The 72,089-nt window shown below is 41.2% G+C and overlaps 3 protein-coding genes and 1 long non-coding RNA gene across 6 annotated transcripts in view; 1 reads left to right on the top strand and 3 right to left on the bottom strand.

The window, feature by feature from the left end:
• The window catches only part of LOC103723795 (uncharacterized), a 7,461-nt gene extending 2,556 nt beyond the window's left edge, over positions 1-4,905 (bottom strand). The window contains exons 1-2 of one of the 2 annotated variants that reach the window (XM_088723185.2): positions 4,230-4,905; positions 1,512-1,650 (exon numbers count right to left, since the gene is read on the bottom strand). In XM_088723185.2, coding sequence (XP_088579311.2) covers positions 1,512-1,650; positions 4,230-4,790 — 700 coding nt within the window. In that variant the 5' untranslated portion in view covers positions 4,791-4,905. The remainder of the gene's footprint in view (positions 1-1,511; positions 1,651-4,229) is intronic. The other variant, XM_039126862.3, reaches the window with a different exon arrangement.
• Positions 4,906-11,193: 6,288 nt separating this feature from the next.
• On the bottom strand, positions 11,194-21,818 carry LOC113461050 (uncharacterized). Of its 2 annotated transcripts, none has more exons than XR_015987810.1 (3): positions 21,722-21,818; positions 21,487-21,560; positions 11,194-11,383 (listed from the first exon to the last, which is right to left on the bottom strand). It is a non-coding gene; the product is annotated as an uncharacterized LOC113461050 (long non-coding RNA). The 2 variants fall into 2 exon arrangements; XR_015987809.1 differs by lacking the exon at positions 11,194-11,383 and adding an exon at positions 15,464-15,601.
• Positions 21,819-35,487: 13,669 nt separating this feature from the next.
• LOC103723796 (uncharacterized) lies at positions 35,488-37,522 on the top strand. Its single transcript, XM_008814832.6, has 2 exons — positions 35,488-36,929; positions 37,014-37,522. The coding sequence occupies exons 1-2, from the start codon at positions 35,503-35,505 to the stop codon at positions 37,333-37,335; spliced, it is 1,749 nt and encodes a 582-aa protein (XP_008813054.5). The 5' UTR covers positions 35,488-35,502; the 3' UTR covers positions 37,336-37,522.
• Positions 37,523-39,130: 1,608 nt separating this feature from the next.
• Positions 39,131-53,538, bottom strand: LTO1 (NAD(P)H dehydrogenase (quinone)s). Its single transcript, XM_008814833.5, has 7 exons — positions 53,299-53,538; positions 52,969-53,212; positions 50,489-50,745; positions 50,289-50,401; positions 45,543-45,690; positions 39,933-40,070; positions 39,131-39,597 (listed from the first exon to the last, which is right to left on the bottom strand). Exons 1-7 carry the CDS (start codon positions 53,512-53,514, stop codon positions 39,520-39,522), a joined length of 1,194 nt encoding a protein of 397 aa, XP_008813055.3. The 5' UTR covers positions 53,515-53,538; the 3' UTR covers positions 39,131-39,519.
• Between the last annotated feature and the right edge of the window lie 18,551 nt (positions 53,539-72,089).

Genomic DNA, 72,089 nt, shown 5'->3' with positions numbered 1-72,089 from the left:
ATAGCCAATCCACACAGCCCCAAAGGGGGCCCAAAAGAAATCCAAACCAATTTATAGGGACATCCAGAGCCATATGCCCTATGTCACCTTACTTTCAAATTACACATGTTGTCATCACCTTTCACACGAAGGTTATATAGGTCTTCAACCATTTTTTTTTCCTTTTCAAATTTTGCATAAACTAGACAAAATGGGGAATTATTATCCAACGAGGTTGGAAGTTTCACCGCAAACACATGGGTTTTTGATAAAAACCTACTACATAGCTGCTACTTTCAGTTATATCGGCCATGATATTTCTGAAACTGAGTGCCAAATCAAATGTCAAAATTGAATGATCAGTTCCCACCTTTTCGTTTGTAACTGATTGAATTGATCATGGATGCTTAATTTAATAATTTTTTGGGTGGTTAATAAGTTGTAACACATTTATTATTTTTTAAAATGTATTTCAGCAATCAACGTCATCATTCACTTCTTTTTTTTTTTAGAGTTAAAAAAGGGCAAAACCAAGAGTGTCGTCTCGATACTGGACCATGTACCAGTATGATGTTGGTACAATGTTGATATGCCCAATACGGGATTCAGTTCGGTGTACTAAGACTCAAGATGCCCCTCGTACCAAGTCTTGGTTTGGTACTGGTACAATACGAATGTCCAATATGAGATGGTGCATACCAGTAGGGTGAACCTTAAGTGAAACAAATCCAAAGATTATAGATCCAGCCTCCAAGAGATGATTTATTAGATTGAACTTGGATTTTACAAGATTTTAGGAAACTAGATACTTGCACATCTGATCCCAAACAAATTTAAGAGGAAAAAAAAATCTAGGATATAAAGTATTCTCTCTTTCCTTTTTTTTAGGAGAGCGAACAGAATTTGTGGTGTAGATAAAGCACTTGAAGGACTAATTTGCAAGATTTGAGCTTGGGATATCTGTAACTTGAAATCCAACTAAAAGGAACTTGGGTTCTCATCATAAATTAATTGAAATATATTACAACCTACAATAATGCGAAACCAAAACCATAACAATAATCATAACCATAAATGTCAAGTTGTGTCCCTAGACTCCCTACTTTGTGAGGTTCGCTTCATGACCATCATGTAGGGATCAAGAATCTCATTCATGCCTTCGGAAAGCAACTTGGAAACCATCTATGAAAATTTGCAAGGTTCATAAATTAAGATGAAGTAGTTTATGTAACACCATATGCACCTGTAATTCTAGTTATATTATGATTAAGAACAGTTTTTAATTTTGCTTAAGCCTTACAAAATATGAAGCATACATTTGTTTGCGTGTTTAGATGCTAGTGCAATAGAATTTTTTTTTTTTCAAAAAGTCCAGTCTAACAGCAATTGTCATTATAGCAGCACATATAAACATGCTTTGAAGTTGTAAATGCATCTGTTTATTCAGAATGCTGCAATCATCTACATGCACATACATAAGCATGTGCTTGGACAGGTTAGAAGCCCTGCAATTCGATAACTACTTCTCATACCATTTTCTCTCAAGCATACCTGGTTGAGGGGATTGTCTGGGGATTTCTTCCATAGCTTCCAAATCATATCCTTGTACTGGTTGAGGGTTAGACCTGGTTTTTCTTCGTTCAGTCTGGGAAGCTCTGCTTCTTCAAAAGCCTACATGTACAAATTTTAAGAGTTCAATACACAAATTTGTAGAAAATCAATTAAATACTTTATGGTAATCGTCTTGTTCTTTGCAACAATACATATCATCTGCTCCCATAAAAACTAACTTAAGCATCATAAAATTCCATTCTGGTCTGATTCTTACAGAGTACTGCATAAAACTTGTCAAATTTCTTGCACTAGTTTGTAATGCATGAATTTGAGTAGGAAGGCCAGCTCCATGCCCAGCCTTACACTCAATGCAGGCAATGATGGCACACAAACAAGTGTAAGCATGTTAATGAGAAGTGGTAGCTGCTAATGGAACTATTACGTGAAGATATCTTTGAGAAGCATGTCTAGTTTCAATGTAAACCACTTTTTCTGTCAATGGTCTAACTTTTGTGTAATGGTGATATCAAATGGCATGGTAAGAACGACAATAACAAAGACACCTTCATGCTCGATACTAATCGTGTTGAGCAAACATATATTTGTTTATTGATGCCATTTTTTTGTTCTCAATTTATTGCTTAAAGATATTATAGTAAGATGAATCACACATTTTATTACCTATCCTACAAGCTTGGTTTCTGGATCTGGACAAAGAGGAGCTGATCAAATCCCCTTCGGCCATACAGCTACAAGATCTATTGTGACATTCAGGAGAAAAGAAACAATCAATCATTGCAACATGTCCATTTATGTATTTAACAAAAATGTTATGGAATGGTGCACCAGCACATGCATCAACACCGCCACTGGAATCCTTGACTAGACAAATATCAATCACATTGCATTTAAAGAAACCATAGCTTCATTTTTTAAAAACTAAAAGACGAGTATAGTGAAACCAAATGACAGAATGGTAAGGTACAAGAAGTAATCAAGGAGGGATTTTTTTAAACGGTTGCATAAAAGGGCATCAAGGACTCCAAAAGACATAAAGAGGGTAGATTGATGCAGAGAAGAAAGTGAATAAAGGCCGAAATTCCAAATAAGCAACAATTGATGACAAGTTCTGTTTAAATAAGGCAAGAATGAAATATGTGGATTTACCAAGATGTTGTTTAGGAAAACATGAGATACAAATCAAGATAGGCTAACTGAGAGCAAGTATTAGAATTTTGCTGAAAATTGGAAGACCAAAGAAAGATGAAAAGATTAGACATTAATGGAGAAGTATCTATACGAAAAAGATAGAACCTTTGAAGTGTTTCCTCATTTAAAAGCGACATAATAACAAATTAATTTAAAATGAAGCGAAAGAATAGGCCATTACATATACATTAAATACCAAATTGAGGCTTAGAATATCACATAGAAATTAAGCAAGTCAGGCAAACCAGTTTTTGCACCAACCATCATAGAATTAAAATTATAAATTATATTGTGAAGTTCTAGAAAAAGGATAGCAAAACAAAAATTATGAAAAATAGTAAATTAACCTAAGAGGATGGATTTGTTCAGTGTCAGGATGATCAACAATTGAGGCTCTTTTCTTGTTAGGAAATTATAGGAGAAATGCAGAGAATATAAAAACAATATAATTTAGGAAAACATGAGATACATATCAAGTTAGGTTAACGAAGAGTGAATATTAGAATTTTGGTGAAACTTGGAAGAAAAGAAAGATGAAAAGTTTAGACTTTAATGGAGAAGTATCTATACAAAAAAGATAGAACTTTTGAAGTGTTTCCTCATTTCAAAGCGACATAATAACAAATTAATTTAAAATGAAGCGAAAGAATAGGCCATTACATATAGATTAAATACCAAATTGAGGCTTAGAATATCACATAGAAATTAAGGAAGTCAGGCACACCAGTTTTTGCACCAACCATCATAGAATTAAAATTATAAATTATATTGTGAAATTCTAGAAAAAGGATAGAAAAACAAAAATTATGAAAAATAGTAATAATCTAAGAGGATTGATTTGTTCAGTGTCAGGATGATCAGCAATTGAGGTTCTTTTCTTGCTAGGAAATTATAGGAGAAATACAGAGAATACAAAAACAATTCACATGCATGCCACTGACTTGAGGAAAGGATATATTAAGATACCAATGGAGGTAATTTGACGGATAGTAAAGAAGAAATGTGCATGATTAATGGCAGTGCTCTAAGGTGGTGACAAGCACTAAATGTATTTCTGGCAAGAATAGTCACATCCAATCAAGGTGGGCTTATGCCAAGGATCAAAACCAGGCCCACGCTTTTTTATGCTAACAAGCATAAAAAAGCATGAAGAGGTACTGTCTGCTTGCAAATCTAACACCATAGGACAAGCTCAAGTCTAAACTAGAATAATGGGATAAAACCTTAGATGATGATAGTTTAAGAATCAAATGGAAAAAAGAAAAAAAGAGAGTACATATAATGCGATTTAATGGAAATGCATATGAAAATATATCACCAATTAGCCATTAATAAGCAAGAGAAATTATAGAAGAATATAAAAGCAAGAACGAATAACAGCAATCTCGCCGTCATCGCCACCATCATCGACAAGAATAAAGCATCCAAGCAAGAATTAACGGGCAGGAAGGATGGAATTGGAATGATCAGGAGGTGATGAGCAGTACCTTGAAGGAGGCTTTGAGCCTCCTCTCAGGGTGGCGATCGGGGGGCAGCGGGGGCTCGGTGATGGCCATGCGGGCGATGGCGTCCTCGACGGAGTGGGCCTCGATGACGGAGTCGTCGCGGTTGGTGTTGGCGACGAGGACCATGCGCTCGTACTCCTCCTCGTCGGCGGTGCGGCTCTGCCGTTTCTTGGCGACCTCGGCGTTGCGGAGGATGCGCTGGCGCTCCTCCTCCTGGCGGCGCTCGAGCTCGGCCTCGGTGACTTTGGGGGCGGGGACGGAGACGCGGCTGGCCTTGCGGTCGGGCTTGCGGCCGGATTTCTCCAGTTCCTGCTGCTCGATCTCGGCGAGCTTGCGGTTCTCGGCCTTGCGGGCGGCGGCCTCCGCGCGCTTCTCGGCCTCGTCCTCGCGCTTCTTGGCGGCGCGGGACTTGGGGCCCTCGGCGGCGCGCCAGTGCTGCTCCTCCTTCTCGCGGGCCTCGCGCTCCTTGCGCTCCGCCTCCGCCGCGCCGCGCCGGGCGCGAGCCGCCTCCGCCTTCGAGTTCACTCCCAACTTCTTCGGCATCTTCCCTTTCTTCTTCTCGTTTCTGCTCTTCTAAGAAGATTGGATTATACTTACGTTTTGGTTTGGAGGAGATGGAGAGGAGGGTTTTGGTTGGTCACAATCTGCATATATCGGGTGGTTCTATATACACCCCCCCTATTGCTCAGGACACCCCCCAAAAATTAAAAAAAAATTAAATACTCTCTACACCCCCCCATTTGCTAAGGACACCCCTAAAAAATTTAAAATTACTAAATTACCCCCCACCCTCCCCACCCCCTCACCTAAATTGCTCTCTACACCCCCCAAACCCCCCCCCCCACCCCGCTCTTCCCCTCCAAAACACCTCGCCAACGCCCAAAACCCCCCCGTTCCCCCTTCTCCCTCTCGTCGCCGGCATTCTCCCGATCTCCGACCACCTCGCCGGCTTCTCCCGGAACCACTTCGCCGGCTTCTCCCGAAATTTTTTTTTTCACGGTTCGTGCTCCGTTCGGCACTGGATCGCCGAACAAAAGGCTTCTGTTCGGCTGAACAGTGCCGGACAGAAGCCTTCTGTTCGGCACTGTGCAGCCGAACAGATCTGTTCGGTTGAGGGTTGCCGAACAGAATGCTTCTGTTCGGCACTGTTCAGCCAAACAGAAGCCTTTTGTTCGGCGATCCAGTGCCGAACGGAGCACGAACCGTGAAAAAAAAAAATTTCGGGAGAAGCCGGCGAAGTGGTTCCGGGAGAAGCCGGCGAGGTGGTCGGAGATCGGGAGAATGCCGGCGACGAGAGGGAGAAGGGGGAACGGGGGAGGAGGGGTTTAAGGGGGGTTTGAGGGGTGTTTTTTTTTTCTTTTCAAAACGAAACGGAGGAGGAGGAAGGGGGGTGTATGAGAAAATTTCAAGGGCAATATGGTAATTACACTAAAGGTTAGTTTGGGTATTTTTTTTTTGGTTTTTGGGGGGTGTCCTAAGCAATAGGGGGGGTGTATATAGAACTACCCGCATATATCCCTCTCCTCACGCTAGACCCTTCCGGTGCTGGGCTTTCTTTTTCTAAAAAGGGCAAAAAAATCTTTACAATATCCATAAGACCATAACTAAATAATTTTTATGTAAAACAAAAATAACTGCATAAAGTATTTCCTATGTGCAATATTAATGCTCTTTGCAATCTTGGTGGAAATACATGAAGCCCACATGCCATGAAGGATAAAAGATGCTAATCCAATTAAATGTTTTACTTTTTTTTTTGCTATTTTATGTAAAGTGTAATATATTAGAAAATTTAGTCTTTATTCATTCAAGTTTTTAAAAGAGTGTGAATCAAGTTTTTTTAATTAGAGTTTCAGACTATTTTATTTTTATTCAATGTATGTAGAGAGAATGTAGATGCATACTTGAGCAATGTAAGATGAGGAGTTGGATGGTGGAGGATTTATTTTGAGTGATCAAAAGGTTCTTGAATTTGCAAATGACCTCCCAAGAGATCAGATGTAATTAAATAATTTGGATATTTTATCCAATCTCTCCCAAGCAACCATTGGAATAGCATAATTAGCCATTAGATAGATAGACAGCTGCTGAAGCAAGGATCGATGGTACAAGAGTAAGGCTACAAGCTTGTGATTAATGTTTCTATTTCCATTCCTTAAGTTTTTTGTTTATCTTGTCAAACATGGAATTCCTCTTAGGTGCTTTAGCAAAAAGAAGCAGATCATCTGCACGCAACAAATGTAAAATTTGGGAGCCACTCAGAGAACTGAGAGGGGTACACTTCTATTAGGGTAGTGTTGGTATTGGTAGCATATTATGAAATGGAGTTGGAGTAAATGGATGTGAAGACAGTTTTTCTCCATGGTGAGTTGGAGGAGCAGATTTACATGCAGCAGCCAAAAGAATTTTTAGAACATGAACAGGAGCACTTAGTCTGTAAATTAAGGAAGTCATTTTATGGGGCTGAAGCAGTCTCCAAGGCAGTGGTACAAGCGTTTTGACTCCTACATGATTCGAATTGGCTACAGGAGATGTGAGTATGACTGTATGTTTATGTGAAGAGCCTTGACAATGGTACTTTAAAGTCAACAAGTTGAAGACTTTATTGAGTAGAGAGTTTGATATGAAGGATTTGGGCGTGGCCAAGAAAATTCTTGGGATAGAGATTCGCAGATACAGAAATTCCAAGAATTGTAGTTATCTTAGGATAGTTATATACAGAAAGTGTTGGAAAGGTTCAGCATGGGTAATGCGAAGCCAGTGAATATACTTTTAGTGAATCATTTTAGATTATCTACCTCACAATGCCCGAAGACAGAGAAAGAAATTGAAGACATGTCAAAGGTTCCATATGCTAGTACAATGGGATGTATGATGTATGCTATGGTTTGTACTAGGATGGATTTGGCGCATGCAGTTAACGCAGTGAGCAAGTTCATGGCAAATCCAGGGAGACAGCATTAGGATGTAGTCAAGTAGATCTTCAAAAGGATACTACAGACTATGAGTCTATGGTATCATGTTTGTCAGACAGCAGGATGATCCTTCAGTCGTGGGGTATGTTGATGCAGATTATACAAGGGACTTGGATGACAAGAGGTCGCTACATGCTATGTATTCACTCTTGCAGGAGGGCCTATCAATTAGAGGTCCATGGTTCAGTCTCTATTTGCACTATCTATGACTGAGTCAGAGTATATGGCAGTAGCTTAGGCTGCTAAGGAAACATTGTGGTTGACGGGATTAATCAAGGAGCTGGGTGTTCAGCAAGGTGGAGTTCAGTTGCATTGTGACAGTCTGAGTACGATCTATTTGGCAAAGAATCAAGTATATCATGCGAGACCAAGCACATAGATGTGAGGTATCACAAGATTAGAGAATTGGTTTCTTCCGGTGATATATTGCTTGAGAAAGTTCACATTTCTGAAAATGCAGCAGACAGTTGACAAAATTTGTTACTACAGACAAGTTCAAGCATTGCTTGGACTTGGTTAACATCTCTAGGTGCTAGAGAGAAAGTGTTCCAACCCATCGGCGTCAGGTGGTATCCCATGTTATTTTTCTCCTAAGGGGTGAATATTCGCCAAGGTGGAGATTGTTAGAGTAAGTGGCTCATATTGAGGTATTCTTATTTGAGTGGTCCACTGGTATTCTAACGGAACGGAGCGAAGCGACAGGATATGTTTATCTTTGGGATAATTATGTAGTGTTTTATTCTATCAGGGATGCTGATAAGGGTTGGGACTCTAGAACTAGGGTTTAACTATAAATATCTTATAACCCTTGCTATTTTGAGAGATAGTAAAAGTTACAGCCATTTTGCTCCTGTGGACATAGGCACATTGTCAAACCATGTAAAATCCCTGTGTTCAATTTCTCTTCCTCTTCCTCTCTCAATTCTGTGCATTGTTCTGTTTCCTATTTGGATCCTGTATTTGCGCAATAAGAATGAATGAGGAATTATGACCAAGACCAATATTAGTAGCCAATAACCTTTAAACAAAGCACCCAGGGAGTTAAAGATGCCCCCATGAGCATGACGTAGAAGACATATGCTGCACTCAGGAAGTAGAGGGGGAAAAATCTATATGATCATGCAGACAGACTACCTTCACTCTTTCTGCATTAAACCCTTTTTTCTTAACTTGTTCAGCATTAAGCCTAATCCATGCATCCATGAGAGACCCATCACTTTCGCTACGTAGAAAGCTGTGACAGTCAACAAAGTCATACAATCTACCATAAGCAAATACGAAAAGAGCATCAGTCGGAAGAAGATCATGATATGCCGACCAAGTCCTGAAGTAGAAAGGCCGGCTCCATGCCCAGCCTTGCATACGATGCGGGCAACTATTGGGTTGGTCTGTCAGCTGTTTTCTTTTTAATCTAGTGAAAATAAGTGAACCAGAAGAAGATTCATTACGGAAAAATAAATTAGAATACAAAAGCAAGTTAAATGATCAGCAAAACAACATCGTTGAACATTATATAAAAAAGGGCATAACTATTACCATGTTAACAAGTAATCATCATGACTTACAATACCATGATCTGATTAAAGACCAGCATAAGATTGCAGACAAACAAGTGTAAGCATGTTAATGAGAAGCCCTTGTTAGGAGATATCTTTGAGAAGCATTTCTAGTTTCAATGTAAACTAGAGAACTTTTCTGTCAATAGTCCAATTTGTGTAATGATGATATCAGATGGCATAGTGGTGATGGCAATATAACAAAGAAAACTTCTTGCTTGGTGCAGATCATGTTGAGGTATCCACTTGAGTGCAGCCAAATCTAGCTATCTATATATATTCGAGCTATTGTATATGATTTACTACTTCTAAATTGCTTATACTAAAATCATATGATTAAGAAACCCCTCAAATAGTCAAAAAAATGGACAATTTAAATGGCATAAAATATTTTTTCCTTTTTGACTGCTTGATGTATGGGCTAAAGATCTCCAAATCACATGATTTTCGGTGTGTAAGCAGCTTAGAGATAACAAATCACATCCAACACTCCAATTATCGATGTGGGCCTCCGATTGTCCAAGTAGACCTACCCAAATTTAGGTAGAGATCCACTCGACTGTAGCTAAATCAAACTCTCTCTCTCTCTCTCTCTCTCTCTCTCTCTCTCTCTCTCTCTCTCTCTCTCTCTCTCTCTCTATATATATATATATATATATATATATATATGTCCATATTCTTGTTATACCACCTATAGAATTCAGAATTTTCTGTGTAACCACCATATTTGTGTCAATAAATTATAAAACATCATTTGGATGCAAAGAAACGCTAATAAGTTTCAATAGAAGCAAGATTTTAAAAATGTGCTCCATTGTTAAACAAAACAGAAGAGTCCATTTTTAAAAAAAAGAAAACTCTTCCACAATAATATAACTCCCTATCTATGTTAATGTCAATAAACACTGCTTAAACTTATCTATTTTTTAAAAAAAATTAAAAAAAGTTAGTTTTTACGACAAGGGTAAATTAATAACGGCCATTACTGAATAATGGCTTGTGGATAAATTATACTTTTCTTATTGTAGTGGAAATAATGGCCATTACTTGAGGAGTTTATTATTCTTGATAATAAACTAATAATGTTTTATTAGAGATTTTGGCTTAGTCTTCAAGGGAGTCCTTCACATGGTAAAGAAAGCAAAATAAGGTAACCTCTAACACTCCGGCCTGTTTGGGGGAGCTGTTGGCAGTTGAGCTTTTGAAAGTAGAGCTTTCTAAAGTAGAGCTTTTATAAAAAGCTGTTTGCTATTTGGTCACTATATTTTTGAACATTCATATAAAGAAGTATGCAAAAAAAGTTCCTTACCTCCATTGACATCAAAATTCAAACATGATATGCCAATCAATTCAAAAGTACATGTAACATATCCAATTAATTGAGTATTAATATTCATTATAATTATACAAACTAATTTTTTCTCATAAAATAAAGGAACTAACTCATCAATAATGAAATACGTCATGAGAATATTTAATTTAATTGATTATTTTTAAATTTTTAAATTCTAATTTATAGTATTTTGTATTTGAAATTAATCATAGTCTGATGTTTCTCTTAAACTAACCCTATTCCAAGCAAATTAAAGAAATTAAATAACAAGGTTGGGGTTTTACCTTGACAAGTGGTTAACGTAAAACCCTACATGTTAGTCTTTTCGCTCGTAAGGTTGCTTGCGTACCAAAAAATTAAATATTCCAAGTGATACGCCTTCAAACCGGCTACAGCTCACCAGAAAGTCCAACCAATTAAAACACGCCACAGTGCTAACACATGGTGAATCGTGAGTGGCCACTGGGAGGGCCTAGTGCCATACCACCGAGCTTGCATATTATAACCTTAATACAGTTGGTCGCATCCTAACTGATGGACTCAGTAATCATTGAGATCCCACCGATGTGATAGGCAGGATATCATCCACGTGCAAAGCATTCACACTAGACACTACAAGAAAACTCATCTTTCCCGACGCTTTTTATAATCTTTACCGACGCTTATAAGCGTCGGCTAAAGTTTCCGCAACGCAAACAGACGCGTCGCAAAAGCGTCGACGATATCGGAGTGGCAAAAGTTTTTGCCGACGCTAAGAGAAAGCGTCGGCAAAAATAGGGCTTTCCCGACGCTGACAAAAGCGTCGGCAAAAACTACATTCGCCGACGCTTTAATGCGTCAGGAATATCCACCAGTTCTGAATTTTCGCCGACGCTTTAAAGCGTCGGAAAACTTATTTTTGCCGACGCTTCCTTTAGCGTCGGCGTAGGCGTTCAGTTTACCGACGCTTTAAAGCGTCGGCGTAGGCGTGCCACAACTTTTATTTACCAACGCTTTAAAGCGTCGGGATTGCTATTTTTGTAAAAAAAATAAAAATATGGATATAAATTATAAAAACACATTATAACAATATGAACCTGTATTACATTTATATTGACACAAACATTCAAATCATTCGAAATATTTAAATTGTCATATCTTAGAATTACAATGTACTTTGCAAAATAAGAAACATATACATATCAAACTTCATAAAAACCAGTCTAGAAGGTATCATGGACGGGATTCAGCTCCATCATCATCATCTCTATGAGCTTTTAAAGTTTCAGGAATCTGCAAAAAAAAAAGGGGAAACCATTTGAAAGTATCATTGAACATCTATGACATGCACATTCAAAATAAAAACCATGTGTGAAAACTTGCGGACAATCTTTTTGCCTTCATAACACGAATAGCAAGCAACATGACATGATTTTGGTTTGGGTCATAACTTGGTCATTGACTTTTGACTTTGAGGTCATGAGATGACACCCAGCTTCAGCCTTAAAAAATTGGAATTCTCATATGAAGAGGATTAGCATTCGAAACAGCAAAAAAAAAAGGCTTCAAAATTTCAATCATGCTATCATGCAAAAATGACTTTGTGCTATCGCTGTTAGGCCTCTGTCTAACAATAGATATGCCTAGAGATGAAATGAAAGTATTATCATGAAATGGACTTCCAATTCGAGCTTAAGACAAACTGCATGCCTGTATCCTTGCTTACATCAGAAAAGGTAAAGAAGAGAAGGCAATCAGTGACGATATATACTCAATCAAATGACTCAGATGCATCCTGCAACTCACACTTTGAACAATTCAAAATTGTTCCACAAATAAAAAACAAAGAAAAAGCAAAACGGTACATTTTTTTCTATTTTTAGTACAAGCCCCTATTGTCTAAGTCCATGCATCCTTGGCATATTTAAGCTTGCTAACTCAGAATACTAGAATAACAGAAAATCAATTTTAGGAAAGGAGCACTACACACAGAATCAACTCGAGTATAATATACTAAAGCATAAGGCATACGGTGAATACATTTGAAAACTCAAAGGCCTCATGCTGATCGAATAAATCGACAACAAACGAGTCAGAAGAAAACGAGGAACAAAAGAAAATCGAAAAAGAATTTTCTTTCCAAGCAAAAAGACTTACTCCAGTATAGGTTGTACCAAGTAAACAGTAATGGCAGAAAGAGAGTCACAAAAAGCAAACACAAGCTCAAGACAAAATCTACAGTCACTTACCTCGATAGCCTTGCTTGGAGCAACTCGGATGACGTTGACAAAATTGCCACGAAACAACCCCTTCCACCCCTCAGTCCCTATAATAGTGTGGAACACTTCGGTCGTCGAGTTCCCATTGCTACCTACCATGAGATGCGTTCTGATCGTCTCCAAGGGAGCGACCGCGGTTCGCGAGACCGCCCCGGCAATCCCCCCACTGAACAGCCTCCTGAAATGGGGGTTTCCAATCCGGATCTTTAATTTCAACCCGATAAAGAAATATTCACAATCGAAATGCAAGACAGCGAACTTTATACCCAGATTCAACAAATTCCAGTACTACTGAATTAATCTTCCCCTTTTCTGTAACATCAAAACTCCAGTCCTCAAAGTAGCACCGCAGTATCCATCAAACTTGATGACACGACTACCGAATCGAACCCATAACTTACAACCCCTAGGCTTCGAGGATCAACGCCAAAAAAAGGAATCAAGACTCGAGGAAACCCAAATCCCAGACAAAAACTATCGAAATAATTACTAGGTGACGATGAGAAAGAGGGAACCCAAACCCTAATTTGAGATCACAAAGGATAAGAAAAAAGAAAGTAAATCTTGAGCAAAGATGATGATGGAATCGCAATCACTGAAACGAGAACCGGATTTCTTACCTTTCTGGCTCTGTCATTTCTGCTACTCTCCTGCTTCTTGTGACCTTGTTTCTCCTTCTTGGATCTTCTTCTAGGGCTCCGCTCCGGTCTTTCTCGATTCCTTATCGGCTGAGATATTTCCTCCTCCTTTTCTCTTTGTCCGTTCTTCAGAAGGTGGTTTGAGTTCCCACCGACCATAGAATGCTTATGACCGAGAGGGTGCCCCTCTTTGCTTGCAGGGGCGAACGACGGGCGCACCAAACACAGAGGGTCACGTGGGCTGCGTCGTGGCAGTTCGTCGCCGGAGAGGAGGAAGGAGGAGAGGAGCAGAATGAGGAGGGGAACGGCCCGCTTGTGAATTTGTGTTCTGACGACGCATATACGCGTCGTCTTAGGCCATAATATACCGCGACGCTAATTAGCGTCGTCTATGGCCGACGCTTTTAAAAAGCGTCGGCATATATTGGGGCTGGACCGAAAATCGCCGACGCTTGTAAAAAGCGTCGGCAAAAAAGGGTCGGTAAAACCCCATTTTCTTGTAGTGAGATATCCAGGCTATACTCAAGCCAATCACTTCTGATCGACCCACATGCTCTAATTTTTTGGTGGTAGGTAGGCTCCTCCACCAGATATACATGAAAAGGAAGGACAGAGGAGGTAAGTAAGAAAAACGCCCTAACAAACTGACTGACAACCTCCTCATGTTCTCTGATTACCCACAATGACTTAGGCACGAAGGATCCCCTGCTGGATACGTTTTAGCAAGAGGACTTTTTTGCTTTACGTTATTTTATGTCGGAGTGCTGCCATTTAACGAGGATCTCGGCTGCAACGACTGAGCGTCGCTAGCCTTCTCCAATTCCAACCATAATAGTTGACTACCGAACTCTCTAGCATCGTCGTGTTTCTCGCTGCGGTGCCTAGGGCAAGTTAGTCTCAGCGGCAATACCAAGATTAGAGAAAAATGATAATGAAGAAGATTATAGAGTAGGGGCACGTTTAAGGTTAGGGTGGAAGATTATCCTAGCAACTGAGGCTCTTAGAGAGTGTTAACAGGAAAATGAAGGCAAGGGTGTTGAGAGAGAGAGAGAGAGAGAGTAAAATGGGGGAGAGGGGTTAGTTTGCCAGGGGCTGGCGCCTGCTCTACAAGGGCTGTACATGAGCAAAGAAAGGAGGGAACAAAGAGGCACAAGGAGAGTAAGTTCGAGGGGCAGCAGTGGAACTGAATCAAAGCGATGGATAGTCAGAATAGGGAAGGTTGTGAGCAGAGGATCCCGAGATGATCAGAAGAGATTGAGAAAAAGTTGAAACAGGGGGTCATTAGGTGCCGGTTAGTAGGGCAAGCCAACGAAAATGTAAAAGAGGTAGAGGGAGAGGGAGAGAGATATGGCAGTGGAGCTGAGAGGTTGCTGTGGAGACAAAAGGTGGTAGAGAGTTGAGAGAATAGAGGAGACGTTAGGCGAACAGAAGCAGGGAGGAGGCATTCCAGTGATGAACCCGATGCAAGCATGATGACCCGGTCCTGCAAGGAACTGAAGGAAGGAGTGCAATTGCGGCTGTGCACAACAGTGAAGAGATCAGGAAGGACAATGAGTCGAAACAAGGGAGGAATAAAATAGAAAATAGGGAAGAAAAATTAGTGCTTCAACGATCGGTTATTGGAGGGAAGTAAGGAGACTGGTAGCAGGGAGTGCTTGAAGCCACAAAAAGAGAGGAAGAAAGGCATCAGTGTTCGCGAATCCAAGAATGAAGGAGAGAAATAAAGGCCAAGAGAGTGGTGGTTGCACTCGTCCCATCCTCACTAGCACTACAGAAAAATACATTTTTTCCGACGTTTTTTATGATCTTTACCGACGCTTATAAGCGTCGGTTAAAGTTCGGCCGACACTAAACAAAGCATCGTAGAAGCATCGGCGAGACCTGAGTGGGAAAAAATTTTTCCGATGCTTTCGGAAAGCGTCGTAGAAGATTAGTTTTTAGCGATGCTTAAAAGCATCGCTAAAAGCCTCAAAGTCGACGCTTATAAGCGTCGGCTATAGTCTTTAATTTTTTTAAAAAAATTATTTTCTTCAGCATCCCCATTCCTTCTTACATCCGAGATCCACCTAGCATCAACGATATCAGCCCCAACAACATCAACTCTTCGAAAAAAAATTTCCAAAGACAGGGACATACAAACACCTAGGCATCAGTAAACAAAACTAAGAAGGAAATAAAGAACTCCAAGAAAGGATAGAACCAAAATTTCGTAGATCAAGTAACGAAATCACCTTGCCACTATTCAGACTAGTTTGCACAGCAGGCTTTTCACATGCATTACTCCCAGGCACCGATTTTCTTCAAGAAAACATGTGATAATTAAGGCAAAGGGACAATAACTATGCACATAAAACTTTATTAAAGAAAGAAAATATAAAAAAATTCCGAGAGGCGGCCATCGAGACCTTTCTTGAATCCTTCCTGTGAACAAAATGCAGAAGCAGGATCTACTACTCTTATAAGATGGTTAATTAAAAAAGAAAAAAAGAGGGGCAGAGAAAAATGATATACCTCAATGATTCAAAACTTGATTCACGGGACTCAGCCTTTGTCCTTTCCTTTCCAGAGTATATCTTAAAATATTTCGCCATTACCTGAGGAAAAAAAGAAGAAAATGTGAAAGCAAAAGGGGAAAAAATGATGTAATGATCAAAAGATTGCTGAGAGAAGGAGAAGCAGGATTTGTACTGTTCTTGGAGGGCTTGGGATCTTCAAGAATTCAGCACTGGAGGGAGGAGGAGAGGAGAGGAAAAGATATTAGGAGGCGGTGGATTGATGTCGGCGCTGGAGGGAGGAGGAGAGGAGAGGAGAGGAGGAGTTTACAATAATTAGGGCATCAATCGAGAGGGGGCTGATATTTAAATGGATTTGGCCTTCGACGACGCTTATAAACGTCGTTGTAGGTCAAATCTTTAGACAACGCTTTTAAGCGTCGTTGATTCCCAAGCTTTGCCGACGCTTTTTAGAAGCATCGGCAAAGTTTGGCGTTGAACCAAAATTTTCCGACGCTTCACCCTAGCGTCGGGAAAAAAGCATCGGAAAATCTCCTTTTTCTTGTAGTGTGGTGACATGATTTCGAGCGCATTGCACACGCCACCCTTATCTGGCAGCCATTTTGCACCCATCTCAGCTCTCAATGGCAATTCTGCAATGGCCATCCCCTTCAGTGGTAGGGTTGAGCACGTCTTCCCAGTTCCGAGGAACATCAACGAATCTGCCCAGCCCTCAAGCTGGGTCAGTTCAGTCGGGCTGGTCCAAATGGACCGATTCTGATTCTCACAGCAAGAGATAGAGATAATGGGATGAAAGCATGTAGAAGTCTTCTATATTAGAACGTAATCTGACAAAATTTGTAAACTTTTGGCTAACTAATAAAGTAATTATTAGACTTAGAATTGCTTCATTGCCTCTTTCCATAGGAAGAATAACAGAGCTCTAAAATACTTAAATTAGGCAAGTATTTACCACCCTAAACCCTACACCCACCTAGTCTTCTAGTTTATTTGCACCACATCCTTGCTTAGTTGACATGTGGGAGACACATGCCTGAATTGGCTGCATGATAAAGTGATAACAAATATAATGGGCATCCTAAGAGCTAAGACTAAATAAAAAATATTTCCGAAGAGGCTGAATCAAGAACATCCCACTAAAAACCGAATATGTGAAATGACAGTGTGCTGATAAAAGTAGCCTGAATAGAGATCAGCAGGGGATTCAACTAAGTGAGTATGACTCTTAGCCTGATAGGTAGTATGGAATCTATCGGCTTGACAGGTGGTACCAAGTTAGAACGTGGAGTAGTGGGAGACAACCAGTGTCAATTACCACAACCACCAGAAGTGGAAGCAAATGTGTGCAGCAATCATGGGGAGGAGTTATTTTATTTTTAATATAAATATTAGATTTGTATTCTATGGACAAAACCCTCCTAATGATTTTTTTTCCTAGATTTAATCAACCTTTTATCCTAAGAGGAAGCACAACTAAGCTTTCTACCATATCACAGCGTTATATCCTTATCGTAGCCCAATGCTACACTTCTACCGTAGCCCAGCACTATTCTCTTCACCGTAGTCTAATCCTACACCTCCTTATCTACCTCTGAACGGCGAAATGATAGTGGTCAAAGTCCCTGAAGGTCAAGATACCTAGTTCCATGCTACTTTCTATCCTTCCTTCATTCCCTATCACTATCTTTCCGGTTGATCAGACGTCGGTGGCATGCTCATGCACACCAAACTCATTTCTGTGGAAGACTCAGCATCTTTCTCCACTAGCCAACTAAATTTTCCACGACCCCAAGTTCTCTAGCGCTCATTTGGACGGGACGGAAAAAACATCAACATAGCTAATCTAAGTATAGCATTAATTTGCATTACTACACTGATAACTCAGAAGCAACTTTTGCGCTGGCTTTTACTGCTTCATTTTGTTACCAACCATTTTTGTATGGAGGCTAACATGGAGTACTCGATCAAGCAAGGATCTATGAATATGGACTAAGTTTGTAAATTGAGTTCCATAGTTTCTTAGATTCGTTGCACCTACCTCAATATGGCAAGGAACAATGCTGTTGGGTAGATCTTTTTTTGATAGAGCGACTTCCAACCTTGTCAACACAATGCAAGAGTACTATCTCAAAGAAGTTTAGTTTTATAGGACAGCTATTAACATAATATTGTATTACATGTTTCAAAGAATTCTAGCTAATACATTGTGCACTATATTTAATATTGTATTAAACACATTATCAATTCTCAAAATAAAGTATTAAATACATTCATAGCATGTGCCTAACAACAAGTGTACATTTCTTCTTTTTTTTTTTTGCGAAATGCATAAAAATAACTACTAATTCTCAAAAGTAAGAATTGATAAAAAAAGACAACTAAATTTATTACCAGAGAGAGAGAGAGAGAGACCTAAATATAACATATATATTTTCACTTGATGGGACAACAGCTAATCATCGAATCTCTTTTGGCTCCCATGAATGACCAAGATGCGTATCTTCCGATTGGATGTTTCTTTTCCAGGCCAACAATTGAACTCCCCATGAGATATGAACACCTATCTGTCAGTTAATGCATCATTCAGTCGCTTCATTGGATTCTATCATGAGCTCAGTACTATGGTTTATTTTTCTTTATTCTAAGTGATTAACTTTTTTTTTGCATGGGCGACCCAAGCTACATGCACAACCCTGGCATCTCTACTCTTGAAACTGAAATCTATATCACACAGGCCAGTGGATTGCCAATAAGAAATTTGAAGGAGTCCTCGTATCTTCTATAATTGTATAGAAATGGAGGCAACTAATTCCGTAGAAGTATACAAAAGAACACTAACTGGGATTGCAGTGAATATTATGACACTTATAAATTATGCAGTATGGTTACGATGAACTACATTACACAGGAGGTCAATGAAATAATCAAAACCATGCATGGCTAGATGCAAGAGATCAGCTTTTGATTATAAGATTGCGTTATCGTAAATACTGACCCGTCCTTCTAGGGCTATTATTGAGGAGAACCACCGAATATATTAACTCGAGCAAAACTAAATGAGTTAAACTTTATTTCCCGTTCTTCTTTTTTTTTTGTTGTTCGGTTCATCCAAATGAAGCATATAGCATCCAGCAATACTGATATCACAAATTCACAATAACAAGCCAACATCCTTAACTAATATACCATGTGTCTTAAGCTTGGGAAATGTAATGACCCAAGATCTCACCTAAAAAGATTGGATGGAAGGTACTATTTGAGTTTTTTAACTTGGCTCTATATAAGTATCTAAAATCTACTTAGTACATAATGGAAACGAATCTAATAAATATGCATTCACATAAGCCCTCGTAGGAATGATCATGCCCTTAACTTAGCATATGGACGAATTTTTCTCATGCCCAGTTTCCTATAAAAATGCAATACATGATGAATTAGAGCGTCATGATGCTCTTCTTTCCTTATGTATAATTTTCAAACAAAAGATAATTCATGTTTGTTCCTTAAATTGTTCCAACTTAAGCAAATAGGAATCAGCTGGCTCTACAAAGAAAAATATTTCATTCAAGACATGTCATCTGCATCAGCAATTTTGATTCAGAAGATAAATGGAAACAATGCTGCAACTGAAATTCCTTGCCAACGTTTACCCAAAGATTTAACTTTTCCATCTAACATCAATTACATGTAAATGGTGAAATTAAAAGAAAATTCAGGCTGGGATTAAGTAGAGTATATAAAAAGTAAGTGCTGGTGTGCGAAGCTTTCAAAAGTGAGACCCAGGATAAAATTTGTAAGTGAAAATTAAGTAGGTGAAGCCTGACCAAGTGAAATTAATATCAAAGGAGGCCTAAGGAAAGAGGCTTTTCTTTTTTAGCAAAGTAAAGACACAGGTCCAAATTTGAAGAAAAAGATCCCTGAACATAAGCTTTGACAAAAATTTCTACAGTGGGAAAAGCTGATCAACATAGAGACAGCAAGCTCTAGACTATAGGTCGTAGATATGATTATTATCTCATATTGATACTTTCTTTGGCTTTGATATTCTCAAGGACTAAGCCATGACTTAATGACATATAATAAACTCACTGATCCATATATGACTTGTATGATACTCAAAAAATAAAACATTCATCAAAAGCACACCTATAAAGAAAATATTGCACCACAAAACAACTCAAGCATCTAAAGCAAATCAAAACAACAAAGATTAAAGATTTGGCCATCCTGGGAGATGGTCACTAGACCACAACGCTGGGCAGATAATTCACCCCAGCAAACAAGAGTGAAGAGACCACCAAGCCTTCATTGCCCAAGAATCTGAGTGTTATTAGGTAATGTCATGCAGAAATCTGATGTCGGTGATGGCAAAAACCGGTAACCTAACAGAAGTTCCTTAACCTTGGGTCACACGAAATGCTAGAAAACTCCTCCAGCTGAAAGCTCCCAAAGTACAACAGAATTCAAAGCATTGGAAGACAGACTAAGGTTTTGGGTGACAAACATTGCTTTCAGGTGAGGACTAAAAAGAAAACATAACTCCAAGTAGCTTATCAGTAGAGTGTATCAAAATGAGTACTGGAAGGTTTTATATGATAACACCTGATGTCTTCCTCAGCACGTGATTCAGCTAGTTTTTCCCTTCGTTTTGTAATATTTCAGTATATGAAATTTATTTGGATAGAAATCCAAAACTATAATGAACAGGTGAGCCTAATATGATATCCCTAGCTATATCTCCTCTCTCAAAGTTTTCCTTTATTTCGTTTCCCAATAAAAGTTATATCCAACTTGTTTTCAACTTTCAAATGTTGCAGAAGATCGTAGAAATGAATTATGACTCTTTGAACTTCCCAAGCAATTTCTCATTGACCACTCTCGGAAGCCTTACATTATTAGTTATCAACTCCAAGGGAAACCACCACTATGGCAGCGGTGTCATAATGATCTCTAGGTGTTTTCTTCCCTTGCTCAATGCCCAAAGCCTAATGCTAAATAATTACACACACCATCCAGTTCTCACAAGCAGAAACAATAAATCCCCGCAAGAGGGATGTAAAGAAGGCATCAAACAATAAATGCGTCATACTTTCCAAGAAAAAGGGGCCAAAAAACAAAGCGATAGAAATAAATACATACAGCATCATTATCATGAGAGCCTTTCAGTAACTTTTTCTTTTCTCGCAGTAAGTTTATTTGAAGGTCTATACGTATTATAACTGCTATCATAGGATAGAAGAGAGAGGTAGGTTGTTTCTACTTCAGATGTTATCTCCTCTCTGAAAGAGAATATAAAGAGAGAGAAAGAGAGATTTGAACTCACTTCATCTCACATCCTTAACGACCATCACAAACAAAAACATCTATCGATCCATCCATCTACATACAGCTGTGAACGTCCAGAAAAGGCAGTGACCGAATCCTAAAACGCATGGTCGGTTTCTGATACGAGGAGGATTACATGCAGTTATTCTACAAAGTATTTATCATTTAGTATTTACTTTTTTACTCTTTTATAGTAACAGAAGGAAAACAATGATATCTATCTCGCCATTTACTGTGTCGCCAACAGACCATCACGAGAAAAACTCTTGCTGCAGAAAAGACAACGGAAGTTAAAGTGAAAAAGAAAAAGAAAAGCAAAATAGAAATAAATTAGGGTTTCGAAGAATAGAGAAGATCTATGTGCATATGAACCAAGCCCTTCCAGTCTTTCAATTCTTTGATGAAAACAACAAACTAAAATAAAATTCTTCAAAAAACTCAGATAGAAAGATGCTATTTCTATTATTTTTTAGTGAAATTTCCTTCGACAAGAAAAAGAAAGAAAGAAAGAAAAAGAGCTAGGGTTTCAAAGGAGGCAGAACAGAAGCTTTTTAACAGCTCAAGCAATGCTTGGGGCAAGAAATAGAAATAGAACAAAAGAGAGCTTCGATCATCCAAAAGGTACTGAGAAAACATCCCACCTTTTTATCTTCCCTTCATATTATGGGCTTCTGTTCTCTTTTCTTCCCATCCTCATCTAACGCTAGATCTGCATCTGGAAACACCAGCAAAAGCATCAGAAGTATAACACTAAAGCATCTAATAGGATGGTTGTAAAAGCATGGAGGTAAGAAAGAAGAAAGTAAAGATAAAAGATCCATCCCAACTCCATAAGTTAATCATTCCAAGTGTGGAGAGACAAAGCAAAGGACTCACTAATAATTCCACCGCATCATGATGGTATATGATGGTATCCAAGAAGGAAAAAAGGGCCCCCTCTAAAGAAGTGAAAAAACAAGATTCATAGATGCCAGAGAAAGAGAATCAAACTGCTAGTTTTGCACCTTACCTTTTATTTGCTTATCACTTTGCTTTTCCCTCTTCTTTTGGGCAATGAAATGGACAAGCACTATGGGAGAAATTCTATCATGTGGGTTTTACAAAGAGAAGCCAACAGAGATCGGTTGGCAGGATGCCCACCTCCATTTTTCTTCCTCTTTGCATATAAGATAAGAAGCAGAGAATTTGAAGGTGGACAGAATGCCAATGACCTCTGTAAGAGACCCTTTGATAAACCCACATGACAACCACAATAAAATTATGCATCCTCCTACTTCCGATCATGTGTGGAAGGGGTGGTATTTATAGAGAGAAAGAGGGAGAGAGGGCGAGAGAGAGAGTGAGTGAGAGAGAGAGAGAGAGATTTTAATATATTAAGTGAGAAAGGAAAGGAGCTATGAGGGGTGACGGTGGGGATGGGATTGTTATTCTTGTGCTGTGTGTATGGGGAGGGGCGAGGAGAAGAGCATTCAATGAAGAAGAAGAATTCAAGCAACACAAGAGAGAGAATAAATGAAAATGAAAAGAGCAAACCAGATCCATGTCGTTTGTTTATTACGTTTCTGCGGGCTGGCAGGGCTCTCACATTTGTACGTGTCGTGTGCCAAAACTATCTCACATACGGGAACGGCCACTTTAATATGAGTGACAAAAACGGACATAGGTCTCTTTGTGTCTGGGCTTTGGAGACTTGAATGTGTTGGAATCTGGCCTAACCCTACCTGCTAATCAATGAAAGGATTGGATTTGGGCCATTTGGCAGGCAGCCACAAAAGAAGTGTTGTTTTAGCTGATGGAAATGGAGCTGAGATGAAGGAAAAAGTGTGTGTAGTCCTAGTCATCAGAGAATGACTTTGATTTCACAGACAGATGGTATAAAAGGCAAAAAAGGACAATTACATTGCCTTACCCCAGTATCCCATGTATGCTTTGAAGAGCGTTTTATTCTGTACCGAAGAAGTGGAACCTTTTACTTAATATAAAAAAAAAAAAAAACTACCTTTTCATCATCTTAAAGAGTTTACTTTCAAAAAGTTAATATTAGGATTTATTAAGCAAACATTACTTCATACCTGTATGTCAAGTTATATTACTTGGATTCCATTCATATCTTGTTTGCTTCTTGGTTAAAAGATAAATTTCTTTATATCAAATAATTATCAGCATGATAGGTGTTTTTTATTAAAAGATAATTTTTTTATCTTAAAATTAATACTTTTAATCAATAGAATTATGGCCTCAACTATTAGACCTATTACAGTTTGATGGTAGATTGGCAAACAGCTTATATTCTTTTGATCCCTGCTTTGCAGGATGGATGCATGCTGCCTTAGATTTGATTATAAATCGAGCCTTGGATCTAACTTATATTCATTTTTAGTCGGACTTCAAGCTAGGCTTATTTAAAATGTAACTTTTTTGTGCCTAAGGCCGGCTCATGATCAGCTTTATACTGCCCTAAGCACTACAAATCATAAGCTGCCACATCAACAAGTATACACAAGGATTTGTTGGCCATTGGCATACATATACATATACATATTATATATACACACACACACACATATACATACATACATACATACATACATACATACATACATACATACATATATATATATATATATATATATATATATGTATATATATATATATATATATATATGTATATGTGTATATATATATATATATATATGTATATATGTATATATGTATATATGTGTATATATATATATGTATATATGTATATATGTACATATGTATGTATGTATATATAGTTAAGTAGATCTATGTTCTAGTACTCTTTGCTATCATACTCGAGGGGAAAAAATACAAGAAAGAAAGAATAAAGAAAAAGGAAAGAATGACATTAAAGCCTGGAAAAGTAACAGGGCCAGCAGCTGAATTCCTCCTTTTTGTCCTATGATGCATCATAATGATGATGCTCTCGCCCCCACTCCACCATAGCTTATTAATAAAATCCTCAGTTTCCCACAAGACTCTCGCCAGTTTCTTTGCAGGTTTCAATTTCCCTTCGGTCCGCCCACTCCCATGCATTAAATTGCTTCAATCTACCTCACCAACCCCACCAGTTCTCCACAATGTCCCGGCACCACCTCAAGGAACTAGAAGAGTGGTTTTGGAATCATTTTTGTTTCCCCTTTTTCGGTCAAAGCCACATCTTGCCACTTTTGTCTTTTAAACCACATAGAAAAATATTTTATATTGTATAATGATACGTCTCCAACCCAGTTACAGCTCATCAGAAAGACCAGCCAATCAAAACATGCTACGGCTCCAACACATGACAGATCACGAACGGTCATCGAACGGGCCCAGTGCCATACAACCGAGCTTACCTATTGAAAACTCTCTACAGTTGGTCGCATCCTTATGGGAGACCCAGGAATCATCGAGATCCCACCAATATAATAGGTGGGATGCCATCCGCATGCGAAGCATTCATGCCCGATATTCGGGACGTCTTAAATCGGTCGTTTCTAGTCGACCCACATGCCTATATCCTCAGGTGGCAAGTAAACTCCTCCACCCAATATACACCAAAAAAGAGAGAACACTTACAACATGAGAGACTACCTCCTTTTGTTATCTAAGAACTATACTGACTCAGGCATCGGAAGATCCCCCACCGGATACATTTCAACTAGAGAATTTTTTTGCTCTGTGTTGTTTCAAGTCAGGATGTTGACATCCAACAAGGATCTCAGCCGCAACAACCGAGCACCACTTGTCTTCCCCAATCCCGACCAAAGCAGCCGACAACCGAGCTCTCCTGCATCATCACATATGTCATCGTGGTGCCTAAGACCAGTCAGTTGTCAACGGCAACAGATTGGTGTTAAAAGAAGAGCCAGACCATCCTAGGAGGTTTCATCTCTCCATCACTATGAAATCTCGAAGGGCTCAGCCAACACCTACTACTTCCCAGTCGAACACATTGGAGGAGTCCAGTGATTCTTTGGAAAGTCCGTGGAGGGCTCCATCCCTACCAAAGCCACAGACAGCTGCAGTAGTGACCTCCGAACAATTTCAAGCACTCCTTCAAAAAGTTCAAGCGTTGACTGCTGCGATCTAATACATGCAGCAACCAGCTGCCCCCCAACAGCCACAACAGGAAAAGGCTCCCAAGCAGGACTATCGAGAGGGTCTAGATGTTACAGGTCGATGTTCCCTACCTCAAAGTGTGGGGCAGGTACCTCCGACCAGCCTTCTCGTCACCAACTTCTGACAAGGCTCCATGCAGCTTCTATGGCCAGCCACAGAAATCTGGTCAAGAGAACCTTAACCCACTACCTCATCATCAGAGGACTGACCTCTAGGGGATGGGTCCATGAATATCTTCTAAGCAAAAAAGAAGAAGAAGACGACAAGGGAAAGAAAAGCAAAATAACTTACTATAAGATAAAAGCAAGAATCTAGTTAGGATAAGGAAGGAGAACCTTACGATAGGATCACACAGGTTACACCTTGTAACTTCACTAGAAGATAAAAGCAAGAATCTAGTTAGGATAAGGAAGGAGAACATTACAATAGGATCGCACAGGTTACACCTTGCGACTTCACGCCTTCTTTCTCTCCAGGTTTTGAAGAGTAAAAGAACGAGGTAAATGGGTTATGGCAGCAACCTTCTCTATTTATCAAGGGTTTGAGTAACCTCTTCCGAGGTAATGCTTCACCTAGCCTCGGATGCATATCTCTTGAGCATTCACCCAAAGATAGCCCATTCGGATCACCGCCAAGACTTGGATGCCAATTAAACTCAGAGATGCCTTGCCCATGATTACAACACTCCAAAAAGGACAGCAAGGCCACATTCTTCATAAATACGGAATTTGAAAAATCTCTACTTTTCCAAAAAAAAAAGGCACCATATGTCCAGCTTGGCGATCTTCATTAAAGCGGCCATTCTAAGAGACTACTTCTGCAACCCGACCAGGATAACTCGGCTTGGTTGTGGAAGCGGGGGGCAAGTGACACGCCTCTAAACTGGTTACATCTCACTAGAAGGATCAGCCAATCAAAACATGTCACGGCTCCAACATACGGTGGTTCAGAAGCAGCTAGTCACCGGGCGGGCTCAACACCATACCTCGAGTTTACTTATCAAGAGCTCTCTATAGTTGGCCGCATCTTTAATGGGGGACCTAGTGATCATCAAGATTCTATCGATCTAACATGACAGGTGGGATGTACACGTGCGAAGCATTCAGATCCGATACCCAGGCCATACTCAAACCAGTCCTTTCTGGTCGACCCACGTGCCCACATTCTTTGATGGCAGGTAAACTCCTAACCTAATATTCGCCAAAAAGGGAAGATAAGCAAAAGAGAGAACACTTGCAACCTCAGAGACTACCTTCTTCTGTTTTTTAAGAACTACACAGACTTAGACATCAAAGAGTCCTCCACTAGATACTTCCGGCCAGAGGACTTCCTTGCTTTGTGCTATTTTAGGTCGAGGTGCTGCCATCCGACGAGGATCTCAACCGCAATGACCGAGCACTTCTCGTCTTTCCCAATTTTGACCAAAACAGCTAACCACCGAGCTCTCTAGCATTGTCAAATCTATTGCTTTGGTGCTCGAGACTAGTCAATTTTTAGCGGCAATATATAATATTTTAACTACAATCCATTTGTATGGGCATCTCTTCATATGACGTAGTGGTCTAATCTGATCGAAGCGAAGGAAGAATTCACTCAATCTGCTCAATTTGAATCTCTCCAAAGATAATTAGGAAAAGATAGAAAAATTACAAAAGTACGTCGGCTTTCTCTCTTAGTTCGAGTAGCACTAGAGTTCCAAAAATGATTTACTAGTAGAAATAATCACGAAAAACACTAAAATTTTACAGAAGATAAATCTCGGCTTCTATATTAACTTTGCCTTCTGTTACTCTACCTAATTCTTCACGGATTGAGAGATACAAACGGTAAAATTCTTTTCCGAAAATGAAACTTTTGATTTGATGGGCCTATTTCAGGACTAAATGATGGAATTTCAGTCTATTTCAATCTCTTAAGAGATCGGCGCTAAGTCGTAGATCTCAAAAAATTATCTGATGTTTAAAAAAAAATCTCAATGGGACGTTGTATGACCGAGTTATAGCCTCTAGAAGTTTGGCACACGATTTGGCTTTCAATGGATCTTGCCTCTAGACTATATCCAACCCTGCTTATAATGGCAAAAGTAGTTTATATCAAGTTTGATAATTTCTTTAGATCAATTTTTTTTGGAATCCAATAAACATGGAGATGCAATTTTAGTTCAATCAAATACCAAAAAATATTCAGCATATAGTTCTAAATGTTGTCTTCGACATGACCCATCCTCTGTAGCTCCTCATATCACGCGTCAAAAAGGAAGGAATTTTACGGCGGTCAACAACTTTTAATGAAAGTTTCTGGGTATGGCTAGCCGTAATATGACCTTTGAACAAGCTATCACCTTTCAAATGGAGGCCGAAGCAGGCGGCAAAGAGTGACCGCAAATGGGCTCTTCTTTTTGGCGCACATATGAGAAAATTAATTAGAGTTGGAACTTTGCAAAGTGGAGGAAATGATGCCAGATTGGTGGCAGCCAAAGTAGAAACTGTTTTGGTCCAGATTTTATGGGACTGATCAATTTAAAGTTCATAAATTTGTCCATTTTTTTTATTTTAGACAAGTTTAATTAGGTCAAAGTGTCTGGATGTAGGCTCTTATTGTCAGTACACACATGAAAATTAAGACCATACACAATAGAGGAATTGAGCTAGATTGGAAGAGACCCAAATAGGACTTGTTGCAGCCCGAGTACTATGAGACCAGTCAATTTGACATTAATAGGTTCAATCATCTTTTCATTTTAGGCAAATCTTTTACATAGTTCAAATTAATTAATCAAAATGGGGAAAATGACATGTAGGCACTTCGTTTTGGTAAACATATGTGAGTTGGAACTATTCAAAGTGGAGGAACATAACTCAAGCCAAATTGGAGGTAACTAAAATAGGAATTGCATGCGGCAGCCCAAGTTCAATAATGTTTGAGTTAGATGGACTAGGATTCAGATTGGATGGGCTAAGGTTTGGATTGGGTGGACTAGGATTCTAATTGGATAGACAAAAGTTCATGTCGTATTAGGGTTTATTGCCACTATATAAGCAAGTTATTTCCTTTGCAGTGGGGGTATGTCTACAAGGGTGAACTTTCTAAATCTCTTCTCAAGTTGTAGCTAGTTTTGAAAGTTAGGTGCTGGATCTATATTACGGCTATTACAGTTTGAGGTTGTAGCTAGATGGTTGCTGAATAGGCTGGAGAATATTACTATTGAACTCCCTATTTTGCCAATTATCCTAAATATAGTGTTAATCGACACAAGATTGGCTTTCACTCCTTTCCTTGGTCAATTTATCTGGATGGAAAAGATATTATTCGAATGGGTATCTTGTTGCTCTAGAGAAGAGAGCTGGTCATAACTCTAACATTAATAAGGAAAAAAAAATCAGAAATGTTCTGGAAAGAAATCGTTGCAACAATGCTTGGATTAGTTGACCTAATGATCATATCAATAGCATTGTCATTAGGGAGCGAATGCTTTGATCACGTGGTAAGGGCCAGAAAGCGATTGACATATTCTGAGAAAGTTTAATTCGATCTCTAGGTCAGCTATCCAAGTTTTCATGATGAGGTAAGTGGTCAAGGTTATTGTGGTATTGCTTAATGTATAAATCAACAAGGTCTTACAAAATGCAAACCTTAGAATGATCTAGTGAGATCAACCAGTTGAAGGCTGGTTTGGCTAGGCTTTTTTGAAATAAGCATATCATTAAATGATGAAAATGTATAACCTAAACCATATCCTTATTCTCATAATTAGGGACATTAAATTTTAGGAGAAATACAGGATCAGAAAAGAGGCATAGATTGCTAAGGCTTACCAAGACAAACTCATCTTTCCACTTTAATGTCTCCTTTAGAAGTTTGATGTCATTATACAACTAGGAATACTTATCAAAGGGTTGTATAGGTATGGATGTGATGAAAGGGGAAGGAGATGATTGGATAGGTTGACATGGGAGCATGAATTGGGGTGTGCTTACATTGATACCGATGGCATGGTCAAGTTGAGGATTATGACTTGTGGTGAGCTAGAGATGTAATGTGGTCCAGGATTTTGATATGGTGAAGGGTAACCAAGATCCTTTTATCATTCTTCAACCTCTATCAAAGATGATAGGATCATCACAAATACGTGAGGTGGAATGGTAGGACTAGGGTTTGGATTTGGTTCGAAGCTATGTTTGGTATAACAATTGTTGGTTTGGGGTTAGGGCTTGCAAATTGGCTGGGTATGGAAACTAGTTGGCTTAGTTAGGGTGTTAGCTATGTTGGTAGATATGTGTGTGTGTGTGTGTGTGTGTTGTGGCTAGGTTGGTGGTCGTGCCATCTAGGTATCTTTAGGTTTGATATTGATTTGGGGGGAGAATTGCTAGTGGTGGTACAAGCTCAAATGCTAATTAGTTGTAGGCTAGCAAGGACAAGGATTTGAAATCTTAATACATATTTATCAAATACAAAGTTGATAAGTTTTTAATATAATTAAAATATAATCATTTATGAAATGCTCTTTTTCTTTCAATGATCTACTTTTGATTGAGGGAGGAAATAGCTATTTAAGCATTTGCTCCCATAAGTCACATAGGTGCATATACTACTATCTTTATCCAAGCTTTCTCTGCCGCATCTTTTTAATATCCAATATTAAGTTCTCAAAACTTATGATGGCAAAATTTTACAAATAGTAAAGCTTTTAGATAAATTTGGAAAAATAATATAATTAATTTTATATTTATAATTTTAATAATGTTTATAAATATTTTTTAATTAGCTATTAGATAACAATTCTTTTAACTTTATTATTTGCTTATTCACTTAGGAGGTTGCACATTTGTATCGCAACATTTGGAGATGTTTTGAAAGTCAATTATATATTTTTTAAAAAAAATAACTTCAAAATTTAAAGTTAATTGTTTCATAACTTTACTTATATAAATTGTGAACATCATTCATACACTTTTTCTTAGTGAAAATATTAACATATATAAATATTTCCAAAGTAAGTTGCATATATTTTTAGTGTTTGCACTAGAAGTAAAGCGAGTAAATCAGTGTGGTAGAGTCAAGCATATTTTTATCTGGGCTAATAAAAACAACGGCTTATGTATTAGGAAAAAGAAATCTCTCTCTCTTTTTCTTTTTTTTTTTTGCGCTGAAGCACCTATCATTCTATCAAAACCTTTAATTATTTTTGAAAGAAAAAATTATGTCATCCTACTACATTGCCCACTCAATTACCTATTTCATCTGCAACCAATCTGGCATCTCATGAGAGGCCGGGTTTGGTGCATGGTACCAACTCCTAAAAAATTATATTCTATATTAGATGCACCACATCAACAATGCACCACACCAATTAGATTTTTTTGCTTTTATGGGCCTCATTCGTCGTTCGGTTTATCATACAACTCGTCTTGGATTGTCATCTCTCTCATCTTATTTCGGATTATTTTTATGGTGCACCGCTGATATGGTACATCCAGTGTATGTATGGCATAATTTCTCCCAACTCCAATAAATCGACCCTTTTTTTTTTGCCACGTTGGATGGTAACGTGGCAGGATGACATGATTCAGATTTTAAATTTGGGCTGGATTTAAACATTTCTTTAGTGATTTTAAATGGTGCTCGTGATGTAACCAAAAAATAAAAAAAGAAAGAGGGCAATGGTGCTGGTCTGGGGTGAGGATTTCTGCTGCCTCGGGGATGCGGACGAAAAAGATAACAAATCTCATGATGATTAGCTCTCGGCAATCATTCATGCCTCTGACCTTCTCTACGCTGAAAAATTATTAAAAAGCTGTGTCTCCTTTGTACCATTTTACGGTGGCTGTGGAGGGCATGTGGTGGTCTGAGTGATCCAGTCAAACCATACCTTTAGATTAGAGAGGAATAATACTAATGCTGTCTTTGAAATTAATAAGTATAATAAAATATTATAAATATAATTAAAATATATTTGTAACTATTGTAAATAAATATAATTGTTATCTAAAATAATAACTAAAATAAATATTATCCTGAAGCAGCCGATGAACATCAATTATTTTTTTTCCAAATCACTGCTTGCTTAACTAATATTATTTTTATATGGTACAAACTATTTTGAAAGAAAAATTGATAAAATTCTGGAATTTCGAGAAATGCTAAACTATTTAGAAAATACTAATATACAAATAAAGGTTGCTACATGTATTACATTATAATGATCATTAGTATTTATTATTATGTAAACATCGTAACAAGTATTGAGGTACTAGAAAAGTCCAAATTATTAAATGCTATATATAACGAGAAATTATTGGTTGGATTGAATTTATCAGTTCAGCAGTCGATCAGTCCAACCATAAACCAACGGATCAAAATGAAGTAGAAGAAAATAAAGAGCAAGGTAGGTATATTTGAGCATATTGATGCATGGTTGGATTGATCCACCAGCTTATATATCAGTGGATATGGAACATAGTCCGAGCCGGCTCGATCACCGGGATATATTTGTCGAGATATTGCTCATAAAGAAAGGTGTAGGTGAAACATTAACACGCAGAGGAATGATCATGCCAAAAAGAACATGAAGGAAATCTTGGGGGTTGGGAGACGAAGACGCGACGGTGGGCACATGAGGAACCATGATGAGCTTGTATTTGCTTTTACCATAGCATGTTTTTTCGTTACCAAGGACAGGAATAGCAGTTTCAATGGCCATGAATTAAATGATGAGGGCCAAATGACCACCACAATTCCGTGCATGCTAATCGCACTGGGATTGGCTCTAACTTTGAGGGAACTTTAGATTAGAGGTCTTCATGTCATCCATCAAAATAGGCTTGAGCCTTGTTCCTATTTAGTATAACCTATGGTTGCAATAAATTTACCTGGTTCATCAATAAATAGGATATACAGCTGAATGAGATATAACTTAAGAACTGTTTGGTTGCCCATAATTAGGCTTCCACACTCGGTGCAGCCCAAGGGAGCCCACTTCGAGTGTTTGGTTGGTCTGAAGTGGAGTTGACTTGAGTTCCTGCAATAGTCTAAAATAGCTTTGGACCAAAAGGAGTCGAAGCCTATTCGGCGAATTAGGCTCCTACTTAGACCACTAACACCAAATAGGATAGTCTTGAGGCTAGCTAAAACCCTAACTGGGTAATCTTGGCTGGACTAGATTTCATGCCTATAATGTTGGATCGGACTAGATTGTCAAGCTTGTGATTTTGGTGGGGAAGTATTTGGGCTAGTTCTATCGAGCCTGTAGCCTTTTGGAAATTGAATAGGGGTATTATTGTTAAATCAGATTCAATATCAATAGAATTTCTCCTCCAATTTTTTCTACATCTACTATTATATCTCCTTCAATTCCCATTCCACCTAAAATTTTAGGTTTTATTGATAGTTGGAATAAATTCGTTAATTGGGCTAGCCGATATGTTTTAAAAGGTCCTGTATATTTTTTCCCTGGTCTTTCTGTGTAGGAGGGCTGAAACCTAGAAATATTTATTATTTTTAATAAAACTTTCTTGTATATTTTTTTCTTTTGAGATTAGGAGGGGCTAATCCCTCATTCCTTTTTTTTTTTTTTTAACTCAATACCCATCCCATCTCTGGGTGGTTGATTCCAACCAGAAACTTACCCTCGCCTCATTACACAATTGGCATGGGACTACCGTCCTAAGCAAATGTTTGATGGTTTCTTGTATAAATATTTTAACGGTACTTTTAGTCGAACTATTACTTTTTACTTTTAAAATTTCTTTCTATATATCTAAAAGAGAACTTAATTTTTACTATTCGATGTAAATTTTCTTATCTAATTTAGCTTATTGCCGATAGTTTTATTTGTCTCAATTATAGTTTTGCTGCTCCTCAAGATTAAATTTATTTGATCAAAGGCTGTAGAAAGACTTGTTACATCAATATGCACACCACAACAGGCAAATAATAGAAATAATATAATATAAAAAGTTAGCTTTTTCAATAGTGATTGCATGTGAAATTGCCAAGTGTATGCCGCTACAAGGCTGTCATAAATTCAACCAAAAGGCTTTATGAAAAAAACAACCAGTTAGTCTTTTCTCAGAAAATACCGCGTCTCACTGATTTAGTAAAATCCTTTTTACCTTCTTTAGTTTCTTCTCTTCATCTTTTGTGCTGCTTAGATTGAAAAGTCATTTATTTAGAATAATGAACTAATATTCTTAATATTCATGAAAGAGAATGTTTTAAGAAAGTGAAATATAAAAAACCTGCCATCTATTTAACATAGAAAAGTTATAAAAGTTTTAGAACTATAAAAATAAATTTATATGTGAATTCTGAAATGAAATACCATAGAGAATTTATTCTTTGCATGTACTGTATCAATGCTAAAAAGTTAAAAATATAAGAGAACCTTTTGATAATGAACTAGAATGTGTTATATGAACAAAATGGAAGCGGAAATTCTGAATTTTCATACCTCAAATACTTGCATGTGTATCTCAGTTGGATGAGACCTTAAAACGAGATTTAATATATCACTATCTAAGTCGAGTCTCTAGATAAATCATATTATGGTCTAAGAAAGGAAATTTCAACTCCTTGGAAACTCCTTTAGGGCCCGTTTGGAAGCACTTACTCATGAGTCATGAATAGCAAAGAAGTAATCCATGACTGCAATTTGCGGAAACTTTGGCATGGCATAAGTATAATGTTTATCCGTCAGTTTTAGCCAATCCGAACGAGCTTTTTGCTTCCAATTATATGCTTTTTCCTTAGCCCAAGCTTCATTAAGTTCTTTCTCCAATGTCCCAGCTTATTTCACTTGCTACTCATTTGAGACCCCTGCAAGCCTGGTATAGATTTTATCCCGAGGCATTGGATTCTTTGTGCAAAGTTTACATGCTTTCTTTGGTTCCATCTTAAAAATATTTCCTTACAATCTTTTATCTTTTGAGTTACTATGAACATCCTAGAGCCAATCTTCTCGTCATTCAAAGCTTCCTCAATCACCTTTTTGTACTATTCATCTTTAGTCCACCGAGCATCAAACTTAAAGAACTTTTTCCTCTATTGAAATGCTGGGTTGGTATCAATCATGATGGATAGTGATCTGAACCATTAGCTGAAATATGCATAGCTCAAGCATTATTAAAGGCAAGTCTCCATTCAGCATTTTCACCATAGCTCTATTCAACCTCTCTTTAATGATAGCATCCACTTCCCTTCCACTGTAAAGAATAATCTTTGAGACTTAAGTCCATTAATTAACAGTCATTAAGAAAATTCTTGATATCAAAAAAGCCCATTTGGGCTTACACTTGCCTCATGTCTCATCATTGTTCAAAAAATCATTGAAGTCCCCTATTAGAAGTTACAGACCAGAAATATTGGCTGCATAGCTCTCATATTCTGTCATAATTTTCTTTTTTTTTTCCTATCATCTGAGTCAGCATTAATGCAAGAACAAAGCCAGACCTTGCCTTCCTCATCATCCACGTTCATAGGAACAAAGTTGTTGAACTCCACAAACTAGTGTATGTATTCAACTCATTCTTCAAACTTTGTACCATATTCTTCAAACTTACCAGGATTTACAAGCTCTATATATGAATGCCAAATCCTATGCAATATGCATGGGTCTACAACTAGTATTTACCATTGTTGTACCATCTTTCTCTTATATCTTTAAATTGAAATGGCGAACTCATGCAACATGAGATGAAAATTACTTTATGACCAAGTTTGTACAAATAAACTCAAACTAACATTTTAGATGAACTAAGATAAAAAGGACTGAAAAGTACTTCAAGAAGTTCAAGTTATTTGATCTTTCCATTCTTTTACAGCTTTTCTCTATTCTTGAGTATAAAATCATTTTTCTGGATCGTACCATATTATATAAGTGCTTGCTTTTATCTATTCCTAGTATTTTTGTTTCTTTTTTCTTGTTGGAGTTATAAAGAAATTTGAAGAACTTTCTATCAAGATCTTCCAGTATTTTAATGCCATACATAATTACGTTTGTTAGTATTTTATGTTGGGATGCATAGATTCAGTCCATTGATTTATGTGATTTTATTTTAACTACTTGTTTAAAACTTGAAGAATCTTAATATAAAACTTAAAGCTCAATTTAAACAAATGAAGGGTTAGAAGAAAATCATTTAGCATTAATTAATCCGAGCAGCCAAATGGAAAGTGATTCTAATATAATTATTCTAAGTGCTCCTTTTCAATTATTTTTGGTTAACCTTCTCATTCCTTTTTTTTTTTTTGGTTTACGACTCACACATGGTTTAGACCAATTGAACAAGCATTTAGAAGCAAATTTCCAGCATTAGGATGTTCTTTCATTCCTAGATTTTTCTTTTCTTCATATATGTATGTATGTATGTATGTATGTATGTATGTATGGTACCTAAATTTTATGTTTCGGAGCGGTTTCGGGTTCGCCCCATAAATTTAATGTTTCGGATCGGTTTCGGGTTCGCCCCGCTCTTCGCGAATTCTAGGGTTTAATAAACAATCCCCGAAAAGACCAAAACCCTTTACCTTCTCTTATGGCCTCCCCTCCTTCCTCCCCTCCCTCCCCCAAAAAGCTCAAGATGTCCTCCTCCTCCGCCACCGCCTCCGACGCCGATGAAGGCCCCGCCGCCGCCGCCGCCGCCGACCCCGCCGCCGCGCCCCGTCGGCGCTACAAACGCCGAAAGGTTGCCATTTTCCTTGGCTACTGCGGCGCCGGCTACCAGGGCATGCAGAAGAACCCCGGCGCCCGCACCATCGAGGGCGACCTCGAGGAGGCCCTCTTCCTCGCTGGCGCCGTCCCCGACGCCGACCGCGGCCTTCCCCGCCGCTACGACTGGGCCCGCGCCGCCCGCACCGACAAGGGCGTCTCTGCCGCTGCCCAGGTTGTCTCCGGCCGCTTCTACGTCGACCCCCCGGGTCTTGTCGCCCGGCTCAACTCCCACCTTCCCGACCAAATCCGGATCTTTGGATTCAAGCGCGTCACCAACTCCTTCAACGCCAAGAAGTTCTGCGATCGCCGCCGGTACGTCTACCTCCTCCCTGTCTTCGCCCTCGACCCCAGCGCCCACCCCGATCGGGAGGCCGTGATGGCGAGCTTGGGGTCCGGGAACGAGCTCGACCGATGCCTCGAATGCTCCGAACGCGGCCGGAAGGTCCCCGGTCTCATGGGTCGAGAGCCGAGGACTTCGGGTGGTGAAGAAAGGAATGATCTTGGCAGTGGTGGAGTGGGTGGGGAGGACGACAGTGCCTCCAATCTGAAATCGGAAACTAGGGTTTCGGCTGGTTTTATTAGTGAAGGTAGCAACAAAGCTGGAAATGGCGAGTTTGAATCAAATAAGGTCGAAAAATCCGAGCTTGGCAGCAGTACAGTGGGTGGAGAGCATGGTGGCGCTTCTAGTTTGAACGTTGAAGGTGAGAATGATGAAGCGAAAAATGGCGAAATTGAATCTGGGAAAGATGTTGGATCTGCTGCTAATTCAATTCTAGATTCTGTAGTCGATTCTGGGGTTTCTAAAGTGGAAGAATGCAGTAAATTAGGGAATGTGGATTTTGTAGTTGAAGCGAAACCCATTGTGGAGACAGTTGTTTCAATGCAAGAAAAGAGAGTGGAAACTGGAGTTGATGATAATACTAATGGAGAGCAAATGGCTGGGAGAAAAAGTGGGTTCTCTTATGGGGATGAGGAGAGGGAGAGATTTAACAGAATATCAAAGCATTATGTGGGAACTCACAACTTCCATAACTTCACAACAAGAACTAAGGCCGAAGACCCCTCTGCTCGGAGGTATATCATTTCCTTCAATGCTGATCGTATTGTTAGTATTGAGGGGATTGAGTTTGTCAGGTGTGAGGTCGTTGGCCAGAGCTTCATGCTTCATCAGATACGCAAGATGATTGGCCTTGCTGTCGCATTGATGAGGAACTGTGCACCAGAGTCATTGATGGATATAGCTTTAAGAAAGTATGCACTTTTCTCAGCTGCATTGCTTATTTTGCTTTGTATTCTGAATTTTTGGTGACTGCATGTGCTTTTTTTTTGGTTCAGGGAAGTAAACATTAACGTGCCAACTGCGCCTGAGGTTGGATTGTACCTGGATGAAGGCCTTTTCACTTCTTATAACCAGAAATGGAAGGATTCGCATGAGGAGTTGTCCATGGAAGCTTATGCCGAAGAGGCTGAGGAGTTTAAGATGAAGTATATATACTCTCACATAGCATCTATGGAGCACAAAGAAGGAGCTGTAGCATTGTGGCTTCACTCCTTGAACCGCCGTAATTACCCTGATTTCCATTTTCTGGAGACAAATAAGGAGCATGTTGATGCAGAACAAACTCAAGTTACTCAAGCAGAAAACTTGAGAGAGTGATTGCTTTTGGAAGACAATTAGTATTATCTATCTTTTCTGCATCAACAGAGGAGGAATTTTGTACTTTGGAGGAAGCCAGAAACTTAGATCTTTTTGTATCCATCATGGTAACTTTATTTGACGGGTAATTTGAATCTATTGAAATATTTGACAAATTATTTGAATCTATTTAAATGGATTGATCTTACTTGCATATAAAATTATCTCATCCTTAAATTCTGTTGTCCTTTTCAGTTTTATACTATTAATATGGTGACAAAGTGGGAAAACTTTGCTGAAACCTGATTGTTTGTTTTGGTGAAAGATGTATCCAACATAAAAGTTCATCAATTATAATAGTTGTGCCTGTAGGCATTCTTTTCACTGTGTCATTTTGCACCTCCATGCAGTTGTTATTCAGATAAGTTTATAGGTGAGTGGGGTCGTGTATTTTTATAGATTACCAAGATGCAACTGAGCATAAAACTGCACTTCTGAAAGAAGTTTTTGAGTTGGAAATTTGATGTAGTAGGCTAAAGAGGCTAGGGTTTTGAAATAGGAAAGAAGGATGAGATTTATGCTAGTCTGTCTTACCTGGACATATGGCACGAGTTATAAGGTTCCAAATGTCAAGAGCCGGATAGCATTAATAAAGAATCAGATACAGGGGTATGTATGAATGTATATATCTTGTTTATTATGTTCTAGCGTCCAGGAGTGTCATTGAAGAAAACTGGATTTTGAAGCATCCAGGTAACACTGGCACTAGTTATATATAAAGGAGAGCAAAATCTTTGTAATAAACATGAAGTTGGGTCATGGGCAGAAGGTTAGAGAGCATTCAAAGGTTTTTTTGGGGTGCTATATGGAACTCACATTGTTCATAACTTTGTAATGAAGGAGAGACAAATCTTTGTAATAAACATTAAGTTCTATCATGGGAAGAAGGTTAAGGAGCATTCACAGGTTTTCTTGGGTGTTATGTGAAACTCACATGTTCATAACTTTTGTTGTAATTATTTTAGGTATAGGGTTTGTATGATATAATGACCTTGATGGATCATGTGTATGTATATATGTATGTTCAAGCATCCAGGAGTCCCACAACAGCAATCTTGCATTATAGATTCAGATCAGTTTGTTAGATATTTGGATTGCTTTTTTTTTTAATTAATCAATTATATGCCAAAGTGTTAGTCAAAACTCTTTCTATAAATATATTTAGAAGGAAATTTTGCACAAAAATTTGCACTTCAGTTGTGTGTTTTATGGGCATCTCATCCAACCAAAGAGAGACAGAGAGAGAGAATAGTTTTCTAATGTAAACTGTTTGCTGGTGTCTCCTTATGTTCTTGAATGAATTCAAGAGTAAGCTCCCCTCTCTACCACTTCTCAGAAGAACCTGGAGAAAAAAAAATGATGCACCATACAACACCAATTGGTTTTTTATCATTTGTAATGAGGTAAAATGTGCACAAATTGATCCATTAGTAGCATAATCTGCTAATATATTTTGTTGCATATGCTCATGTTCAAAGTTTGTATACCCACATACGTATGCTTGCTGTCTACGAAGCATTCAGTTCTAGGTGACTCCGAAATGAGGTTGCCCTACCGACTGCAAAGTAGACAATGGATCCAAAGACCAAGTGTTCTTTAATGAGCCGATTCCACTTTAAAAAAATAGCAGATAGGGTAACACAGTGTGCTCCCACAATTACCTGATGAATTCGAACAGGTTCAATTACTACTCCAATTCAGTAGTTATGGAATACACTTTCATATGTAACCATGTATCTTTGCATGTACCAAAAAGGAAAAAAAAACACATCTTTGCGATATGGGGACTGCAAAGCATTGATGTCTTATTGTTCAGGCTACAGATTACATTCTCAATAATATTTAGCCAGGCATACATCATTAGACACTGAATTCTTTCTATACAGGCGCAATTTCAAACTTCCACAGCCTAAGAACAGTACAGTATTCTCCTTGGATCAAGGAATGCTATTGTAGCTTTGTACTTCGATTTTCTTATAAACAATTATCTACTGAGGATTAACAAAAACCAGCCAAAATTTTTATATCTTTGAGCTGAATCGTGCCCCGGAAGGCAATAAGGCTACAAACAATCACATGCTTGCTTCCTAAGGTGGATCTCAACTGTTTTGCTCGTGAATATTTCTCCATGGCTTGGTTCAAGGCTTAAGAAGGATGAAAATCTTCAAGAATAAATCCAGATGCTTCTGCCAGAGCTGGTAATTCCTGCTCCCCACTTAAAACCTAAAACAACAAGGTACAAGAAATGATGGGATTTGCTTAGAAGAAAACTATAAACTGATGAACATCCATGCATGTCATCAAGTCACCTCACAGAGAGCTTACAACCTAACATCATTGTCTCAGGAAGCAGTCGAAAGGAAGGTTGATCAATCAATTCGACAAAATCTGGACATGCATTGTCTTATACTGGCTAACAAACTATAAATATGAACATATACAACTTGAAGGACTTTGGCGGTCCACCACTATAACGTTATTGTTAACTACTGCTAAGGATAGAAATAGATGAATCTCATCTATGCAAGTATTTTGGGGGAAACAAACAAACTAGGTACCTTGTCTTTTAATACCCACGTCGGGAAGCCTTCAATACCAACAACGCTACATTCCTTCGCCATTTTTCTTCCTTTCCCAGCTCCATTGGGGAAGCACTCAACATAGTCCAATATTTTTGCAGCCTCGCGCCCAAACATCTACATTGAAAATACAAGGAAACAAAAACAAACAAACAAACAAAAAAAAAGGCAACAATTAGAAATTGGTCAAGGAATTTTTTGAATAGTGAAGAATGTTCAGACTCCAGAATCTATACTGGTTGTGCTTGTTCTCATTATAGGCCATTTATTTAAGGTCTCATTGGACTTCTAATTGACCTTCTTACTTTTTTTTTTTTCACATATGGTTGGATTTGGGCAGGTTTATCCTCTTCAATGTATGTTTTCGGTGTATCTTGGTTTCCTACAGCAAACTTGTCCTTATCAAATCTCACCTCTAAACTATTGATGCTCCAAATCAATTCAGTGAGACAAAAAAATTTGAATTTGCAACATAACAAATAAATTGCCAAAAGTGGGAAGAACTTAGGTACTGACAAAATAGAAAAGCATAAGAAAATAGATAAAGTCACTGATAAAGTTATATATTTATTCATTTAACAATAAGCAAGAAATGTTGCAAAAGAATGGTAGGCATGGAAAGGGCAACAATAATAAGCAACAAAGCAGCAGCAACAGAAGCACTATCACCAATAACAACAGAAAGCATTATCAACCACGAATGAGAATTATATAAATCATGAATATACCGTAACAATTAAAACGTTTCATTAAAAAATTGTATAAATCATGAGAATTGTGAATCATTAGAAAATCTTTCATTAGCTTAGTTATTGGAAAATTGGGATAATAATTCAGCCAATGATAACAATATGAATATCTTGATAATTTTTTCAAAAGCAGAAAAACACAGAGAGAGAGTGAGTGAGATGGACTTTGCACTAAGATGTTTAAATTTTTGACAAAAGATTTAATGATTACAAATAAATGATGGGTCACCTAGAATGGAGATCTAAACCATCAATGACGATCTACACTACTAAAAATGTCTAAAAATTGAAAATAAATGTTCGGGAAATATCTAACCATACATCAAATGGGTGCAAAAGTGTGGAATATTAGTTTTGCTTGAGTGTTAACATGTATGATGGAGTACCTAAATCTCAAACTGATTTCAGCATCTTAGAACAGATCGTCAAAATTTAATGGGTTTTGATGCCTACACCATAGCAAAACATCGCATCATATCATCAAGAACATCCATTTTTGCACCCATTTAATGCATAAGTTATGGACCACCAGGACATATGATTTCCAAACATTTTTAATTGTATACATCATAATCAACACGATAGACTCCAATTTAGACAGCTTATTATTGATTTTGAATGGTCAAGTCTGCCAAAAATTTTAATTTTTTAACTTATGTGTTTCAAGTGTGCATCCTTGCTGGCATTGGTGGGAGTGTGGGTGTGTCTTTGTGTGCATGAGTAGGCAGGTTTGGTAATGCCAAAAATGAACTGTGTCTCTACATATGTGTGTACATGCATGTATGACAAACTCTGATAGCAACTCCATCATCAAATGTTAACTAAGAAAATATGTGGCATGAAACATATAGAAGGTAAAGGAGAGGATTTCAACCCACTACCAAATTCAAAAATAAAAATCACATATGTCTGGAAAGTTTAAAGTGCTTATAGACAAAAAAATTATAGGTTTTCGAGACCCATTGCCTATACATTAAGTCATTTTGGGAAGACTTGTTGCATAATCCACGGGCCTCCAAAACATAAAATCTTTTGTATATAGGCATTTTAGACCATACAGATCATATCTAGTATTTATATTTTCATTTTGCAAACCCCATATTTAATTCCAGCAAAATGTATAAAATCTCCTCTCACCATCTGGTATGTGAAGTCCAGCAATATCGACCAGATTTGAGACAAAAATCTGTCAGGTTAAAATTTGAAGATGGGGGATCCAAAATAAGATCTAAACTATTGGGTAAGATCTACTAGGTCTAATTTGCTTATAATCCAAAAATCATGTTTCGTAGACCCCTTGCCTTTGCATCAAATAATTCCAAAATGAAAAATAGATCTAGTGTGCTAAATTATGCTATATAAAATGAGAACCCAAACTATTGATTATTTACCTAGAAATTTAAAATTTACAGAACCCAAATTCCAACTGTTTTAGTTTCTTAATTCATAAATCAAATCAAAATATTGCATCATGCTATTTAAAACATGCATTTGGGATGACTTAATATGTAGGCAAGTAATTTTCAAATATATATACGCACACATACATATATAAATATACATATATATATACACATATATGGTTTGATCTTTATTCACTCTCTCTCTCTCTCTCTCTCTCTCTCTCTCTCTCTCTCTCTCTGTGTGTGTGTGTTTGTGTGTGTATGTGTCTGTGTCTGTCTGTGACTCGTGTGTGTACCTATGTATATATGTATATAGACACGCACATACGCACCTATATTTGTGTATGTGCATGTATGCGTCTGGATAGGAGCAAACATGTTAGCTCTTAATCATATATAATACAAACAATGACATTGATTTTAGAAAATTATAGTTTGCATATACAATCTATTTTCAAATTTAATGAATTACATAGGTACGAATGAGCATTGCTAGGTTTCGGCATCTGATTTGATTTAAATACAAAGCCGCATATAGGACATGGAATCAGACTGTATATCAGGTATCAAATATATAGTTACAGACAAACACTGCAGAGTTTTCTTTATCTGTTTTGATGTTAATATGTAGTATGCTTTTTATTTTTCAAAACTAACAAGTCAGAATTATAAGGATGGCATTTTGATCTTTCAGATATCTTATATGGTCTTTAATGTTATTTTAACAAAAATCTGAAGTTACATATATGATCTGGTTTCACATTTAATTTGATTATTGTCACTAATGAGCACCATTTATTTTTTTATTTGATTATTTTTTTCCTAATTAGCTTATAGATTTCAATCAACAGCATTGTAGGGGCTCACTTAACATTATTCCCTAAATATTTATCATATTTCTTAAGTTCTAACATGTTGCAGTTTGCACGGGAGTGAACAAGTATAAACTCCAGAGTGGAGCTTAATGTGAATGGCAAGTGGTAGTACACCAAAAGATGTGGAGGATGAGTGGAAACAGTAACAAACAAATTTGAAAGTGGGGACTGATTTTGAGAAGCTTACTCAAAACAGCAACGAATCAAAGGCTCTAAGTTTGTTTGTTTCAATGTGGGGCCCAAAATGAAATTAATTGATTTGCACAATTCTGGGAGATTGTTTAGAGTCCAATTCTCATTTCCACAAAAATTCTGAGCTTGATTTTGGCATAGGGGGCTCTGAATTCAGGTTCTCTGTGGATGAGTAAGGCATTCATGTTTCTTTAATGCAGTTCCACTTGCTCCTCCTTATGAATGGGCTATGTAAGCAGTATTCAACTTGTAATTATTATTAGTGAGAATTAATGACAATTTTAATGCCAGTTGCACTTCATATGCATAGACTTCCTCGCGAAGAAAACTAAACAAAACAAAACTCAAGTTCATAGAACACAAATTCTTAGAACTTAAGCTTCGATGCTTCTGATTCTTAGAAACATACCCTAAGTGGAAGCATTGTAGGACCATTTCTCAACCAAAATGTGAGATAATATGTACTTTTAAGCTATATAATAATTGTCGGAAATGCACCGGCAAAGTCGTGGCAGTTTCTATTGTTGGTTCAATAATTTTTCACCCCCTCTTTCTTTACTTCTGTCAGCTGATAGTTGTGGTGTTTGTTTTGTTCATTAGTTTACTTTTTCTTCCTTTCTTTCTTCTTTTTGTACAGGGGCTATGCCCACTTCTTCTATCAAGGAAAAAAGAAGAAGAAGAAGAAATTTATTGGCAACAAATTATAAATTTGATCGAGATGATCCTCAGAGAGCACTCTTTATTATGGTGTGGTAAGCATCCATTTTCAGTGGTGAAAAAGACAGCCTCAGGCATCTATGTAATGTAGCTTTTCTTCATACTGCTAGCAGGGATAATAATATCCTTAGTTTCTAAGGATAAGAATAACTTCAAAGAATTATCAAAGACAATATGTAGTCGAATAAATAGTAAGTTTTTAACATGGGCACTATAATAACTCCATGTAAACACCAAGTGACTTTCACCATTGACATGGTATGTAATACATATGTCAAATCATGAGATCCCTGATGCCAACATCTAGAATCATAAAATCAATTATATGATTCAATGAAATAAACATAGGAGAACCCCTAATTTGAGAATTTTTTAGTTTAATTGAAAGTAAATTCTACAACACACACCAACATTCATGCATCTCCCATGGATTTAGCTATTGTTTCTCTCTCCCCCAATAGCACAATCAACCTGAAATGACAACCTTATCTCTCCACTGTCCTGAGGTCCTCTCATTAGTTTTAGATTTCTTTTTGGTGCGGACTATTTTTAGATCTTAAATGCCCTATCAATGTTACTATGAGACCAACTACATCAAGCCCCACCCCCATTATTTGGGTTAGCTTTATGAGTCCTTCACTAAATCATTCATATTAGAGCTACATCTTGCTCTATCAACATCATAATAAGTCCATTATGTGATTTTAAGTTTGTTGCTAGAAGTCAAGTCACTCCAATCTCCCAACTCTCCTCTCCAACAACTAATACACGTATATCACTCTAAGACTGGTGGCATAGTAACAGGTTTGCACCCATCTCCATGATCAAATGTGCTTGATATTCTTGTGCACAAAGATACATACAAATAAATGATTTTTCCCTAAAGGCCAAAATCCTTCAAACTTAAGGGATGTCTTAAGCACTACAGAACAAGCAACATCACTTTCACCTTTATGTAAGTTTTTGTCAGCTTTAAAGAGGGAATGTAATCAAAATTGGTTAGAAGAATGACCTTGTAAGTTGTAACTTTCACAAAAAAGCTTGTCGTCAAAGGGTTACTGTTTTTGGATTTAAACACTGTATCACATACCCAACTTACTGCAACATCTTTTAGCATATATAGCATATGAAGCAAAGGGTATATTACAGAATTTATAGGTATCATATCGTCTGAACATTTATATGTTTCAATTAACTCTCAATCCGGTCACTAATTACCAAACTAATACAGGTACACTGTATATCTGATACCTGTTCTTAGATTTCACATATGCTGCTTAACCTTGCATGCCAGTAATTATTAATACTGATTATAATTAAAAGGATATAACTATGGCCTCAAACATATAATTACCCAAGTCACCAATCAAAAAAATAATGGAAACTTTAAAATATTTAGGAACCATATATCAGCTAATAGTCAATTCACTCATTTTCACTGGAAAGGATACCTTAGCCAGAAAACAATAGGGGAAAGATAACCAAAGTGCTCAGAAAAATAAATTCACAAAAACTGATTAATGATTCATCTTATTACATCTGAATATTAAGTTTCAAATAGAGCAAAGCCCAATCTAACAGTTTCTAATTACTCAATTCTTACATCTACAATCAGTTTTTTGACAGATATAAAGAGCTTGTAGAAGATCATACCTGCTTCTGTTCATTACAGTGAGAGCACCAGAAAGCTCCATACATCTTAGCACCTATGGAGTGCAGGTGTTTTGCAAGAGATAGAGCAAATGGACTTGATCTGTTTGTTATCTTAGTTTCATATGGTTCAAGAGTAATGTCATTTGAGCTGTATAAATTAGAAAGAGCACAAGCAAATCAAATATTTTCTCATAGAAAAAAGAAAAAAGCAACAAAATGTAACAGAAAATGACATATAACATAACAAAGCAAGCAATCATTGTAACAATTATCATTAACATCAACAATTGTTTTGTGTATACACATATAAAACAAGCATAAATTGCCTCTATAGTGTCAAGATTCTATGTAAGTCATGTAGCAAAGAATAGTAGGACTATATGAGGATATCACAAATAACTGCAAGGTAGATTAAATTCTTGCCTACCTCATGAAGACATACAAAATGATATGGTCAATGCTCAATGTTCCCATTGAAAATGAAATACATGCAAAATGCTCTATAAAATAAAACAAGGAAAGATGGTTTAGTTCTATTTCTATCATTTGTGAAGTGCATGAACGTTGAGAGGGTAAACACTTTCTTTTCATGCCATCAACGTTTTAAAAGGTGGCTGTCGTATGTGGGTGGTCAAGGGACTATATAGTGCATATGGCGGATCATGCATTATGCGGCCATATATAAGGGTTCATATATGGTTACTATTTTTAATATTTTTAAAAGTAAATATAATATATTAAATACAATAATAGGAACAATAATGAAGTTTTGTCATTCAGGGAGGTCAAAAGTTCGAACCAAGGTCGGTGGAACTGTTCCGAACTGTGCAGTTCCGGCCATTCCGAGCCGTAACGGCTGCTCACCAGTACAATTCCAGCAACGAAAACGAAACCCGTTGCCAGAGCTGGAGAACGAGAAGGAAAGAGAGAGCGAGCGGTGGAGGGAGGAAGAGGGAGAGGCCAAGAGGCTGACGGAGGCCAGCGGAGGCCGCGAGAGGCGAGGCCGCGGTCGGTTCTCCTATTTCGAACGAAACAAGGGTCCGACTGCGGCCTCGCCTCTCGCAGCCTCCGTCGGCATCCCCCGACCTCCCGCCCTCCCCTTCCTCTCTCCCTCTTTTTTTCTCTCCCACGGTCTGCGTGCCCTCTCCTCTGTCGATACTAGCCCGACACGGCCCATACTGACTCATGCCGCTGAGGAACCGATATAGTGCTCGAAACCGGTTCTGCCAACCTTGGTTCGAACTATGATGGTGACAAATTAACACCATATAGCTTAAAAAAAGGAAAATAAAGAAACTAACACCTAGTGATTATTACTTAGTATTTGTACCTAATAGCAACAACTATAACATAGTCAACATTCAACATTAGTAATACCTGTATCAGACTCACCTAAAACCCACATGAAACCTAACTATCAACTTGGAGTTGCTTCATCTGTGCAGGCCCACATAAGGGCAGGCCAAATATGTGGTTCCAAAATGCTAAGAGGGCTCACATATTGAACTGGACAATGCCAAGTGGGCCACATATGCGGCTTCTAATGCTAAATGAACTGCTTTTTCAATCCATATGTCGCATGTCTGCATATACTAACTCCATATAGGCAACACAGTGCATCCACATATGTGGGTGCATATGGAGCCGCTAAACCACATTTCAAAACATTGCATGCTATGCAGCTGTAAAGTTGTGATATCACTTTTTTTTGGCTCTTCCATGTTGCAAGTAATGTATATCTTGAATAACTTTCCTCGGAAATATTTTAAATGTGGAATTTGATGATAAGAGTAACTGGAATAGTATATCCTAACCTTTTTTTCATATTGGAAACCACATCTCTCATGTAGAATTAGAATTTAGTTTGGCCATATGATTAACACCGTTAGCTGAAAGTGGAAAAGGTAGGAAACTCTGGCTGTTAGATTCAGGTGGCCCAATGACAGATTAAAATGGGAAACTCTTTCGATTAGCAGAAATTTGAATGTGGTAGATACCAATGACCCAATAGCTAGATCACTAGATTTTTTCTCTACTTACATTTAGAGAGATTTTTGAGCTCATTAATGGCTGGGGAAACTAATTTATTGCGACTGGTAGTGGGGATAAAAGGTAGTGGAAATTTCTGATACTGAAAATGTGTATTATACATTACTTTACACAATTATATCCAATAAGCTCTTAGACATTACCTTATACCAAGGTATGCCGTACCGGCCCGAACTGGGCGGTACAGGGCGTACCATATCATACCGATTCAATACCGGCACCCAATACGAGTAGCATTCCGACATTTGATATGCCAAAAAAACTCTGTACCATACCGTACCGACACTGTGCTAATGTGGCACCGGTACAGAGTCCGGTACCGAAACGGCGAACCTTACCTTATACTTAAATTATATCCTTAGATTGCATAATCACCACATTAGCCAGGACTGTGATGAAATGGGATTATTTTGCTTGAACAAACATGGTTTCTAACAGCCTGTATAGTTAATATGCTTATTGCTTCTGGCAACAGTTAATTACAAATGTTTTGATATATCAAATTGCTGAATGCAGTTGGCACAGACAAGCATGAAAGAATAGGAAATAGCTTAGATGCTTTGAGCTTTAATTATTTTTGGATGCCTTGGAGGGATTTAAAGGAGAGAAGATATCTTCACTAATAGAAAAATTGTTTTATGCATGTTCCATCTGCATATCCCATATACAAAGAGATATTTGCAGCTATATTGATACCATAAAAAGCTAAAGAAATCCCTAACCAAATTGAACTCATTTTGATAGTAATTAAATGAAATACTATGATTTTTTTCTCTTTTGGGAAAGTCAGCTAAACTAATTAGAGGATGCAATAGCAGTCACATAAGTAGCCTTACAAAATTTGGTTTTAGCCCACCAACATATCAATGAATAGAGAAGCAGCTTATGTTATTAACTATAATGTAGATCACAACTTGGTTTGATATGAGTGAAAATATAGTTTAATTGTTAAGTTCTGCATCTTAGATTGCAATTAAAACAAGATGTCAAAGTTAAAACAAAGTTAGTGTTGTTAAAAGCGGCTACCTAGGTGCATAGGCAGCCACCTAGGTGCTTAATTTGGCCAAGCTGCTGAGACTAAGTCCAATTAAACCCAATTTCTCTAAGGGTTTCTTTTCACATTTTCTTTCCCTCTCCAAGCCCCATGTCAGACATGTAGAAGGGAATCAAAGACTATGGCCAACCTAGTAGTAGCTAGTGAGCTGAACATCTCTTCTTTCTTTCTTCTTCTTCAGACCAATGTCATCTTCTCTTTTTCTTCCTCTTATTTTTTATTCATCTTTCTATTCCTCTACTACCTCTTCTTCATCTGGCCTTACTTTGGAATTTTTTTTCTGTTCTGCTTGCCTCCTCCATTTGATGGTTGGTTGTTGGTGTCGCCTTGCAACCTGTTGGCTGCTACATCTTGCCTTCCTCTTCCTCCTGTTCCTTTTGCTTCTTGCTAGGGGCTGACTACCTGGATATATCGTGTAGCTTGCTAGCTGCTATAGTGGCAGCAATGCTGTTGCTGCTCTCCTTCTTCTGGTGGATTTTGATCTTCGAAATTTTTTAAGTGTGAAAATCAGTTTTCGTGATATGATGTATGGTGAACCAAGAGTATATGTGATATAGACACGTGCTTATTTATGCATATGTTTAAATGTATGCATAATAAAAGCTCGGAGGGCTTTCATCCCTAGGAAGCTTCCTGGGCACCCACCTAGGCCATATTGGGGTACACGGCCTTGCCTAGGCAATTTGATAACCTTGGACAAAATTCATATGAAAATAACAGAACGCATTAATATTCTAGCATGACTTACATAAGTTGTTCATTAGATTTATTATATGAGGTGTTTTAGCAATAAATGTTGTGTATTCTAATCATCCAGTGTCTGATTTTTGGTGCAAATGCCCTGGTATGGAGTAATACTATGCCATATTACCTTAAATAAATATACATTGTATAACAATCGGCAAGCATATATGTCTTGATTCTAGATTGTAGGATATTATTTCTTGATTTTAATCCTTGCTTTTGCATAAAATAACACCTAACAGCCTTGGAAAAGAAGTTAAGAACAGTTCTGTTTTTCAAAGAAAAAAGGTCCCAAAATATGTGCATCTCCCCATGCCCTTGGGAGCCAGCACCACTGGCCATGCCCATTGTGTGCAAAATACGGGCATAGTACCACAATGGAGTGAGTCACCAGCATGTGACATTTTCAACCTTAAGGGGATTTCTGTTGCATAATCTAGCCAAACCCTAATCAATTTTATAGACAATGGTATGGCGCTTAACCGGACAAAGCAACGAAGACAATCTGATGCTATGGAAGTTTCTAAGCAGATGTTACACTCCACTAACAGGTGCAAAATATATATATCATGGCCTAACTACCTAAAAGCATCACTATATATCAGCTTAGTGACACCTTAGATAGAAACACTTTTGAACTAATAGATGCCCAGAACCAGTTTTTTTCAGTGAAGCCTATAAATGTAGCGTAAACAATCTATCCTCAATTTTTATGCACAAGGGACTCTACTATGTAAGAAAGGAGGAGACTCAAATTGAAATATAGTAGGCAACAAAAAACTTCCTAAGTGGTCCTGTAAAACATCAATAACTATGTCATGACTTGATGGCACTACTAGCATAAACAAGAACATCTTATAAGAAATATATTTATGACCATGTGAGCAAGAAACACTCACCCAGAAAACTGTTGAGTAGCTGTTGTATATGAATTTGTTAAAATGGTAACAACTATGCCGGCAATAACCAACTGTAAACCCACCACCTTTTGGATTTCTTCCAGATCAAAGTCCTACCAAAGAGAGAGAAGTTGAAATAAACTATCTTCCGATAATTTCTAAGGGTAAATCTTCTGCTTGAAGAAACTTGCTTGTCCCACCTTGACAGTAATGAAAAATAAGATGAAAGACAGAATAGCTGAGATCAGACAGTATGAACAAGATGTTCCAGCAAATGTTGTGCTTAGAAGATACAGAAAATAAGCACTTGCTGTTGCCATCGAGGTAGTCGTCCCAAGTAAAATCAAGCGTATATCAGTTTCACCAAGTTCATTGAGCAAATGCTTCCCAGTCTGCTGCAGAGAAAGCAATGCAACCAATCCATATGCAAGCATGCCAACCAGCGGAAGAGGAACACCTGGCAAATGCAAAATGAGCAATCATGAATCCTCTTTCAAACATGCCACCTGCAATGTAAGTAGCAAGACATTATGGAATGTCTAGATCAGATGAAAAAGAAAATAACTATTCAACTTAAAAGACAGAAAGAGGGGAAAAACCAGATTTTGCTTCAGAGGAGGTGGGACCATATATAAGGTCATCTAGCTTTTTTGCTCCTCGGATTAGTCCTAGAAACTAGGTCAGTTCATACAAGAGTCCATTGTAGTTCTGCTTTGATCCATGCAGAGACATAAGGAAAAATCAAAAGGAGTGTACTAGAACCTGGACAAGGAATAGGACCCTAAAGAGCAATCATCTGGTAAGAAAATATGACATTGATTATCATTGAAAAGGTATATAGAAAATATGCGTAGATTGGAAAGCATCAGAACCTTTACAAATAAGAGATACCCCTTGCATTGCTACACAAAAGCCCATGGTCCAAATTGAGAATGGCTGCTATTCTAGTACCGGGCAACAATGTTTCAGACATAGGAGACCTATAGAACCTAGGTTTAGGAGGAGCTCCAACACCCTAGCCTAGGGCCCTTCCATCTCGGCAACCTTGTGTGCAGCTAAGCTGCCTAGCAGGTGTCTGAGCAGCCAGGAATGGCCTGGGTAGCCCAAGCAAGGCTCGGGCTTTGGGATGGTCTTGTTATTAACTAGGTGGTCAAGTTGATCATAATACACATATCTTTACCCTTAATGCCTTATCACCTTACCTTAGCTACAACTTATAAAATCTCACAAATTATTGGTTGTTGTTTGCTTTGACCTAAATAATGGTTATTTATCATTCAGCGGAGTTGCTTCTACATCTTTCTAATACATCTCCCCATGCTTCTCCCCACTAGCCTAAAATACCTTCCTTATCTTCCCAAATCCCATAGATACCATTGTTGGTGCCCTATAAGATAATGCCATCTCACATGGTGGTCATAGTTTTCACAATAATCTCACATCTTCCAAGCTTGGTCTCACTACTTGTAATCACGAGAAGTTCCTCCAAGATCAAAGCTCCTGCTTGAGAATGGAAGATGGGATGCTCAAACTAAGGGCAGTGGCCGGTTTTTCAGTCATTTTTTGCTTGGAATGGGTGATGCCGTTCTTAGCCATTGCGCTTGAGGTAGTATGTTACAAGAAAGGGGATAATGGTAGGAATGGCATAAGGGTTGTTTAGGTATAGGAAGAGGTAAAGATAAAGTACTTGGAATGGTCTAAAAAGTTTCATATCCAAAAAACACCGCACACTTCCCTACAGGCCCTCACCTATTTGCTTTGAAGACATGGCCCCCATCGAACTACCATAGTCACCTCTCCTTCAGCCTTCTCCTATCCTGTAACTCCTCCTGATCGTGGGTCAATGTTTCTTGAAAATTTAAGTTTTTGCTAGTATTAACTTATGATGTTAACACTATAGCATGTAGAGCATTTTATGCTAATTTCTTGTGAATTCTTTATAGCTTTGGATGCCACAAAGTATTTTCTCTATACTGAACTTAAGGTTTTGAAATTTGCAGGGAGGTTTGGAAGCATATGGTACAGTCCAGAGAAATTTAGAGGATTTTTTCCCCTTCTTTTTTCCTTTTTTCTTTTATTTTTTTGGGGGAGGGTGCTATTGGGCTATCCTAAAGCCTAAATTTCATATGTTTTTCTATTACCATATGCTAGATTTCCATGAATCAGTAAAATGCTATATCATATTCTAAACATGACTTTTTGAACAATTGAACAATCGAACAAAATTATTTCTGATTTGTTTTCACAGCAACCATAGAAATGGTACATAGGATCTAAACAATACATTCTTATACTTTAAAAGAATGTCCATTTTTTTTTACTTTCTTTATTTTTAGCTTTCCTTGTTTCAATTGATGTTGTTTGAATATAGTTTGACTTTTTAACTCAATTACTAAAACTAAAGTCTAACACATTGCCCCAACGCCTCAAATCCAGCCAAAAACAAAATTTTTTAGACCTCTGGTATCTCAGTTTACAAAAAGGTGCTAGATTCTTTTAGATGGATCATTAGGAGTACAATATCTCTTCACTAAAATCAAGATCCTTCTTTTAGAAGAAGAATGCATGCAACAAGATTCCAAGAATCAGCATCTTTAAGAATTACAGTATATGCACAACACCATTACTTGGCAAGTTAGGAGAAACGGAATATAAGAGGAACAGTTTCCCTAAGAAGTACCGAAGACAGAGGAGTAGTCGCTGTTAAGGACGTCGCTGCAGCTGCCGCCTCCGACAGGGCAGAAGGCTTCAGAATCTGTGAGTTTCAAGTAGGTAAGATACCCGGTCTCAAGGAACCCAAGCGTTCCAAGACCCGCGCGCCAAGTGGATGTAGAAATGCCCCAAAGGGAAGTCTTCTTTGACGTCTCCTCATCCACCTCAGGAGAATGCCGCGCCCAGCACTTGAGTGGAAATCCCAATGTCCTCTGCAAACCATCACCGTATAAATAGAAGGAAGCAAAACAAACACACCTTCGAACACACACACACAGAGACCGAGCGAGAGAGAGACCTTGAATGGTGGTGTGGAGGTGAGAGAAGTGCGGGCAAAGGAGAGGATTGGAGGTTGCGAGATGGCGAGGGCGGCCGAGATGCTCGCCATCGATGAGACCAACGAGCTCCCGCTAGCTGCTTGCTCTCTGATTTCACCAACCTCCTCTCCGCAACTCAATACACGAACCGCTTCAGCAGCTCGGCGAGGAAAGATAGATTTATGTTCTTTCGTCATTCGACCGTTGGATCTCGCCCCGCACAGCTCGCAAAGGACCCCGTCTCCTCTCATCCATCGGCTTGTACGGCTCTCGAAGTGACCATTGCGAGATCCAACGGTGATTCACGCGAAGGAAGGTGAATCCTTCTTTCGGACAGCGGGTTCGGGCTGTATCTGTCGGACAAAAGAATGGTTATTTTCACAACTTCCGTTGGATCGCTCAATACCTACTTTAAGATATGTGCAGATAGATTAAAAAAATTAGCATGCTTTGAAATTTGTGCATGATGTGATCCAAGGCATTGCAAAAAAAGTTAAGGTACAATCCGAACCTAAAGTACGAACTACTCTCACTTTTCAATGTTTTCATCATAGACATCAACAAAAACAAGCAATAACTGTGATATACACAATAATTCGAAATCCAATAGAATGACACAAATAATGACTATTTATTATAACAAAATAACATTATTGTTGAAATCTATATCCACATGTGAGTCATGCTGAAGTCCACACGAGTGGCTTATTATATGGTCCTCCGTGCAAGAGTCTAAACTCATTCAATGGACATATATAAACACTAGTCAATTTATGAACAACTCAAAAGTGACCCTATCCAGATGAAATTAGGTTAGATCCACCGGTGATTATTAATTTAAAGGTATATAGATAAGAGGTGTCGATCGGATTAGGTCAAATCAAATACGGATCAGATCGGATGCAAGATAAATCAAAAAATTATTATCCTGAACTCGACTTATTTATTAAACGGATAAATAATCTAAACTTGAACCTAACTAATTTATTAAATATTTAACTTAACCCAACATACAATGGGTTGAATCACGTTAAATAGGTTCAACGGTTAAGTATTGCCACCTTTAATTTGGATCACACAAAATCCAATCCTATTGAGAACTAACCAAAAGCTAATAATTTGAAAAATTACTTACTGGTATCTTCTTTAGCTCACAGTGTTATCAACCAATGCATATGCTTCAAGATCGTCATCATTCTAGCGGTGCTGCAATGAAATCCGTTAACAATTATCTAATCTTTTGTAGCATAGATAGTTTGGGTTCAAACTCATGCACTTTCCAGCTTAAAGAAAAGATAGGACCTATGTACCCAATTTGGCTTATCTACTATTTTTGGATTTTATTGTTTAAAATTTTGTATTAATTTTTGGATTTTTTTTTTTAGCGTATTCTTCTAACAAAAAGGTAAATAACTGAAACCAGAGTTGCTACCTCAGCAAAATGGTCCTACGTAGGACCAAATAGTGTGATTAATTAGCAAAAGGAAAGGGAAGACTCCTGATATGGTGGGTCCTCCCAACAAGAAATGACCAAAGGAGTTTCAATAGTGAAGTTCGAGACTGGATCAAAGCATGATTGGAGATGATTCCTTTACTAGATCAAGGCCATTCTCAGTTATAAGAAACTCTACAACTTTCTTTGGTTCAGATTCATCAAATAGAGGCTCTAATTAAGTAACCTAAAATAGTGAAATTAAGCATGATTTATTTTTTTTATTAGTGTTTATTTCTTTTGGATTCTTTCTTCTAAGTTTAATGGTGCCTTTACAAAGTGATATTGCAATGTCCATTTGAGCATTGACCTATTAGTAACCCCGCCTCTAGAAGGCCGCATAGCTGCCGACCTTGGACGACCGAGGTCGGCGCCCGACCTCGGAACATCCGACCTCGAAACCTCCGACCTGGAGAATTCCCGACCTCGGATGTCTGTCCTTGTCAACCACCTACCACGGCCGTACCCTTCCGAGGTCCGGCCGAGGGCCATATCCTGCCACTGCCCCAGCATTTATTACGCATGATCTCTGCAAACCCCCGGTTCACTCAACAATTAATGCGAATCTCCGGCCTACTCAACAATTAATGCGCACCTCCGGCTTACTCAACAATTAATGCGCATGGCTTCCATTATCTACGGATCCTCAGCTCTCCACGACAAATCAGCTCAGCAGAGTCCTGTCAGCCGTGATAAGTCTCTGACCCCGGCCTCAACTCCGACATCAATGCGATGATTCACCCGATCGTGTGCCGGCTCGGGTCGTACGACGGCCTCACCTCCGACATCAATGCAATGATTCACCCGATCGTGTGCCAGTCCAAGCAACATGCCAAGCCGTACGACGGTTTTGCCCAATCACATCACAGGTAAACCGACCCCCTATAAAAGGGAACCCTTGCTTCTCAAAGGGGGGGTTGGACACAGAAAACTCTAAAGATACTGCTCTCTTTTCTCCTTTAAACACAGTTTGCCCCCTCTGACTTAAGCATCGGAGGGCCGACGCCGGAAAACCCGGCCACCGGCTTTTCTGCAGGCACCCCGACGGAGGACGCCGCCCGCTGACGGACCGCCACTCTCCTGTGTCCACCGACTGCTCCCCCTCCTCAACCGACGACCGCCCCCGGGTCCAATTTCCAGCAACAGTTGGTGCTAGAGGAAGGGCCCGAGTCGCGATCATGAAGTTGAGAAGTAAGGGAGCCTCCAACATCTCCCGGCGTCCCCCACAGAGTCCTAGACACTCCGTCCAAAACTCGCCTACTCTGGCTGACCCGGTTCCTCAGGTCCAGCCGGAGCAATTCAATGCCCTGGTGCAGCAAGTCCAGACCCTGGCCGCTGCCGTTCAAGGCCTGCGGCGCGAGGAGGTCTTACCAACGCTCCCCCCGCAGGCCCAGATCTTGCCGGAGTTTCCTCCCAACGGCCCGATTCTCCAGGGCCAGAATCTTCATGGCTCCTCCAGGGCCAACAATGAAGGGCGGGCCTCCCCCCAGAGAGAGCTGCCGGGGGAAGGTCTCAACAGAAGACCCCAACCCTCTGAAGCCGAATCAGCCCCAGACCACCGTGAGCCGGAGCAAACCACGGTGACGATTCCTCGGGTTGGGGAGCTCGACAGGAAAGTCGAGCACTTGGAGCGCCAGATCGAAGCGCTCCACAGCAAGAAGGCAAGACAAGAGGGAGATTTTGAATTTACCACCAAGTCTCCCTTCTCCCGCCAGATCGAGGATGAGCCGGTCCCCGTGAGGTTCAAGATGCCTCAAGTGGAGCCCTACAGTGGAGTCACCGACCCCCTCGACCACTTGGAGAGCTACCGAGCTCTCATGGCCCTACAAGGATCCTCGGAGGCCGTACTTTGTAAGGCCTTCCCGGCGACTCTTCGAGGGACAACTCGGCTTTGGTTTTCTGGGCTAAAATCGAGCACGGTATCTTCCTTCGAGCAACTCGGCAGGCAGTTTGCTACCAATTTTGCTGCCAGCCGACGCCAACGGCGGACGTCAGACTCCCTCCTGGATATCAAGCAGAAGGAGGGGGAATCCCTCAAGGAGTATCTAGACCGCTTTACCGCCGCCACGTGGGAAGTCCGCGAGCTGGACCAATCAATAGCCATGTGGGCTCTAAAGACTGGGGCCCGCTCTTATCGATTCCTCTTCTCCATCGAGAAGAGCTTCCCAGCCGACTTCATCGAGATGCTGGACTGAGCTCGGAAGTACGCTAAGGCCGAGGAGGCAATCGCCTCCAGGCGGGGTGCGATTGAGCCCGCCTCAAAGAAGCAGAAGAAACGCCGCGAGGAGCGCGGCCGCCAAAGAAATCGATCCCCCCACCGAGAGAAGAACCTCCCCCGACTGAGAAGCCCGCCTCGGCAGCGGGGACAACCTCAACGGAGGACCCCGCCTCAACCAAGGTCCCCACCGCGACCTCGGACATACCCGGGGAGGTACGAAAATTACACCCCTGTCAATGCTCCCCGGGCCGAAATTTTGATGGAAATCGAAGGTAGGGACTTCTTCCGACCTCCGCCTCCTATGCGGGATACAGGAGTTCCCCGCAATTCCAGAAAGTACTGCCGCTTCCACCGAGACCGCGGGCACGACACGGAGGATTGCTTTCAGCTCTGGGACGAGATAGAGGCGCTTATTCGCCGCGGAGTGCTCAATCGGTTCGTAAGGAACCGACGTGAGGAAAGGGGGCCAGCGGAAAACGCCACACCGTCCGAAAATCCGGATGACAACAGGCCTATCGCCGGCACCATCAATGTAATCGGAGGGGCCTCGGCAGGAGGATCAGCCCAAGGAATCTCTCCAAAGCGCCCGCGTACTGCTGAAGTCATTTCGTTCTCGGATGAGGATTTGGAAGGGGTTGAGACCCCCACGATGACGCTGTGGTCATCTCTATGATTGTAAATAAATTTGATGTAAAACGTGTCCTAGTTGACAATGGAAGTTCAGCCAATATTTTGTACTACCATGCCTACCGAAAAATGGGGTTACCAGAAGGACAGCTCCGGAAAATTAATGCCCCACTGGTCGGGTTTACCGGAGACTCGGTCCCAGTCGAGGGCGAGGTCAGCTCTCTTGTTACGGTTGGCCTCGCTCCTCAGGAAAGCACTGTGAGGACGGACTTTCTTGTGGTCCGTCTACCCTCAGCCTACAACGCCATCCTTGGGCGACCAGGGCTAAATGCCCTCCGAGCCGTGGTCTCAACCCGACATCTACTCATGCGGTTCCCCACCGGCCAAGGAGTAGGCGAGGTCCGCGGGGATCAGCTGGTTGCCAAGCAGTGCTACATGGCCGCTCACAGAGTGAAGCAACCAACTGAGGCGCCGACTCAGGCAACGGGCCCCTCGCTACCCATAGAAACCCTGGACGCAAGGGACTACCTCTGGAAGAAGCAAGTAGAGCCCAGTGAGCTTCTCGTTCAAGTTCCTCTACGAGAAAATTTTTCCGAGCTAACTGTGCAGGTCGGCTCCGGCCTTGGCGTCCACGAGAGGGATCACCTCATCAGCTTCCTGCGGGACATGCTGATGTCTTCGCCTGGTCGCCCGCCGACGTACCAGGAATTGACCCTGAGGTCATGGTCCATCGACTTCGGGTGAAGCCGACCAGCAGACCTGTAAAGCAGAAAAAAAGGGGCTCTGCCTCGGAACGACAACGAGCTGCAGCTGAGGAAGTGGATAAACTCCTTGAAGCTGGCTTCATTCGGAAAGTCTCCTACCCAGACTGGCTCGCCAACATAGTCCTCGTGAAGAAGGCCAATGGGAAATGGCGCATGTGCGTGGACTACACTGACCTGAACAAGGCCTGCCCGAAGGATAGTTTCCCCCTTCCAAGCATCGACCAGCTCGTCGATTCCACCTCAGGACATCAATTGTTGACCTTCATGGACGCCTTCTCAGGATACAATCAAATCCGAATGGCGCCAGAAGACGAGGAGAAGACGGCTTTCATCACCGACAAGGGCACCTATTGCTACAAGGTGATGCCTTTCGGTCTGAAGAACACTGGAGCCACATATCAGAGGCTGGTCAGCCAAATTTTTGAGGACCAGATCAGCCAAAATATGGAAGTCTATGTGGATGACATACTGGTGAAGAGCCGAGTGGCGGAGCACCAAGTAGCTGATCTCAATGAAACATTCTCCAAGCTCAGGAGGTACCGAATGAAGCTCAACCCAGCAAAGTGCGCGTTCGGAGTTACCTCAGGCAAATTCCTGGGTTTTATAGTGGCCCAGCGCGGAGTTGAAGCCAACCCCGAAAAAATCCGAGCGCTGCAAGATGACGCCTCCAAAGACAGTCAAAAAAGTGCAGCGGCTTACCGGACGGGTTGCCGCCTTGGGAAGATTTGTCTCCCGATCGGCTGAGTGCTGCCTCCCCTTCTTCAAGATCCTTAAGCGGCCAAAGGACTTCCTGTGGTCAGAAGAATGCCAGCAGGCCTTTGAAGAGCTCAGGCGCATTTTGGCCTCTCCCCCGCTACTCACCAAGCCTTAGCGGGACGAAGTTCTCTATTTATACCTGGCCGTCTCCCCGGTCGCAGTAAGCTCAGTCCTGGTCCGGAAAGAGGACAAGCTCCAAAAGCCGGTCTACTACATTAGCCGGGTCCTCAGAGATGCTGAGACCCGATATTCTAAACTTGAGAAGACAATTTTTGCCCTTATCATCTCGGCTCGGAGACTCCGGCCTTATTTTCAAGCACATATAATAGTCATACTGACTGACCAGCCTATGAAGCAAATATTGCAAAGGTCAGATCGTGCGGGGAGGATCGCCAAGTGGGCGGTCGAGCTCGGGGAGTTCGACCTCGAATATCGGCCCAGGCCGCCCATTAGAGCTCAAATACTCGCCGACTTCCTCGTGAAATGCACCTTGCCAGACGACCCCGAGCTACCGTCTGCATCTATGGAGGGAACCCCGAGGCTACCATGGGTCCTATATTCGGACGGGTCCTCAACTTCGGGGGGTAGTAGAGCTGGACTCATCCTCACCAGCCCGAATGGAGTGGTGGCCGAGCAAGCCTTACGCCTCGAGTTTCCGGCCTCAAACAACGAGGCAGAGTACGAGGCGCTCATTGCTGGGCTCAAATTGGCGAAGGAACTGAAAGTGGAAGATCTGAAGGCCTTCAGCGATTCCCAGCTGATAGTGAGCCAAGTCCAGGGAGACTTTGAAGCAAAAGAGCCATCGATGCAGAAATATCTCCAAAAAGTGCGGAAACTCACGTCCGCCTTAGGCTCTTTCAGCATCCAGCACATTTTCAGAGCGGAGAATCTCAAAGCGGACCAGTTGACTAAACTGGCGACCTCCCGCATGAGCGAGCTTTCTAAGGAGACAACGCTCGAGTATCTTCGGACACCCAGCACGGAGGAACCCGAACCAACCATGTGCATCGACTTCGAGCCAAGCTGGATCGACGGGTTCGTCCACTATCTCCAGGACGGAACCCTCCCTCATGATGAGATAGAGGCTCGCCGGATCAGGCGCCAAGCTTCCCGGTATGTCCTATATGAAAACAGGCTCTATCGTCGATCATTCACTTCTCCTCTCCTTAGATGTCTCCGCCCCTCGGAGGCGGACTATGCCCTCCGAGAGGTCCATGAAGGGATTTGCGGAAATCACCTGGAAGGTCGGGCGCTAGCTTATAAGATCCTGTGGCAAGGATATTACTGGCCCACACTCCAGAAGGATGCGACGGACTTTGTTCGGAAGTGTGACCGGTGCCAACGGAACGCCAACATCCAACGCCGACCATCGGCCCTGCTAACTTCAATCATCGCCCCCTGGCCATTTGCCCAGTGGGGGATCGACATCCTGGGGCCCTTCCCTCTGGCCACCGGGCAAAGAAAATTTGTGGTTGTCTCCATCGACTACTTCACCAAATGGGTTGAAGCTGAACCTGTGGCCCGGATTACCGAGCAAAAGATACGGGACTTTGTGTGGAAGTCCATAATCTGCCGATTCGGACTCCTCCGGATCCTTATATCTGACAATGGCCGACAGTTCGACAACGTCCACTTCAGAGAATTTTGCTCCGAGCTCGGCATCGACTACCGCTTCACCTCGGTCGCCCATCCCCAGACAAACGGAGAAACTGAGGTAACTAATCGTACCATTTTGCAGGGACTCAAAGCTAGGCTTGATCGATCCAAAGGACAGTGGGTCGAGGACTTGTACAACGTCCTCTGGGCATACCGGACTACGTTCCGATTGCCCACAGGAGAGACCCCCTTCAACCTAGCATATGGCACAGAGGCTGTCATCCCGCTGGAAATCGGCCTCCCTTCTTCAAGGGTGGAGCACTATGACCCCGACTCCAACTCTTCCCGACTCAGAAATAATCTGAATCTCATTGAATAGACACGAGAGGTTGCCCGGATCCGCATGGCAAGGTACCAACAGAAAACGGCCAAATACTACAACTCCAGAGTCAAGCCCAAGCTCTTCAAAGTGGGGGACCTCGTCCTCAGGAGAGCCGAGGCTTCTCAGCCAACTGAGTAGGGAAAGCTCGCCCCAAACTGGGAAGGGCCATATCAAATCGCCCGAGTACAACGACCCGGGGCATACAAGTTGAAATCTCTCGAAGGGACTCCAATTCCACGAAGCTGGAACTCCGAGAATCTACGGATGTATTACCAATGAAACTCCTAGGGGTTCTAGGCAATCAGGAACGTGGATTCAGTCTCCTCTTTATAATGATTCACCTCCTTTCAATGATTATGATTATCTCTTCTATTGTCGGGTCGTTTGTGATCCTCAGATTCCTCGACTAAGATCGGGATGCCCCAAGGTTCGACCGTAGAGTCCCAAACTCCCTCGACCTCGGGAAGTATCGCAGGACGATAGAGCATCGACTTGACGCAAGATTTCTCGACTAAAGTTGGGATGCTCCGAGGTTCGACCGTAGAGTCCCAAACTTCCTCGACCTCGGGAAGCGTCGCAGGTCGATAGAGCGTTCCCAGACTCATCGACCTGGCGCACGGTTCCTCGACTAAGGTCGGGATGCCCCGAGGTTCGACCGTAGAGTCCCAAACTCCCTCGACCTCGGAAAGCGTCGCAGGTCGATAGAGCGTTCCCAGACCCATCGACCTGGCGCACGGTTCCTCGACTAAGGTCGGGATGCCCCGAGGTTCGACCGTAGAGTCCCAAACTTTCTCGACCTCGGAAAGCATCGCAGGTCGATAGAGCGTTCCCAGACCCATCGACCTGGCGCACGGTTCATCGACTAAGGTCGGGATGCCCCGAGGTTCGACCGTAGAGTCCCAAACTCCCTCGACCTCGGGAAGCGTCGCAGGTCGATAGGGCGTTCCCAGACCCATCGACCAGGCGCACGGTTCCTCGACTAAGGTCGGGATGCCCCGAGATTCGACCGTAGAGTCCCAAACTCCCTCGACCTCGGAAAGCATCGCAGATCGATATAGCGTTTTCAGACCCATCGACCTGGCGCACGGTTCCTGACTAAGGTCGTGATGCCCCAAGGTTCGACCATAGAGTCCTAAACTTCCTCGACCTCGGGAAGCGTTGCAGGTCGATAGAGCGTTCGCAGACCCATCGACCTGGCACAGGTTCCTCGACTAAGGTCGGGATGCCCCGAGGTTCGACCATAGAGTCCCAAACTCCCTCGACCTCGGAAAGCGTCGCAGGTCGATAGAGCGTTCCCAGACCCATCGACCTGGCACACGGTTCCTCGACTAAGGTTGGGATGCCCCGAGGATCGACCGTAGAGTCCCAAACTCCCTCGACCTCGGGAAGTGTCGCGGATTGATGGAGCATCCCCAAACCACTTCAACCTCGGCGGGCGCTATCGGGTTCATAAGAAGCCCAAGCTCTCCGAAAGTCAAAGAATGACTCCGAAAGTTGGCGAGGAAATAAGGCAACCCACTCCGCTACGAGGAGCGCAACTTTGGAAATGCAAAAGGTACATTCCACTTGATGCTCGCCTTGTTATATTTATCTACGTATTGCCAGCGAAATTCCGATTAAAATCGGGACCTTATTCTCGCCAAAGTCGGATTGCGCCTACAAGTCGGTCTAAGACTAATCTCCCACTGACCTTATGCATGCTCTGTCTACCGACAACCTCCATGATAACTTATGTAAACCCTCATGAATAAGGGCCCAATTCAGCCCCCATACACAAAGACTCCAACGTCGACCTATGAAGACAACCTCGACCGCTGGCGTACTGATCGAGCTCAAGAAGGTCGGGGTATTCTCCACAGGTTCCGACCCCGCTCGCCGAAACTTCGGCAGGGTCCGAGGGCGATAATTATGAAAGCCCTGGCGACGATTTGATTATTGGCTCATGCTCTCCTTCGGGGGACAGCACTAACCTTTTTATAGACCTACGGTCCGAAAGCCGAGCTCGAAAGCTCGGCTAGACCCCCAGATAGTGGCCTATGCAAGTCTAGCACAGCCCCGCTCGGAGGTCTGAGGCCCGAGCTCGGTGCCTCAAAAATCTAAAAGCCAAATACGGCGACCTCTGCGATCTTCAAGTCCGAGCTACAGGACTTAGAAAAGTTTCCTAGAATCTAAGCTCGGAGCTCCATCTAGTTAGCGTAATCAGAACTCAGGAAAGCGAAACATAGCTGAAAAAAAAAAACATGCCTTTATCAAGTAGACTCGAAAGCTAATATACAAAGTTGAGGGTCGGTAAAACAATTAAGTTAAAGTCCCGGCCTCGTTTACAACAAAGGAAGACAAAGAAAAAGATCAACACGGAATGACAAAAAGGATTTTTCATTAATAAAAGGCCCAGAGGCTAAGTACAAAGTTGGAGGTCGACCATTCAAAAATTTGAAGGCCGACCTCGATTACAATAGAAAGAAGAAATAAATCTAAGTCCTAAGGGGCGGCGGTCGCGTCGGCGTCACCCTCAGGGTCATCTATGGCGATGACTGGAGGGTCTTCAGCGGGCGCAGGCTCGGGGTCTGCGGCAGGGGCCTCGGCGGGAGCCTCGGAAACGCCCTCGTTGGTTTCACGAGGGATGGGCTCCGCCACCGCCGGCTCGGCTGCGTCCAACTCGGCCGACTCCCCCTCGGATGCCAGGGCGGCGGGAACGTCGTCAGAGTCGGAGTTGTAACCCAGCCTCATCCTCGGACGAACCGTTGAAAGATCGAGCTGGGGGCAGAACCTGGCCATCTGCCTCCGGAAGTTCTCGAAGCCCCGGAGGAACCCGTCGACGGTTTCCTCCTCCAACATGTCGCGAAACTCCTCCGATTCCTTGAAGGAGTCTACAGCATGCTCGGCCCGCTCGAGCGCCCTCCTTTCCCGGGCCTCTAATTGTTCGACCTTGAGGCGCAAGACCCCGCCCTCGTACTTGAGGCCCGCGACCTCGGACTGGACCTCCCCCAGGCGCGCCTCCGAAGCGCGCAGGGCTGACTTGGCCAAGGAATGGGCAGCCCTTTCTTCCTCGAGCACCTCGACCATTGCTAGTCGCCCGGCTTCCGTCGCCTCCCTCCGCGCCTCGGCCTCGGCCAGCGCCGCCTCCAACTCGGCAATTATCTTCTTAGCCGGCTCTAATTGCCGGCTAAGCTGTCGAGTCTCTTCTTGACACCCTTGGGCAATGAATACCAGGGTGTCGACTTCGTGGATGTGCTGCAAGAGACAAAGGGTAAAACGATTACGAGTTGAAAAACATATAACATGTTCGCCAGTAGCCTAAGGAAAATTGGAAAAGTAGCTTACCCGAACGGTATTGCAATAGGTACCGTCGACAATCTCTTCCAACGGCAAGTTTCGGAACTCGGCCCGGTCCGCTAGAAGCATCGCACGCCGAAACACGGCGCGTGCGACATCGGCATCATGGATGGCCGAGCTCCCCTCGAGGAGTGGGGACCCTGGCTCGGCCAACTCCTCCCTCAGGACCCTTGAAGAGCTCGGCTCGTCCGAGCTAGGGACCTCGGGGCCTCTGATTTCGGGGCCTCTACTCGGCTCAGGCCCCGGGTGACGCAAATGGATCACAGTCGGCCCCCCCCGCTGGGCGACGGGGGCAGGACAGAGAGGGGCCACTGGGCCCGCGTCGCCGGTGGCCCGTGTCCGCCCCTGATCTGCTGCGGAGACCCCCGCCTCCGGGCCTCCCGTCCCGGCCGATGTAGAAGCACCGGCCGACCTCGACTTCTTCCGAGGCTGGGGAATAGCCCCCCCGGCCTCGGCCTCCCGCCTCTTCAACCGGGAGAAGAGGGATGTCACGACCCCCGCCCCGTTCCCGGCGGGCCGCCGTGACGGTCCTAGGGTGCGGGTAGGCATAAGGCCACCAGCCACCACGTAGAACCCTACTACCTATCAATCATCAATAAATTCTGAAGAATTTTGGCATGATGCATGCACAAAATGATCACCTTTCCTACGGTGACCTGTCAGGATTATCTCATTACATACAACAACACTACCTGTCAGAGCAGCAATCACATAACCTGTCACATAATGAACGTGGACAATATATATCAATACATCATCACAGGCATATAACTCATCTGTATAAAAATCTGGTTCCCATTCCATCCATGGTCAAACCCATATCCACAACAGGATCTATGACTGTAACTATACACTATATATAACAGAAGGTTTATAATACACCAAAAGGGTATAAACCTCTATCTACATTATACTATACTATGGAGCGGCACAGCTAGCAGGCGACCACTAATCCTGCTCCTCTCTATACAATACCTGCCCTGCAATCAAAAATATCAAACTGGAGAGTGAATATATAAATACTCAGTGAGTGGAGTAGAGAGTACTATGCACATGAGACAAGATATAATCATGGTTCGAGGTGAAATCTCAAGAGCATATGAGCAGTCGTCAAGAACAGGGTACACATAACTCAACATAAGAAATAAGGAGTAAATCATCACAATCCCAATCAACTCATCTGGAGCATATATAGAATAATCAAATAAGTATGTATGATAACGTGAATATGCTCAACAGGTCATAGTACTGAATCATATAAATCAGGTGTCAATAGGCTGAATCATCAACAAGACAGCTATCGGGAGGTGGGTTTTACGCCCCAGGCGAACCAGCAACAACTCCCTACTGTCACATGAATATGCAGGATAAGACACCATATCGATAATGTAAATGCTAGACAGCTGTTGGAAGGTGGATTTTACGCCCCAGGCGAACCAGCAACAACTCCCCACTGTCACATGCATATGCAGGATAAGACACCATACTGATAATGTAAATGCTGGCCAGTATCCAGAACAGAAATTCGTCTCACATCTATATACTAAACGGCACCTCGCGGGAATTCTACATCCGCGGAAAGCCATACTGCACCTCGCGGGGTCTTACTATGCCCGGCGGCAAACAGAATATAAGTCGTAGGACTAGCCAATCCTACGCCTAGGGCCGTGTCCCCCTAGGAAGGGACTGGGCTCCGCCTACCCAGAAGGCTACTATGTGCACAAAGGCCGATGTTCAACCCAATCAACTATAGGTGTCCTGCAGATACTGCCAAGCCATGCATGAATGCCATAATGCACCCTCCCAATACTCTACTAAAAGGAGCATAATTAAGACTACCACTCACTCGACTCCGACCCAATCATAAACTAACATCAGGGTTGGGAGTGAGGGGTCAAGGGTGTGCAATGCAACTCAATATACCACTGAAATGGGCTCTACAAATCTTTGAAATAGAGGAAATAAAATCAATTTACAAAAGAAGTCATTTCACAATTCAGATCCAATTTAATTACTCATAAAGGAGTATAATCAAGGCTACCACTTACAAGTCTTTGAAATAGAGGAAATGAAATCAATTTACAAAAAAAATCATTTCACAATTCAGATCCAATTTAACTACTCATAAAGGAGTATAATCAAGGCTACCACTTACAAGTCTTTGAAATAGAGGAAATGAAATCAATTTACAAAAGAAGTCATTTCACAATTCAGATCCAAGGCAATTGATGTGGAAAGGAACCATGGAACTAATTACTCATAAAAGAGTATAATCAAGGCTACCACTTACAAGTCTTTGAAATAGAGGAAATGAAATCAATTTACAAAAAAAATCATTTCACAATTCAGATCCAATTTAACTACTCATAAAAGAGTATAATCAAGGCTACCACTTACAAGTCTTTGAAATAGAGGAAATGAAATCAATTTACAAAAGAAATCATTTCACAATTCAGATCCAATTTAACTACTCATAAAAGAGTATAATCAAGGCTACCACTCACAAGGCTTTGAAATAGAGAAAATGAAATCAATTTACAAAAGAAATCATTTCACAATTCAGATCCAATTTAACTACTCATAAAAGAGTATAATCAAGACTACCACTCACAAGTCTTTCAAATAGAGGAAATGAAATCAATTTACAAAAGAAATCATTTCACAATTCAAATCCAATTTAACTACTCTTCCACCCCTTGTAATTTCTCTCAATGTTCCCTCAAATGCGTGCACAAGATAATCAAGTATGGAGAAACAAGATTATAGAGGAATCTACTACAATATCAATCAATATGCACAAGTAGAATCAATTCACACTTGGCGGTATTCATGAAAATGAATTAAGGATGCTCATGGTGCAAAGTACATGACTCCCACTCACCTATCAATCTGGCACAGCCCTGATACGCCTCCAAAAATCTACAGCTAGCAGTGGAGAACTTCTTCCTCTTGTTTCCTAGCTTCTTGCTCAACTGATACATGCATTTACAATACATTTAGGTTTGTATCAAGAGCCATAATCTACGTGCCAATTATAATATAGGGAACTTTAATTAATTCAACTCCCCCGTTTCCTAAATCCTTTCCTTTTTCCTTTTATTCATATTAATTAATCCTCAATTTACATGAATCATGATGTAAGAGTATCCCACACACACCTTGGACCAATACTTTAGGATCAAAGTGTGCGAAAGGATCGAATCCCTTCTAATCCAAAATTTTACTAAATCTTGGGTTGACCCCAACTTTGAGAGTCGACCCTCCCCCGCTTGGATCGATCCCAGCTTACCCTGAGTCGACCCCAAGCACTGAGCCGAAAATCCCCATTCTCTGGGATTTTCTGAGAGAGTCGACCCTACCAGACTTGGGTCGACCCCACTCAGCCCTGAGTCGACTCCGGCTTACTTTGAGTCGACCCAACACCACTTTTTTCATCCTTTTTATCTCGGATGAACAGTAATCCGGACCGACAGTGGGTCACTTCATCCCGATTTTGATCCACTTTTCGAACTCTAATTTTTATGAAATTTATACCCAATGTTCTACACTCATAGGGGTTTCCAAAATGGTAACATGCATCCCCATCGAAGGCCGATTGACCCCCAAAATAATTCTCCGAAATTGAGACTTCGACACAATTTTTCCGTAGTGCCGGAAAAATTTGTCGAAATCCGATTCTTCCTCTTTTAACACCCTCTACAACTGTCATTTACCCTTTCTATAGCATAAATTATTTAAAATACTGGGTAGGGACGGGTATTTACCTTTTTCTTCTTGTGAAACTTGGGTCCTTGCGTAGAGAAGAAGGAGATCTACACTTTTTCCTTCAGCTGGCAGCGCAACCAGAGCTTTCTTGCACCTCGAATCCTCTCCCTCTTTCTTCTTCTTCTTCTTCTTTTTCTTCTTCTTCTATTTTTCCCTCTCTCCGTGTTTCCACCGCCTGAGACTTCCCCTCCAAAAGCCGTAAACCCCCCTTTAAATCACATCAAAGCACTATTCATCCTTTATTTAATATTATTAAATTTCTATTTTGCCCTTGCCACTTCGATATATCTGCAATTATGCCATTATCTTTTGATTCCTTCCCATTTTGCCCCTAACACTTCAACGCATCTACTATTATGCCATTAACTTTTGATTCCTTCCAATTTTATCCCTTATATCAATTTTAAAGGACTATTCTATCCCCTTTTTATATATAAAAAAAAATTTGGGGTTATTACAAGGAACGTGTTGCTGGTCGGCATGTGGGGGATGTCTGAAACCAAAAATTTTCTTAAGTGTCGGACCAGTGTTAGTGAGAAGAGAAAGCAGATAAAAACAAAACGATGCGACTACTCTTACCCTCGGGGCGCGCCGAACTCAAGCCCACGCTCGCCAAGGCGTCCTCCCGTAGGAGCTCGGTCAGGTTGAACCCCTTCCCGAGGGCTCGCAGGGAGTCCAAGACCCTTAGCTCCCTTCCCGAGGGCTCGGAGAGTCTGTTGAGAGCTTTCAACCGAGGGTGCCCCCACCTCGGGTTAAACCCCCACGGCATCTCGGACGCAAGAAAGAAAAATTTTTCCTTCTACTCATGAATAGAGGAGGGGCACCTTGAAAGAGTGACATACCGCCCCGAAAGGCGAAGTATCGCCATCCTACATCCGCCGGGTTTTTCTTTAATAAAAAACACCGGCGGAAAATACTCACCGAGGTCGGGATCCCGTGCGCGAGACACAAGGACAAGAACCCGATTATGGTCCTCCACGAGTTCGGGGCAAGCTGTGCTGGGACGAGTTGATACTCCACCAGCAAGTTGTTCACGAACTCGTGAACAGAGAACCGCAGACCGGCCCAGAGCGTCTCGCGGTGAATCGCGATCCGACCTGGGGGCGGCCGCGTCGCCCTATCCTCCGGCCCCGCAGTTTCGAGACGAAACCCATGCTGGAAGAAGAACCGGGAGCGGATTAACTCCAACTCCTCCCCCGACAAATTTGACCCCACTTCATCTGGACCAAGACCCATTTTACAGAAAAATGAAACAAACTAAAGATAAAGGGAGTAAGGAGGAGGAGGAAGAGGAACCCCAGCTAACACAGGGTGGAAACCTACGGAAGAGTCGCTGGAAATCGCTCCGGATACCGTCGGCAAGGTTTTGTCGAGAGGTAGAATGAAGGTAGAAGCGGTGAAAATAAAAGGCAACCAAATAGAACTCTTAGGGCAGATTCGAGGGGTTTATATAGACCCCCCTAACGGCCCAGATCGGCGGGTTCAGTTTCCATCCCCCGTCTAGATTGCACCACGTGTCGGCCTCGGGAGCCGAAGCACCGCATTCGTTCCAGATCAATATGTCGGGTACAAAATCGAAGCGCCGTCCCATCGGATCTCGCGGCCTCATCATAGGTCCGCAAAACCGGACCGCCTTAAAAGACAAGCGGACGTTACCCCCGCTCCCTTCATTTAATAAGCCTCAGGGACGCGTGGAGCGCCGATATAACCTCAGCCTCCCCAGATCACTATTCCGCCAATACGAGATCAGAAACGTCCGACCTCGGATCATGCCACGTGTTCATTTTGAAGCACGAAACGGCGTACCTATTTAAGAAGGAGGCCTTGACCACGAGATCGAGGCGCTGCCACATCGAGCCCAGGGACCTCATCATGAGTTCGCCGTACGAAGTGATCCCGGAGATCCAAAGGGCGCAATCTTCATCATAGCTGCTTTGGGATGCGTAAGGACGCAGACCCTGTTATAAGTTCGCCATGTAAAGCGACCTCGAAGGGCCAAAGGGCGCAGACTCCGTTATAAAAGCTTCAAGGCGCGTAAGGGTGCGGACGTGATCCCCTTCGGCCTCAATAACCACAATAACAACTTTTACTTCCCGCGTCCGAGCTTGCAAGCTGCTCGAACTCGGAAGTCGGGGGGTAGTGTTGGGGGAATACGGTTTTCTCCCAGAAATATAGTAACCCCACCTCTAGAAGGCCGCATAGCTGCCGACCTTGGACGACCGAGGTCGGCGCCCGACCTCGGAACATTCGACCTCGAAACCTCCGACCTGGAGAATTTCCGACCTCGGAGGTCTGTCCTTGTCGACCACCTACCACGGCCGTACCCTTCCGAGGTCCGGCCGAGGGCCATATCCTGCCACTGCCCCAGCATTTATTACGCATAATCTCTGCAAACCCCCGGTTCACTCAACAATTAATGCGAATCTCCGGCCTACTCAACAATTAATGCGCACCTCCGGCTTACTCAACAATTAATGCGCATGGCTCCCATTATCTACGGATCCTCAGCTCTCCACGACAAATCAGCTCAGCAGAGTCCTGTCAGCCGTGATAAGTCTCTGACCCCGGCCTCACCTCCGACATCAATGCGATGATTCACCCGATCGCGTGCCGGCTCGGGTCGTACGACGGCCTCACCTCCGACATCAATGCAATGATTCACCCGATCGTGTGCCAGTCCAAGCAACATGTCGAGCCGTACGACGGTTTCACCCAATCACATCACAGGTAAACCGACCCCCCTATAAAAGGGAACCCTTGCTTCTCAAAGGGGGGGGTTGGATACAGAAAACTCTAAAGATACTGCTCTTTTTTCTCCTTTAAACAGAGTTTGCCTCCTCTGACTTAAGCATCGGAGGGCCGGCGCCGGAAAACCCGGCCACCGGCTTTTCTGTAGGCACCCTGACGAAGGACGCCGCCCGCTGACGGACCGCCACTCTCCTGTGTCCACCGACCGCTCCCCCTCCTCAACCGACGACCGCCCCCGGGTCCAATTTCCAGCAACAGAGAGGATTGGAGGTTGCGAGATGGCGAGGGCGGCCGAGATGCTTGCCATCGATGAGACCAACGAGCTCCCGCTAGCTGCTTGCTCTCTGATTTCACCAACCTCCTCTCAGCAACTCAATACACGAACCGCTTCAGCAGCTCGGCGAGGAAAGATAGATTTATGTTCTTTCGTCATTCGACCGTTGGATCTCGCCCCGCACAGCTCGCAAAGCACCCCGTCTTCTCTCATCCATCGGCTTGTACGGCTCTCGAAGTGACCATTGCGAGATCCAACGGTGATTCACGCGAAGGAAGGTGAATCCTTCTTTCGAACAGCAGGTTCGGGCTGTATCTGTCGGACAAAAGAATGGTTATTTTCACAACTTCCGTTGGATCGCTCAATACCTACTTTAAGATCTGTACAGATAGATTAAAAAAATTAGCATGCTTTGAAATTTGTGCATGATGCGATCTAAGGCATTGCAAAAAAGTTAAGGTACAATCCGAACCTAGAGTACGAACTACTCTCACTTTTCAATGTTTTCATCATAGACATCAACAAAAACAAGCAATAACTGTGCTATACACAATAATTCGAAATCCAATAGAGTGACACAAATAATGACTATTTATTATAACAAAATAACATTATTGTTGAAATCTATATCCACACGTGAGTCATGCTGAAGTCCACACGAGTGGCTTATTATATGGTCCTCCGTGCAAGAGTCTAAACTCATTCAATGGACATATATAAACACTAGTCAATTTATGAACAACTCAAAAGTGACCCTATCTAGATGAAATTAGGTTAGATCCACCGGTGATTATTAATTTAAAGGTATATAGAT

Source organism: Phoenix dactylifera, chromosome 6, assembly GCF_051530095.1.
Source record: "Phoenix dactylifera cultivar Ajwa chromosome 6, Ajwa_hap1_PhDact_Kaust_v1.1, whole genome shotgun sequence".
Taxonomy (NCBI): domain Eukaryota; kingdom Viridiplantae; phylum Streptophyta; class Magnoliopsida; order Arecales; family Arecaceae; genus Phoenix; species Phoenix dactylifera.
This window is presented reverse-complemented; position numbering and strand designations above follow the sequence as displayed.

Coding starts and splice junctions, on each gene's coding strand:
- LOC103723796 (XM_008814832.6), top strand. CDS start 35,503: ATGGCCTCCCCTCCTTCCTCCCCTCCCTCCCCCAAAAAGCTCAAGATG. Junction 36,930..37,013: donor ATGGATATAGCTTTAAGAAA/GTATGCACTTTT, acceptor TTTTTGGTTCAG/GGAAGTAAACATTAACGTGC.
- LTO1 (XM_008814833.5), bottom strand. CDS start 53,514: ATGACGAAAGAACATAAATCTATCTTTCCTCGCCGAGCTGCTGAAGCG. Junction 53,213..53,298: donor CCTCCACACCACCATTCAAG/GTCTCTCTCTCG, acceptor GATGGTTTGCAG/AGGACATTGGGATTTCCACT. Junction 45,691..50,288: donor GCTACTCAACAGTTTTCTGG/GTGAGTGTTTCT, acceptor TAATTTATACAG/CTCAAATGACATTACTCTTG.